The sequence below is a fragment of the Pinus tabuliformis genome, chromosome J, assembly GCF_031772625.1.
Source record: "Pinus tabuliformis cultivar Carrire ecotype Pingquan chromosome J, CPIR1, whole genome shotgun sequence".
Taxonomy (NCBI): domain Eukaryota; kingdom Viridiplantae; phylum Streptophyta; class Pinopsida; order Pinales; family Pinaceae; genus Pinus; species Pinus tabuliformis.
Window position 1 is genome coordinate 71802647 of NC_142295.1, and position 72089 is coordinate 71874735.

At 38.5% G+C, this 72089-nt stretch overlaps 1 protein-coding gene across 1 annotated transcript; it reads right to left on the minus strand.

The window, feature by feature from the left end:
- Positions 1–19188: 19188 nt before the first annotated feature.
- LOC149225571 (ABC transporter G family member 26-like) lies at positions 19189–49271 on the minus strand. Its single transcript, XM_089379963.1, has 9 exons — positions 49182–49271; positions 48758–49038; positions 48143–48298; positions 47767–47950; positions 47357–47644; positions 46936–47217; positions 46473–46757; positions 19579–19686; positions 19189–19449 (listed from the first exon to the last, which is right to left on the minus strand). Exons 1-9 carry the CDS (start codon positions 49269–49271, stop codon positions 19189–19191), a joined length of 1935 nt encoding a protein of 644 aa, XP_089236089.1.
- Positions 49272–72089: the final 22818 nt, after the last annotated feature.

Consider the following 72089-nt stretch of genomic DNA (forward strand, 5'->3'; position numbering starts at 1 on the left):
ATTTTGACTTCATTAATTTTTATTTTTTTTGTTTATTGCTGCTGTGATTCTGATCCATCCTCTCTTAATTTGATTTGCTCAAAAACTTCTATCAAACCACTCCAACTGCGAGCTCGACGAGAACCTCCTAGATTCCAGTGCCAGTGGCCTCGCGTAGCAGAAAGCGAACAATTTTCGAACCCGCATGAACAATTTTCTTCTACTGACCTTCTTTAAATAGCCGCATGAATCCCGAACAATTCGTCAGCATGTTCCAAACCAGTAAATATCGCAAATGCACTACGATCCCTGGCAGTTACGGCACTATCTTCCACACATTCTCCTCGAGGTTCTTCCGCGTACGATTGTTCCACCATTATTTTCAGACCCAGATCTGTAAAAAGGCTGCATTGATCTCATCAGGCACTATAAACCCCTGGCATCAAAGAATCCCTTTGAAGCCAATCTCTGGCTCTAATACCAGCTGTTAAGAAATTTACTGCGTAACATAAATAATTACTGAGAGGAATAAATATAAAAATAACCAGCAACAACCATAAACACATAAACACAAATGTTTATCCGGGAAAACTCCAAATCAAGGGGAAAACCCATCCTAATAAGATCTCATTAGCATTGGCCAAAACCTTGGCCAATCCGACCAAGTGAGCCTTCACCGCTCACCTCCAGGTCTTGCATTACAATGAAGTCCTTCTAGCCTTCTATAAGCTCCATTACATATAATACCATGGGCAGAATACTATGGGTGCATAATACCATGTGCCCCAAAACCATCACTGTTTAACCTGGTCAACTTTGACTCTATCCTGAGTCAATTTTACCTAACAATTCAATCCTCATCTTCCTCACTTGTGGTAAATTTTGTATAGTCTCTTTGTTTTTGTTTCTCTTCTTTTATTGTTTTTCTGATATGGTAAAATTTTGTATAGTCTCTTTGTTTTTATCTCTCTTCTTTTTTTGTTTTTCATTAGTTCAATTTTGTTAAATGTATACAAGTAGCTCTATGTTTTATATGCTCTTGATGAATAAAAAATTCTCAACGAATTCACATGCCTATTTATTCTAAAGTTGCAGTGTCCGATTGGTAGATTTTTGGAGCAAGAGAAAGAACGGAGGAATTGAAGGAATTGGAGGAATAATGGTTTATCCCCAATTCGTTTAATAGAAAGAGTTTCCATTGTGTATGGAGACTCCATCTCTCTGTGAAAATTCCTTGAAATGCAGCAACTGGAAATAATTCTTCTAAATGATAAATTAATTATGCAGTTTCTTTTGTTTGTGGCAAAATAACGGATTATTTAGTCTCTAATTTCTTCACGATAAAAAATACTACGAAGAAAAAATAGGAACTGAGAAATGCTAGCACACACACATAAAAAACACAGTTGTTTTTGGACAATTATTCCTAGAAAAACCCAATGTGAAAAAATCGGTGTTGTAGTTGAGGGTTTGAATAAATTATGCAGCAATGGAAACTATGAGTACAATAAAATGATGCCAAACTGGTATTTCTATCTAAGAGAAATACTGGAAAAAATATTCGAGGGAATTCACCCTCCTCTTCAAGAAATCCCGCAATGAACTAAGCCTCAGAAACTGGCTCTCCGAACCCTTGCGCAAACCTACATGCACTAGTTTGAAACTACCTATGAAGATGATGTCTTGCTTGTTGTTTCCTCTGGAATTAATTCTCCCCGCCTCCTGGAAATTTTCCCCGCCACTGGAAGCTAAATCGACCTCACTTCTGGTTGAATCGAACTACTCAATTGAGGCTTTGCGCAGCCTTCTAGAGAAATAATACGACCTCTTATCATTGCCTCTATGGAACTGGAAACTCGTTTGGAATATTGGTATACTTCCCCTCTTCCACCTGCTACTCGATCACTATCTCAATCTCACTGTTGAATGACCTGCAACTAGGAAATCGAACTGCCTTGATCACTGAGTATCCACAACTGGTGTGTTCTCCATCTACCTATCAACCTCTTCTTATAATCTCTGGTTGAGACTTCAATGACCACGATTAAAACTGAATTGATGGTTGAGATCATATCCAACTTGATTCATGTGAGTTTCTAGACAATTCTCACCTTTCTCAATTAACTACTAGTAATTAACCAGTTTTCCTAAATTAGACTTATGAAAAAATTAAATGATGGTCAATTAATTTAATTGAGATATCTCTAGGGGGAATTTTGAGAAATGATTTCTAGGTTTTGGAGAACTCATGTGTTTTAGCCTCTCCACAAAGTTTTGAGACTAGAACACCATCTTATACTACAAAAACTAACACCTCCTATTAGCGAGGAAGACATTCTCTCTAGCATTGCACTTCTATAACACCTTGTCTCTACATCATCCTCCATACACGTTGTTGATGTCTAACAATTGTAGTTTCTTTCCACTTTCCATCAACTACTGCACTAACTCTGATTCATCTACTACTAACTATAGTTGAACCATGTTGCATCTTTGTTGCTGCTAACACTACATTGTACAACTTGTACTACTGCCAACTCATCTGCACTGCAACTCAACTAACACTCCCTCTCACTATTGTTATTACTGCTGCAACTTAGAAGCATCCAAAATACTATGTGTCTTTGCTACTGAAATGGGTTCTCCACTATACACATATGTTCTCTAAAATAAAAGAACTTGGCTCTTCCTAGAGCTTTCATGCGTATGTCTGCAACCTGCTCTTCTGTGGGAACATACTGTAGTTAGACTACTCCACGCTGCACACAATCTCTGATGAAATGACACCAAATATCTATGTGTTTCGACTTTTCATGAAACACTCAATTTTCAGAGAGATTGATGCAACTATGATTATCATAGTAGACATTGGGAACCTCCATCCTCTGCCTAAACAAGCTCAGCAATAGCTTTCGAAGCCATATAGCTTCACACGTAAATTTTCTAGTTGCCATATACTCTTCTTCTGCAGAGCTCAATGCTATTGACTTCTACTTCCTTTTGCACCAAGAAACCATGCCTGATCCAACGCTGAAGCACTACCCAGAGGCACTCTTCCTGTCCACTGAACTGCTTGCCCAATCTGCATCTGTGAGTCCACATAGTTCAACGTCATCCCCTCTGGTATATTTCAACCCATACTCTATTTTGTCATGCAAATACCTCAAAATGTGTCTCATTGTTGTCTAATGCACTCTCTTCGGCTCCACCATAAACTGACTGAGGGTGTCGACCACAAAGCAAATATCTAGACTAGTATTAACCAGATACATGAGAGAACCTGTTAGGGCCCCACCCTAACCCCCTTATTTATGTAATAGGATCGAGTCATAGTTATAGTTAAGTAAAGAGTCAATAAAGCCCATATTAATAATTGTAAGTGGTTAACCCACATTTAATGACGAGACCACAGTTAGTTGCAAATGGGCCATGGTATTAGATAGATGATATTAATAAGAACCATGGTATTGCCCCATGGTATTGCATGTATGAATGTATATAAAGGATAGAGACTCCCTGCGAGGAGCATGGTGTCTTATTTTGTAATCGAGCTCAGCTCTATTGGAGGTTGCCCCCTCGAAGAGGCAAGTGAACTTTGCTTTCTGAATAATAAAATACTTGTTGTTATTGCTCTTGTTCTATGTTCTAGGTATATTTTTTCGCATATTTGGTATTCTAGTATCGTCTTGCAGGATTAAGAGCATAACAAGTGGTATCAGAGTGCTTTCCAGGGCCGGTGGGATCTCCATTTTTAGCAAAAAAAAAATTGGCTAGAGACGTGTTCCAACGTCTTTAAACCATGGGATCTATCATTGAGCGCATAAACCTGTGGATTTGGGGAGGCATGCACGCAGGAAATACAAGAGGTGGTCACGCTTGTTGGACTCCCTTGTAACCCCTGTGGGTACCCCTTCGAGTAGTAGCGCATTAGACAGAATCGTGCACGGATTGTCTTCCAAGTACCTTCTGGGTATATCAGAAGCCCCCTAGCTCCCTTGAAACCTCGCCATAGATAAACCATCGGTCATCTTGCTGCTAAAATACACCGAGAACATCACTCGGAGAGATTACTCGCCCGTATGATAGGGTAGTCGGGTTGTACGGCTAAGGGTACGGTTGATCCTCCTTGGTTAGTGCCCTGGAAAATTGGGCCAAGTACCACTGTCAGACCCTTATGTATATTGCGATCTGTAGCACCTAACACTCCTGGAGACCATAGTTCCCTGATCTCTCTCTGGATCATACATAATATTTTCCAGATCAGATCTCGCAAGTGGGGTTTTTGCCGTCGCAGCAGCAATCAGTTTCGCAGTTCAGATCTATCAGATCAGCCATCCAGATCTCTCAGATCCATCAGATCCACAGCAGCAATTAGTTTCGCCGTTTAAATCCATCAGATCCACCATCCAGATCTGAGTAGTTGTGTGGGTTCCTATACCTGGGCGTGATTTTCGCAAGACTTTTGGCAGCATTGACATTTCAGGGATTCGGCGACTGCAGTGTTCCTAAGGAAGGAGTAAAACTCCGTTAGGAGACCCCCCCGTGGTGCTTGTTGGTGACTTAGCCCATAAGAATTAGGACGATGAGCTAAGCAAGATGGTGCCATTCAATTGTTAGTGCCAAAAAAAATTCGGGCGGTCCCAAATTTCAAGTAAATCAGCTCGATGCATGGCACAAACTAGAAATCAAGCTATGGTGAATGAAAGGATGGACAAACTTGAAGCATCCTTGAAATACATCCAAGATCAGCTGACGAAATTAACTACAACACTCTCTATGGGCAAGGCGGAAGCCCACGAGGAGGCATATATTGGCAATGAACACAGTGAGGGTGAGTCTAGCCACTCTCTTCACCTCTGGAGCACCCACCAACAATCCCGTCCGCGACCACCCAAGCTGGACATGCATAAATTTGATGGCTCTCACCCGGCAGCATGGATAGCACAAATGGAGCAATATTTCAATCTGAATTACATCCTGGATAATGCCACTTAGCTTAGTGTGGGGATCATGTACTTGGATAATGAAAGATGGCAATGGTGGCAATGGCATCAACGTTGCTATGGAAGGCCCTTGACTTGGGACACATTCAAAAAATCTCTTATGGATCGCTTTGACCATGACTCTGCTTTTTTGGGTCGTCTCACTAAGCTCCGACAGACTAGAACAATGGATGAATATATTACAGCCTTTGAAGCCTTAGCTTTCCGCACTTTAGGTCTACAAGATGAGTTCTACATGGAATGTTTTATCAGTGGTCTTAAAGAGGCCATACAAGCCCATGTCCGACTGCACCACCCTCCCTCATGGCTAGAGGCTTGCAAGATAGCTCATGAAGTAGAACGTGCATTAGCGGCCCAGTCCAATCGCCCAAATTTCACCGCCAAGGGTCGCCCCCCATAGGCTCACAACACTACCCAAACACTCAAGGTTCAAAAGGTGTCACCTGCAAAAATGGTGGAAAGAAGAAAGCAAGGATTATGTTACTGCTATGATGAAAAATACTCCCCCGGGCATAAATGCAAGGAGCCCAAATTTTTTCAAATTCATGCTATTGATCACAGCTCATCGGAGGAAGCCCCACCACTTGAGGAACCAGAGGAGGAAGAAGAGGACAACCAGAAGGACAATGTAATTGAAGAACCAGTTATTTCGCTGCATGATTTGGCAGGGATTTCTTCGCCTCAAACTCTCAAAATCAGAGGTTTTATTAAGCATCGCCTAGTAGTAGTCTTGATTGATAGTGGAAGTACACATAATTTTATCCATCAAAGATTCGCGGAAGCAGTGCATTGTTTTGTACGAGCAGTTTCTAACTTCCAAGCCCAAATCGTTGATGGGGGCACAATGAAATGTGAAGGCCGCTATGAAAATGTCAAACTTCAAATGGGGGATTATCAGTTAAAGACCCACATCTTTGCCATACACATGGGAGGGTGCGACATTGTCCTAGGTGCTTAATGGCTTCACACACTTGGCCCAATCACAATGGATTTCTAGGAGTTATATATGAGCTTTAAGCAGAACAACCACACACATACCCTCCGCGGACTCCAGGCGGGAGCTCCCTCTATCATCAGCTCACATCGGATGGAAAAATTGTTAAAAAAGGGCCATCATGGAGTTATAGATCAATTTAATGCCATCCAGGCCTTCGAACCCAATTCTCTTCTGATTCATCTTGAGATGCAACAGATCTTAAATAACCATCAACCAGTCTTTGACAAGCCTCATGAACTTCCACCCTCAAGAGGGGAACATGATCATAGCATCACTTTGGTCCCAGGGGCACAACCACCAAATGTGCACCCATATAGATATCCGTTCACCCAAAAGAATGAAATAGAAAAAATAATGAAGGAACTTTTGGAAGCAGGCATCATTCGTCCCAGCATTAGTCCTTATTCATCACCGATGGTCATGGTGCTCAAGAAAGATGGGGAATGGCATATGTGTCCAAACTTCAAGGCCCTCAATAAGTTGACAATCAAAGATAAACTTCCCATCCCGGTTGTTTATGATTTGCTGGATGAACTAAATGGGGCTCAATTCTTCACTAAGCTTGATCTTCGCTCAGGCTACCACCAAATTCACATGAAAGAAGTTGACATTCCAAAGACGGCTTTCAAAACTCATGAAGGCCATTATGAGTTCCTGGTCATGCCATTCGGTCTTTGTAATGCCCCATCCACTTTTCAGAGCCTTATGAACCACCTGCTCAAACCATATCTTAGAAAATTTGTCCTTATTTTCTTCGATGACATCCTCATCTAGAGAATCTTCATTAAGGTCAAAACCGCATGAAGTAACAGGTAGATCAACATCGCTCAAAATGCCAATTTCAAGAAGTGGATCAGGTATTTTTGAGGCTGCAACCATATAAGCAAACATCACTCAAAGACAAGGGTTGTCAGAAACTATCTCCAAAATTCTACGGACCATATCAAGTACTTCAGCGCATTGGAGAAGTGGCCTACAAGCTAGCTTTGCCACCCATTGCAAAAATCCATCCAGTTTTCCATGTCTCATGCCTCAAGAAAGTGATTGGGAACAATTGCAGAATTCAAACCAATCTACCTGAACTAGATGAAGAAGGGTCAATCTGGCTCCAACCTGAACAGGTCCTGGACACACGAGAATGGCACCTGCGTGGCCGCATGATCAAGGAAGTCCTCGTCAAGTGGAAAGACACCTCTCCGGAAGATGCAACCTGGGAACCAGCCACTATTCTTCGGCAGTTTCCACAGCTTCAGCCTTGAGAACAAGGCTATTCTTATGGGGGAGGGCATGTTAGGGCCCCACCCTAACCCACTTATTTATGTAATAGGATCGAGTCATAGTTATAGTTAAGTAAAGAGTCAATAAAGCCCATATTAACAGTTAGTTGCAAATGGGCCATGGTATTAGATAGATGGTATTAATAAGAACCATGGTATTGCCCCATGGTATTGCATGCATGAATCCTATATAAAGGATAGAGACTCCCTGCGAGGAGCATGGTGTCTTATTTTGTAATCGAGCTCAGCTCTATTGGAGGTTGCCCCCTTGAAGAGGCAGGTGAACTTTGCTTTCTAAATAATAAAATACTTGTTGTTATTGCTCTTGTTCTATGTTCTGGGTATATTTTTTCGCATATTTGGTATTCTAGTATCATCTTGCAGGATTAAGAGCATAACAAAGCCGATGAGTTGTCTATACAATGTGGGGTCAACATCCTTTTCCTTTGATGCATCTATCTTCTTCCAATTGGTGATCATGGGTCTACAATCTTGCATCCTAATTTTCTTCAAAATCTTTGTAGCATATCTCCCTTGGCCGAGGAAGATCTCCCCAACCTTCTGCCACACTTCTAATCCTAGGAAATAGTGCATTAACCCCAAGTCCTTCATGTCAAACTTTGTTGTCAAGTTCCTCTTGTAGTCTTCTATGAGCATGATGACCTTGCTAAGAAGAGGTCATCCACATACAAAACTAGGATGAGTGACTCATCCTCTACCATCAAGTAGTAAAGGTTGGGAGCTTTCTTGAGTTCGTATAGAGCCTTCTTCAGCCTGCACACATGTGTGCACTTCTCATGAGTCTCAAATACCTCTAGTTTTTCTATGTATGCTTCTTCCTCTATCACCATGTTCAAGAAGGTTGTCTTGACGTCCATCTGGTGAATCTGTCACCCCATCTGTGTTGTTAGGGATATAACTGACCAGATAGAAGTATATTTAGCAACTAGGGCGAAGGTCTCCTCATAATCTATCCCTTATTTTTGTGCATACCCATTTTCCATGAACCTAGCCTTGTATTTCTCCACGATGCCATTGTCGCGTACTTGATCTTGTAGATCCATCGAAAATCCACAACTGACCTATCTTCAGGCCTTGGCACCACCTCCCAAACATCATTCATCATGATAGAATTGTACTTTTCTACCATGGCATCTACCCACACCTGATGTTGTGCGACCTCTTGATAGTTGGAAGGTTCTTCAACTTGTGCCACCAACGCTTGGTACCTGTTTGGCTATCTGTATTCTCTCTATTCATCCTAGGAGCTCCAACAAACTCCTTTGCATCTCTCAATGTATGACAAATTTCTCTGCTGGTTTGACCACTTGTGGTGGGAGGCTCAACCAGCTCCTCATCCTACCTTTGTGGCTTTGCCAGATGTGAACTCATGGGGTCTCCTGCCCCTAAGTATATGTCGATACTGTTAATAGTACTAGATCCCTGTGATTGTCCAATTGGTGGTCCCATTGGCTGCACTTGTGGTTTCCCCTGTTGTTGGACCAATGGAGCTTTTATTGGCTCACCCTGACCACCTGTTGTTATCTCAGGATACTTCTTGAAGGCTCTGTGCTCCATGAACTTTAGGTCTCGTCTCACTATGATCTTCTTGATGCTAGGAACATAGATCTTGTATGATTTTGAGGTTTTGCTATACCCAACGAGAAACCCCTTCTCTGTATTTTGATCCCATTTGGTGCGCTTCTAATTTATCACATGGTAGTAAGTTATGTTGTCGAAGATCTTAAAGTGACTTACCTCGGGCTTCTTTCTTGAGAAGAACTCTTCTGTCATTATCTTCCCCAATGCCTTGCAAAGAATCTTGTTCAGAATATACATCGTTGTGTTACATGACTCTACCCATAGAAACCTAGGCAAATCCTAGTCATATAACATCGTCTTTGCAGCCCAACTATAGAATTGTTCTTCCGCTCCACTACCTTATTTTACTGTGCATTATATGGAGTTGTCTGCTCTCTTCTTATGCCTTTCTTCGCATAGAAATCTGTGAAGTATTTATCTTTTCACTCTCCACCATTATCTGAGTGAAGCACCTTGATCTTCTTCCCTATCTCATTATCCATTAGAGCTTTGAACTCCTTGAAGTGATCAAAGACCTCGTCCTTGGTATTCAAGAAGTAGATCCAAGTTTTCCTAGAATGTTCATCAATAAAGGTGATGAAATAATCGACCCCACTAAGAGATCTAGTCGACATAGGGCCACAAATCTCTAGATGTATCGGTCTGAATACACCACCTACTCCGTTGTCACTTCTTAGGAATGTTTCCTTAGCATATATCCCAAGCACACACCCTCTGCACACATTATTGTGTTTTGTATCAAGTTTTGGAACACCTGTCACTGTCTCCCTAAGAATTCTAAGTGCTCCATGGTGTAAATGTCCCATTCTCCTATGCCATACCTCATTCAAGTCTTTCCACTTGTTACTGTCACTACTTGTCAGTGCCATTGGAGAATCGAGCTACAACTTGTACAACCTGTTGCTTCAAACTCCAATTTGTTTCACCCTCTTCTAGCTCGAGTATTTAAGAAACATCTTCTTCCCTACAAAGTGGACGTCATATCCCTTATCTTGTAGCTAAGATATTAAAATTAGGTTCATACCCAATACTGACACATGCAGTACATTTGTAGCATTGGTACTTTTTCGTGGCTTCCTTTGAAAATCGTGGTACCTGTTGTGGCTAAATCTTGCACCATGCAGCACAAGTGCAACAGGAGGCAAGGAAAGCTCCCTAGAGACAACCTATGGGTTGATTGTAGACCAGTGCCTAGGACATCTTAAATAATGGAGTGCTTGTAAGATGGTATGAGAGGGGTTTGCAGCACTCCAATTGTCACGTAATGAGAGATAATGAGGGGGCTTGCTTCATTCCTCCAAAGGTATTAGTTATGGATTTCAGGTACTCCCTCACACATAGTTCCCATTAGTATCACATAGAATAGAGGAGGCCGATTACTTCAAACGGGATTACAATTTAATAGGCTTTGTTGAGTAAATGAGAGAGGATTAGGAGAAAGCATAATTCCTCATATAGAGCCTAACACATCCAGAACTCTATATTGAACACATAGAGCTGCAAGCAATGGTAAATTCTCCACTTGTTGGAGTTACAAGCAGAAGTAATGGACTGGAGAGAAGATGGGTGTTATGATTCTTATAGAGCAGTTTAAAGATATACTTCATCCCTTCATACAGACATTATGCATTAATAAATCAACACGAATGGATCTGTAAGGAAGCATGAAATAATTTCTAACAGTTATTGTAGCATAAATGCAGAGAATATGAAACATAATGGAATTAACAAGAAAAACATATTGTAATTCTAAGAAGGAGGAATCACCACCATTTATGTGATAATCTGAAAGATCTACATGGGTAAATAAATACTATCTAAGATAACAGTCATTCACTTACAGAGTTATGAGACAAATTGGTATCACAGAGTTCAGACCCCTTGGGTGAGAAATTCGGAACCCTAGTATTATGTTTCATCCCCCTATTTATAAGAAGAGGGGGAAAGCTTTGAATTACAATCAAAATATCTGAGCCTGAGCCCCAGCGTTCATGCTAGACTAGTTGTCTCAGCTCTATCAAGCTCTGCTACCACCTACCTAAGGTTACAACAGGGATCGAATCCCTTTCTTGGAAAATACATAAATAAATGCTCAGAGAAAGAAAGTCGAGAGAGGAAGGAGGAGGTGTCCCCTTGCTACTTCAGTGGAGGCCTTGGAGAGAGACACGTCCCTATTGTCGTCCTTCTCTTTTCGGCTGCTTGAGGCGATTCACCGCTGCTCGGTCGGCTTATGTCAATTCTACACTTTACTGCGCGGGTGATCTATTCGGTGGAGAAGGGATGGTGTTTCTGGGCAGTGTTGCATTGTGCAAAGGAGCGAGACTTCATGCCGAGGCATTAAGTCTCCGTAGAAGCCCCCCATACTATCATTTATGCATTGCACCCGCTTTATTCCATGTCGGGGCTGCTGACCCATCCACCTTTAAAGCTTTGTATCGTGCCCTCAGGGCCCTGCTGTAGTGTAACAACGAAGTTTCTCGGTCGCGGGCCTTTTACCTTAAAATATGACGAATAGGCGGGCATTTTTTATCTCCCCCTTTAGACCCCTATGCTTTCAACCCATTGGGGCTTAGCCCTTTGGGCGCTAAGGCTTTTGACAGCTGCGCGGGGGCCTTATTTCCTTTGTTAATCAGAATCTCGCATCCCAGTGTTGAGTGCATTTTTCGTTAGGGTTTCCCCCTGGACAACTGCGATCGTCGATATGCAGGATTGGGCCCACCCAGGACATCACAATCACAACATGGGGAGGGTGACTCTTTACCCTTTTTCCATAGCACAGGCCGATTGGTCCGGATGCGAAAACCTTATCAAATGGATCACAATACCTTATCGCATCCAGGGGCCTCTTTCCTTATCGCAATCGCAGCCAGGAAGGAATTTCGACGGAAGAGAAAGATTTATATTGCGCGATCGTTGATCGTTGATTGTGATGGGTGACGTCATTACTACCACATGTCACCCTGTGAGAGGTGACACGTGTCACCTAGAAATGGCCCCATTTGACCCCTGAAAAAGTTGAAATTGAGTGACACGTGTCCACCCGCCACGTCAGCATCCGTACTTGCCACATCATTGTTGATGTCAGCTGCCATGTCAGCTCGGTGGACCAATCAGAGGCTGCCACATGGCCCCCTGGAGGAGAGAGAAAGAGGCCCGTCGAGCCCTGTTTTGTAGGCATTTCCTTTGTTAGTGAATTTCAGCCCTTCCCCACCGGTGCAACAATATAACGCAAATCGGCCCCGGCATGGTTTGGAGTATGTTGTCGCTGCGGGACTGTTGGATTTGCGGGATGCAAGATGCAAGATGCGACATTGACGTTCGGGACTAAGACGTGCCAATAACCTTAACTGTGTGCCCTAGGGATCCTGTCGATGGCCGATTACGATAAATGCTCTGCCCGGACCTACCGACTTCGCTAGTGTTCCTTGCCTACCTGGACCCGCCGACGCTAATTTGCAATTGCGATGAATTGTCCCAAGTCCCAATTGCGATTTTTCTTCAACACTTAGCCATTTTTCTTTATTTGTTGGGCTTTTCCAAGGTAATTTTCAAAATTCTTTATCTTCTACTCTAGGAGTCCATTTTTGGACTTCCATATACCGTTGGAAAGCTCTTGTCGATCACTAGGCAATGGAGAGGGACTGATTAAGCTCTGATAGCTTTTGTGGCTCAAAATTTGGCATTAAACTTCACTTCTTTTGTGTATGTGAGGCAATTGAAAATTGATAAAGCAGTGAGTGACAACAATACCTCTCCCCAATAGAGTGCACTTTCTTTTGTTTCCCATCATAATATGGAAGTCCATCTATTCTTCATTGTAGCTAAAGAAATATTCTCTAACCCTTATCATGTGAGCTGGAAACATTATCGATGCACCAAACACCTTGTGAAGTTGAGCTATTCAAGAAAGCTAATTCGTCCTCCAATATGGAAGACAATTCTGAAGCCCCCTGTATATCAAATCTGTCCATGGCCATTCTGGAGAATTATGGAGAATTTATTGAAGAAATCCTATGTTATTTCTCTTCCACCCGACATTGAATCTGCACTAGAAACCTGTTGCAAACCCTCTGTGCCTAGACAAGAAATTTGCTCAGCAAAAATACTGAGTTGTTTCTCCCTCTTCCTGCTAGAATTGCTTCCCCAGACAAATCAAAATTTACCTGCCACCCTACAACTGGAAAATCAAACCCTTGTCCAGCAATTCTCACTGCACTACACAACCCCATAAAATTTCGTCTTATTGCTCCTTTTGAACAATGAAATATTCCCTCTTCATCTCTGGGCCTCCTATCTATCAAATATCCTCTAAATCCATGTGAAAATTCCTTGACATGCAGCAACAAGAAATAATTCTTCTAATTGATAAATTAATTATGCAGTTTATTTTGTTTGCGGAAAAATAATGAATTATTCACTCTGCAATTTCTTCACCATAAAAAAATTATTGCAGAAAAAAAAAAAAAAAAAAAAAAAAAAAAAAAGAAAGAAAATAGGAACTGAGAAATGCTAGCACACACAAATAAAAATGACACAATTATTTTTGGACAATTGTTCTAAGAAAAACCTAAAGGGAGGAAACCGGTGCAATAGTTGAGGGCTTTAATTATTATGTAGCAACAAAAATTTTGAGTACGATAAAATGACATCAAACTAGCGTTTCTATCTGAGATAAATACTAGAAAACATATCTAAGGGAATTTACCCTCCTCCTCAAGCAACCCAGTAACAAACTAAGCCTCAAAAACTGGCTCTCCAAACCCTTGCACAAGCCTACACGCACTAGTTGGAAACTACATCTGAATATGGCATCCTAACTATTGCTGCCTCTGGAAGTGATTCTCCCAGCCTCCTGGAAATTTTCCTAGCCACTGGAAGCTAAGTCAAACTCACTTCTAGTTGAAGTGAACTACTCAATTGAGGCTCTGTGCATCCTCTTGGAGAAATTATACGACCTCCTCTCACTGCCTCTCTGAAACTGGAAACTCCTCTAAAATACTACTATACTTCCCGTCTGCCACCCACTACTTGATCTCACTGTTGAATCACCTGCAATTGGGAAATCGAACTACCTTGATCACTGATTATCTGCAAGTAGTGTGTTCTCTATCTACCCATCGACCTCTTCTTATAATCTCCAGTTAAGACTTCATCGGCCATGATTAAAACTGAATCGATGGTTGAAATCATCTCCAAGCCGATCCATGTGAGTTTCTAGATAATTCTCACATTTCTCAATTAATTACTATTAATTAACCAATTTTCCTAAGTTAGACTTAGGAAAATTTTAAATGGTGGTCAAGTAATTTAATTGAACTATCTCTAGGTGGAATTTCCATAAATGATTTCTGGGTTTCAGAGAAATCATGTGTTTTAGCCTCTCCACAAAGTTTCGAGACTAGAACACCATCTAATGTTACAAAAACTAACACTCTCTTGTTTATAATACTAGACTATATGTTTCACACATACCAATGTTGCCTTTCTTCTTTATGCTCGCAATATGTCAAGAAGGGAGGGGATTTCATAAGTATTGGAATGGAATTTTTCAGAATGTTCATTTTTAAACCTAGCAGAGCAGATTGAATCTTAATCTTATTTTTTGTGGTTGCATATATGCAGGTCTCTATGGTGGCTGGTGTGGTCGCTCGCAATGTCGGTGAAATGCATTTCATGGTTCCAATGGAAAGGGTTGTTGTTAAAACTGTCAACACATGCTCCAACAATGGTTTCTCTGGTCAATTCAATCATTGTCCCAAGATTACCAATTCCTGCCTCCTGTCATAGACAAAACCAACCATAAGCTCAGCCTTCAATGACAAAGAGTTAGATCTCAATTCAAGAGACAAGATATGAAGGGAAGGGAAGGGCTATTGCAAGAATTCTCAGTCTATGGTAGTCTATTCTCTGTTACTCATGGTTGCTGAAAATTGAATTTGGAATTATTTGGCACTCTCTATTATGCCCTCGCGGCCTCACAGAGACCACAAGAGCAATGGGTGGGTACATGTGAGTAGGATAGACTTTGACTTCCAGCCCACAAAATCAAAGCTAGACATCTAGTGTAAAAAATCAAAGCTATCAAAGCTAGACATCCAACCCACAAAATCAAAGCTAGACAAAGCGTTAGGTGGCTAAGTCTAGTGGAATTGGATGCAGGTAACATGGGTAGGTGAAGTGCAGAAGATAAAGGGTGATAAAGGAGACACCCAGTGATAAATGGTGATACAGACGACACCATTGAGATTCGTGACACCTGTTGAGGACAACGAATCTCAACAGTGTCACTAGAACGACGAACCGCAACAATGTCACTAAGAAAAACCTCATAATATAACGCCTATAGACATAATTATAAAATCGTTTAATTTTTTCTTTTTATATTATTGTAAAAGAATTTTTTATTAATCAAAATTTTATTTACAATCATTTTAAAATTAAATATTAACCCAAAATAAATTATTTTAAAATATTTTACTCATATTATAAATCTTAAAACTATGACTAAATAAATTATACATTAATAAAATAAAACACATTTATTGTCAAACTAGAAGATGGTTCTCATTAAGGAGCATAAGGAATTAGGAATTCATCCTAGTCGGGTCTAGGAAGAACACTTTGAACATTAAGAGGTGTTGGTATTACAAATATGAGCATGCAACAAGGACCTAAAAGCTCTCATGGTTTGGAAGAAATGCGATGTCCAATGTGGCATGAACACCACCATGTGTTGTAATATGCGCCAGAATTGCCTCCCATTACTCAACTAGGTTGAGTTTTAGAAAGGAAGCTTTAGCCACCTAGGTGCCCTGTTACTATAAACTTGATGTTAAAAAGCCCAATAGGGTTTGATTGAGTAGACATTTTAAGCTTTGAAACCCATACCCTGTAGCCCAATATACATTTGTATAGATTTGTTGTATGAATAGTGACATGGATGCTATATAATATCTTTATAAGTTCTAACTCAGCACCAGAATAAAATATTTTTAAATTTTATAGAAGAATTTAGTAAATGGACAACACTGAAATAAACTCAACTTAACCACATCCAATATTATAATCCCCTCTTCTGAACCAATCAAGGTTAGTGAGTAACTAGTATACCATGCTGAATATTGTTAGATTAAACTTGATTCAATGAAGTTAGACTAATAGTAGTGGTTTTTAGGTCCGTGATTTTGCCAGTCACTGTTATTAGAGCTGGTGGAATACATGTAATAACTCATTTTAAAGGCTTGGGGACACTCCATTGCAATGTGCCTGGAGGTAAGAGGTGAAGGCTCGCTTGGCTGGGTTTGGTCAAGAAAATAATAAATCTATTCGTTTGTTTTTAGCATAAGAATTCTCCAGAATATAAATCTTGTGTGATTTATGTGTGCATGTTGCAATGTTATTATTATTAATTATTTTCTCTAGCATTTTTATTCTTGCATTTGTTGTATGCAACTATTTATTTCAAGGTTGCAGGGAAACATCGCCCCCCAGCCCGCCCCAAACGAACCCTCTCTTAATTTGCGCTTCGCTCGGGAGCTAGTCGGGGGTGCGCTTCCGAAATCACTCCCATAAATCTATTCGCTTGTTTTTAGCATAAAAATTCTCCAGAATATAAATCTTGTGTGATTTATGTGTGCATGTTACAATGTTATTATTATTAATTATTTTCTCTAACATTTTTATTCTGGCATTTGTTGTATTCAACTATTAATTTCGGGGTTGCAGGGAAGCCACCACCCCCCCCCCCCCACAAACGAACCCACTCCTAATTCGCGCTCCGCTCGGGAGCTAGTCAGGAGCGCGCTCCCTTTAAAAAAAAGATGCTCCTTGGTTTTTAAGGAGTGATTAAGGGATCTCCCTAGTCTTTTTTGCAATAACATTCCAAATGCAATTTTTTTCAAAGAAACAAATAATTTTTTAGTGGGGCAGTGTAATGATCAAGCCTATGGCCCTAATATTGATATGTGATTCATGGTAATGTTAAATTCTTAAAGTAAAAGTGACATTCTCCTTGATCTTCATTTTCATCTTTTTACTTAAATTTTTAACATTACCATGAAATGACTCGGGATGTTTGAGAGCGGCTTCGACCTCACTGGATTTCATATGAAGAAACTAAAATTTTAAATATCATTCAAAATCCAGCAGACTTAACAGTTTTTCAAAATTTCAGGATTGTGGGGATTGCAATGTTTCCATTGGATTTTGTCATGTATTAGAGTATGGAACTCGTATTTAATCAAGAACACCAATCCCTCTATGTACCTTGATGTTAGTGACATTGGTTATTGAACTCCTCTATCATGACCCTACTAAAAATGTATCCATCACTCAAACAAAATCTTGACTCGACATGCTATGTTTTTTCTATCTTATGTTAATGCTTAGAGGGTGATATTAATGACAAAGATCCCTATACAGATCCAGAGGTAATGACAAAGATACCTCTGGATATTGATGCTTAGAGGATGATATTAATGGCAAAGATCTTGATTTTCCAACAAGACTAAAAAATTAGACATTTCTCATGGCTGCAAGAGGCCCAAGCATTAGCAATAGATAATAGATTTACATGTCTTTTCTTTTCATTTCATTTAATGTTAGCTATTATTTGTTGTAATGGTTACACTTATAGCTTACAAGTACAACTTTGGTGATCAATGATGATAAATGTTATATATTGAATTTTGAAAGCTTCAAACTTTAAGATTGATGAATCATGAGACTCAATATGTGCATGTTACTAACTTGTGGACGTGGTTGATGAAGATTATAACTTCTAGATGATTGTTATTATATGGTTCAATCTATGTTTTTTTATATCTAATTCATCATTCTACATGCTTTTGTTGACATATGTGCATCATAATATAAACAAATATATATTATATAAAAAATTGCTCCCAAACCGAGAGTTTCTGAAAATATCACTCCGGCTCCCCATTTTCGCTCCCACTCGGAAGTAACCTTGATTTATTTTACTTATTACAAAGTGTAACTATGAACTTGGAAGAATTGAGTTTATAACTTATTCAATGACAGATACAAAGAAAGTCATTTTCTTTTATAATTACCAGCCTAGAAGCCCCGAATTTGAAGCAGTTTATCTGCGTCTAATTCATTATCCTTGTATCCTTGTCCATACAAGTCTAGAAGTACAAAAGATAAAGAACTTATTATTTCGATCCATAAATAATAAACATTCTTTTCTAAAATGGAAACGAGTATAGAAGCATAAATAATGCCTCATCAAGAATCTTCACTTGTACATATACGGTAGGCATTGAAAATCTACGTAAACAACGCTTAACTGAATTCAAACAAAGTATTCAAGATAGAAAATTTCCAAATTCATTAACCATGAAAAGTACATCACATTCAGTATACCTCTGATATGCCATGGATAATACTGAATGCAGGGCCAACACCGGTTGTCTAAATCACCAATTATCTCCAAGTCCTCCCAGAAAACATGCAGGCCATGAAAACAACCACAAAATATATATATATATATGAAAGACTTAAGTAACAATTTTTCCATGCAATTTCCAGAGACAACCTCCTTTCTAAGGTATTTAATTATAAGTTAACAATCAAAATTTCATTTCTAAGGTGGTATCCAAAGCCTTGCCAACCTATCCAGGCTACATACACCTTACAGACCAATTGGCAAGTCTCAATAAACTGGCTTAGTCCATTCCATAACCTTGACATGTTTAGATATTAATGACAAGGACACTTGAGATGAAAGAATAGTATATGTGCACTATTTCTTAATGTCATATTTGTCAGATCATGTACAATTTAACTCATCTTAAGCCACACAGTTATTGTCATAACAACCATTCCAAGATACAACTCAACCACAATTCAACAAATTCTAACTGAAGTTCAGAAATTCGTAACACTTAAATAAGAATTAGTACACTGATAAGATAAAACTATAGGAACTTCGAAGCCTATTTTTGTCAACAATGAGATAATCACACTGGCTGGAAGTAAGCTCAGAGTACTGAGGCTTATTAGTTCCTTGACAAATTAGATTGCATTTGTCTGGAAATGAATTAAACAACAATTGATAAGGATCTAAGTATTAGTCAAAAGTGTCCATCAAGAATATTACATCAGGCCAAAGGGGCTGACATACAGTTTCCCTTCCTTTGATGCCAATCTATGTCTTTCCTAAATATTCTAATCCTGGAATCAATCAGTATCATTAATTAAGCTAGATATAAAACTCCAATCAAGATTTCCTCTTATACAATTTAATATAATCTTTTGACCTTCTAAAATTCTTTTATTCACCAGATCATTAGTATAATGAGTGTTTCTACAGGAGCCTGATCTTGTTCAGGTAGAAGTAGGCTACAACACGGTAGACAACAGCCATCAGTATTAATATCCACACCTCCTGCATACCACCGTCTAAGCCCATAGTCTCAAAACTGGGTGAGCTTTGAAGGCTTTTACAGCCACCTGGTCCAGTGCAGTCATATATTTGATGTGGAGAGTATTGCATTTTCACGGCGAAGCGAAATCCATAAAAGACAAATGAGACATATTTCAACCATCTTATGAAGACAGGCATGTGCTGTTGTCAATTACGAAAACATGACATGGTTAACAAGTTTAAAGCAAAACAAATGTTATAAAAATGGACTCAAGGAAGAACTTGTGCCAAATTAAACAAAAGGAAAATAAATGTATGCTTGAAACAAACCTGAATGTAAAATCCTCCAGTGATCATGAAGACAAGCAAAACAATAGATGCTACTAGCCCAGTCCGCTTGATATCAGGAACTGCAGCACCTATCAACTCTCCAACTCCCTGCATGTGAAGAATATTTTTTGTCAAAGAGAGCACAGTGCAATTATCATAGGGATAAGTTTATTCTCTATTTCATAACATCCTTAAGGCTAAAAATTCACAAGGTTTAGATCTAGGAAACCTCAAGTTAAAGAGGTGATATTTTCTACTTTGTATTAAAAGTCAAAAACACATCTTGCCAGAAATTTTAAAATGGTATAAAAGTTTGTTTTGGGGTCTGTATTTGTAATATCCCTTATCAGAGATATCCCTCAAACACAAGCAAACTAGTAGCCGGGGTGCTCAAAGAGATAAAACAAAAATAACAGTAGTGCAACATACAATAATGTATACATGGAATATAAACAGATACTCGAGAAATGCAGAGAGAAATGCTAAGCCATTTTATTATACTGAGTAATGGAAAGAGTACAAGAGGTGATCAGACAGGTAGCACCTCGACTTGCACAAGGCAAGTGAAGAAACACACTCAGAATGGTAAGGAAATGACCTCTCTCTGAACTGCATCCAAACTGCCGGAGAACTGCTGTATTGCTGCTACTGCTAGAATCAAATGAAGATTTGGGGCTGTTCCCCTCCTCAGAAAATGCTGAAACTCTGGAATCAGCCTCTGCTCAATAAACCCAGAAAAGCCCAGAAAGCTTTTCTAAAATTGCTGACCCCCGAAAATCACCCTCTTGGGGATCTACGCAATCCCTCAAGGCTCTGCGCTGCTCTTGAAGAGAAACCTCCAAAACTCTGCCAAGATCCTCCAATATGCAAGGGTTGATCCCTTGCTCAATCTCCCAACTCAAATCCTCCACAAAACCCAATCCGGAGCTCCTACCCAAAAGAACTGTGTCCTCCCCTCTCAAGACTGCGCAGTCATCAAAAATACTCGGCGCCTCCTCAACTCCAGAAATCGCTCCTCCTGCAAAATACTGATGGAACTACCTTGCCCGAGCAGGCACTCGAAGTCCCCGGGGCTAAGGGTGAGATCTCCGAACGGAGACACTCGATGCACTAAACAGTGCTGTAGACAGGCTAAATAGCCAACATGCTCTAAGTCGAAGTGACTCGCTCAAATGCAACATAATCGAATGATCAAAATGAAGAGGCTCCTCTCTCCTTTATAACATTGGCTTCTCTCAAAACCCTAAAGCCACCTCCTCCAACGTAGCCTTTCTCTTGCCACGTGTTCGTTCTCATCTGCGCAGTCCCTCCAAGTGTCTACATGGGCCCCTTCTCTACGTGGTCCTTGGGCCCCCTTGGCTCCCCTTTTAAGTTACAACTTTGTGCTACTAGGGAGTGACTTTATTCATAAAGTGAGTTATGTCCCCCTTTCCTCACGTTTTATTTATTAATAACTATAGAAGGCAAAATTGAGCAAAATCGAATATTCCAATTAGCCATGGCTAATTAGGAATATTACAGTATTTAAGCTGTATATTGCCTAGGAGAGGTGATTGACCTCGTTGAGGTTGTTGGGTGTGAAGCCTTAGTGTGCTTGAGATGAGCGCTTATTTCTTGCAGGGAGATTCAACCCTTGTTTCTCTTTTGATGAGAGATGATGTATCTACTACATTGATGGTTATTATGGATGTATTTTCAGCAGATGCCTATGAGGATGTATGATAGGTCGTTGATTTGTTCCAGGAGTTTCCAGTGATAGGTGTTAAATCTATGTGATTATTGACTAGCATGGTTTTATTTTTCGAACAGGTGAGATACTTAGGAGAATCTATAGGTATTACGAGCTGAGAACTCGTAGGAATCCAACAAAATATGGATAGGGATGACTGCATAGGGACCAGGAAAAAAGGATAACCAGAACCGTAAAATCCCTGCAATGCTAGCTGCTTGAATATAGGAAGGAAAAAATTGTTTGCGATGGCCATCGGAGCAAGTGCTTACATCCAATAATGATTAGCATTGCAGACAAGTATATCAACTAGGGTGAGCAAAATCTGTAGGAGGCCAAGCAAAATGTGTGTGGGATGTACCAGGAAATGAACACAAAGAGGTGGAGGATCCAAGAGTGGTTGTGCTTTAATGCAATATGCGTGATGGATTCACTACATTAATGACTATTATGGATGTATTTTCAGCAATTGTGATGCTTGTGGGGACCTGCAATAAGTGGTTGATTTGTTCCAAAAGTTGTTTGTAATAGCCTACAGGTGATAGATCTATGTGATTCTTGACTAGTATAGTTTTATTTCTAGCAAGTGAGATACTCAGCAGGAATTGGGATAGTTGATTGATTTGTTTTGGTGGATGCCAGTTTCATTTTCACAGGGGATCATTGTCATATGCATATTTCCCATGATGGATATGGATTTGGTCTCTTGCTTGTCTTTAAACACCCTCTCTAGTGTTGGATGGTATGTGTACAATGGAGCTTAGAGACATGTGAGCAAGAGGGAGGCATGAAAGTGGAGCTTCGTGATGATTCCAATTACCCTATGAGAGGAGTTAGCTTCATTTCCTTTCAAATTCCTTCAAGTGATGTTTTTGAGTTGCACTATGTTTTGTTTGTTCTTTGGTGGAAGAAGAATCTTCTTTCAATGTCTTGAATGATAGATGTACTATAGATAGTTCCTTTTGAATGATGACAATGCACCATTAGTGATTGTAGTCTAGCTAGTCCAAGGACTTAGGAAGAAAAGCAAGAGAGGGTGAGCCTTTACAATTCACTTGTTGATCCAATACCACTTGTACATTCTAGTGGGAGGCTAAAAAATCCTTCTAGCTTTGAGAAGGCACATGCATGGTGGGATGCCATGGATATAGGTTCAAAACCTATTATGGATGTTATGATAGCATCATGTATTGATCGATATACTGATACTTCTACAACTTATAGTGTCAATATTCTAGCACAATGGGACACTGTGGCCGTTGGCGTGCAAAGATGTGATATTTGACAATGATGTGAGGTCTTCTACTTCATATGGTTCTCCTTTAGTGACTAAGGAGAATGTGGAGGTTTTTGTTTAGACACTGATTTAGAGACTCGTGATGAGTCAAATTCAAAGGGAATTGAGGTAAAGATTAAGTATGGATATACCCTCACCAACTTTGGCTTACAGGAAGCCGAGATGGCTTACCCAGACATTAAAAAAAACTCTAGAGCATATAAGAGCACTCAAATTTTTAATGAGGATGAGTACACCTCCTAAGAGATATGTTAGTCACATTGCATTAGTTTCTTCCACCCACAAGCCTTCCAATTGTTCATTGAAGGAGAGGTGAGATACCTTGATGGAGGATGATGTTGAGATTGATTCCAAGTTTGAACTTGATGGTAATGTTGTATAGTATAACAATAGGGTCGATGGATTCTCTCAAACAAAGGGAGTTTCTTTTGGATTCTCTTAGACAAAGGAAGTTTCCCATGGATTATCTTAGATAGAGGGAGTTTCCCATGATATTGATAGGTCATTGATAATATTGCATGGATTGTCACCTATATCTTGAGCCTTGCATTCTATTATTTAGGACTCAACTTGTATAGAGTTCTATCCTTGACTTTGATAGATGTGATCCACATGTCATGATCTTATATGGATATGTGATTATCTTTGAAGGATGTAGTGTCCATTTATGTTGGCCCTATGAATTTTTCAAGCCTAGGCGATTGTGATCCTAATTTTATCATGCTAAATAACTCAAACAAATTTTGTTAACAAAAAAATGTTAAATTTCTAAAGATTGCATCGATCACACAAACAGATTGAACATGAAAGGTGGAAGGTGGGATTTCTCCTTCAAATCAACTTTTCATTCCTTTGATCAAAGCTTTTAAGGTGACCTCTATAGGCTACTTTGAACTAGCAGTTGTACAATCAATGAAATCACCTCAAGTAGCAATGTATGAGTTATGAAAAAAGAGTACAACTACAATAGGACAACTTGCTCTATTCATGTCGTTTTTGGACAACAAATTGCTCTTTTTCCTCTCATCGCTGAAGCACACTCCAACAATACACTCTATGGAAAAATCTAAAGGTGTATAGCTATATTTAAAGATGTATGGCTTGTGCATGAAGAAAAGATAGCTACAAAAGGTGGCATGTATTGTAATCCCTATTGTACTTTATAGTATCTTTATTATATTTTCTCTCATTCTCTTGCAGATGCACTCTTCCTCCCTCCAACTCTCTTTTTCTCCTCTCATGTATGTGAGAATATCTCCTATCTTGTCCTATTTTTGCTTTGAGAGAGGATAATTACTCTTCTCAATCCTAGCAACTAATCTCTTCAATGCTTGTTGTCGCCTATTTCAATCACGAGATGTATGGCTAAGATTAAATAATAATCTTAGTCATTAATGTTCTAGAACATCTAGAACATTTCATTTAAATTCCTAAGACAAGTTGACTTCAAAACATTAGACCTTCACTTTTATTTTTTCAATTTTTCAAGTGAAATTAAAAGATAGCATTAATGATCGCCTTTCCAAGATGGTCACCAAAGAAATGTCTCAAACCATTTTGTACACATTCACACCGAACTTGTGCAAGAAGTTCTTTCTCAAGCTACATTTCTCAACACTTGCTCTTACTAAGGAAGGAATTCTGCAACAATCCAACTCTATATTTGAATGCTTCAAACGTCCCTTTGGTTACCTACTGATTTGTGGGAATATACAAGACCTTCACTACTCCCTTCTAAATCCCATCTCATTTGAAGAAATGATGCATCATGCCAATGTCCTTCATCTCGAACTTGACTATCGTGTCTGCTCAGCACCCTACAATGAGCTTCTTTGTACCTATAAGAAACAAGTCATCTATAACAACACTAAAATCAGTAAATCAGTCTCAACAAATATATAATATAAGCTAGGATCTACTTTTATTTTGGTGAATCCCATACTATGTAGATACCCATTTATCTTGGAATACCATGTTCTCGTTGTCTAGTTGCGTCCATATAAGGTTTTCTTAAGCCTAAAAACATGGGATTCTTTCCCATTTACTTAAAATCCTTGAGCTTTCTCTATGTATGCTTCTTCCTCAATGATACCATTAAATAAAGTTGCCTTCACATCCATCTAATGTATCCCTCATCCCATAAAAATGAAACCAAGGACAAAATTGCTCTAATGGAAGTGTACCTAGAGACTAGAGAAAATGCCTCCATATTTTTCACTCCCTCTTTGTCAACTAACCCTCTTACCATGAGCCTCTCCTTGAACTTCTCGATGTTTTCATTTGTTGCATTCTTGATCTTGTATATCTACTTGAAACTCATTGCCGACTTCCCCACCGATCATGGCACTATGCTCTAGACACTATTCTTGATGATGGAGGTGTTCTGCTCCACTATGGCATATTTCCATATCTGTTGATCTATTGCCTCTTAAAAGTTGGAAGGATCAAAATCTATGATGTTGCTCATCAATGCAATGCGGTACAGAAACTTATTCGAAGGTTTTATCTCTTGAAATGTGCTCCTAGGAGCCTTAACATAATCTTGATCATCCCTCAATATTTGGGTGAACCATTGAGATACCCTGACATAAGTGGAATGGGCCACTATCTCCTCCTTTCAACCTAAAGGTTGTTGTACTACTTTAGAAGTCGTCGATGACCCTAGCTCAACGTTTGAAGGTTCCTACTCCTCATACTCATCACTAGAATAGGCTCATGGGACTTCCTAGATGCGAAGTCCTCTTCAAACTTTGCATTCCCACTCACTACTGCCTTCCTCTACTCCAGAATATAGATCCCATGAGCCTTTGAAGCCTCATTGTAACCTACAAATAAATCCTTCCTAATATAAGGCTCTAACTTAGTCCTCTTCTCTACCAATACACGGATATAAATTGGATAGCCAAAGATGCAAAAATGACTCACATTTAGCTTCACACCATTGAATGCCTCCTCTAGTGTCTTGTCCCCCAAGATCATATGAGGACATTGATTCTGAATGTAGATTGTTGTTTTGCATGCCTCTACCCAAAGAAACACGAGCAAGTCCTATTCACGAATAATGGCTTTAGCAACCCCTATGATAGATCAATTCTTCCACTCTATAACCCCATTATGTTGTGGGTTGTTGAAATAATCGACTCCCTCTTGATTTTTTCCTTCTTGAAAAAACCCTTGAACTACTTGGAGGGATGGTCACCTCATTATCTAATCTCAAGACTTTGACCTTCTTCCAAATTTGGTTTTCAACTAGAGATTTGAACTCCTAAAACCTACTAGATACGTCATCCTTGTCCTTTAGAAATTAGATCCAACTTTTGAAACAAAATTCATCAATGAAGGAAACACGGTACATGCTTCCAAAAATTGATGCTATTGATATCAATTGATAAAAAATTGAATACACTCAGTCTAGAATTCCCTTGGACCTATGGTCGCCACTTGGGAAAGCAACATTCGCATGTTTTCCAAGCATGCGATCTTTACATGCTCCATGTTGATCAAATTTGAACTTTGGAAGACTTGTGAATATCTCTGTTAGAACACGAAATGCCTTGTGATATGGGTTTCTCAAACTTCATACCCACGTTCTCCTACCTCCCCCTTGACTAGATCTCGTTCAAGGGATTACTTCCTTCTTTATGATGCTCCCATTAGCTAAGGGCACCAAGAGACGGACTAATAATAGCGTTGCCTCTAATTCCAAATCAGTGTGGATCCAAGGGAACATTCCCCCTCCCCAAAGACCTTAGAGACATCACCAAACCAGCTCCCTTACTAGTAAGCAAATGAGATCACCTAAACATCAGTGATGAATTACTTATTCAAAGCAACAACACAGTAGAGGGTCTCGATCTTCCCCCATCTCTTCTTTGGGGCACCATTCTATCTTGAGTTTTCTTCATCTAGCTTCATATATTAGGAGAGATAGATCTAGTGGACCATGACCCAGTCCCTAGATCCTTTCTGTTTGTACATTTTCCAACCATTGTGATCGCCCACGCTTGGAGTTGAGGGTTTTCAATGTTTTACTTTACTTCTTGTTATTTATCTAGGAAACATTTTGGCACTCCTACTTTATATCGACATCATTGTATTCAATAATCCCATTTACCTACTTTTGTAGTCATTCATTAGACGTTAATATAATTATCTTATCTTATCTTATGTTGTGCCAAAACTCACACAAATTGACACTATGATGAACTATGGCTCAAACAGGTTCACCCTACAACCTATAAAGATTACCTTCTCTAACCACTATTGCTTGAATTATATTTGGGCTATATTCCTTCAATCTAATGAGGACCTACTGATTCTTAAACTCAATTGCATAGCCCTTATCCTCCATGACCGAAATTGAAACCAAATTATTTCTAAGACCTAGAAAAAACAAGACATCATCAAATTCTAAATGTTACCTAACTCGAGCTAGAAGGGAATAGTATCAACTCCTACTACTAGGTACTTGGCATCATCATTGGTCAACTTGTACTCCTAAGTCCTACTTTGTAGACTAGAAAATAATTGTTGAGATAATGTCATATGACAAGATGACCCACTATCCACATACCATGCATTTCGATGTTGGTAGAAAAGAAAGATACCGTTGAGAAATCCTTCTCAAAGTTGGCAACAAACTCATTCATACATTTTTTTACAAATGATGCTACGTGCTTCCACTACTGCTTCCCATTAAGCTTCTTCTTATTTGGAAAGTGTGATGCATAATGACTATGCTTATGAGTCATGACTAATGAAGCACTTGATTGACTCTAGTCCTTCTTTCCTTGTTGTTGTTGAAATTTGGTACCGGAGGACAGGTGGTTCCCTAAGGCTTTGATCTTTGGCCTAGAGAAAAGTGTCCAAAAGAATTTAATTTTTCTCTTAAAGTGACTTTATAATTTTTATAAAGTCAAATCTAATTTAAAAGTGACTTTAAGTGATAAAGTTACTAAAGTCTAATTTTAAAGTGACTTTAATAAAGTCAATGTAAAATTAGAAAGGTAAAGTGACTTTGGAAATAAATGACTAAGTGGGTCTTTATTAAAGTGGGGTGAATTAAAAAATAGAAAGTGAGATTTAAATGAGCATTTAATTTCAGCCCTAGATCTCAATCTATTTCAGCCATTGGATTTAGGGATTCCCCAAAAGTCACTTAGGGTTAGATTAAAGGAGGGAAAGGAGGAAAAAGTCATTCATTCTTTCATGAGCAGATTGAGAGAAGGAGAGCAAGAGAGCAAGGGAGATTTCTGGACAGTGAGGAGAAGGAGGCAGCAGCTTGGCACACATTCCAAGGCAGCATTCCAGCAAGTCTGTACAATTGAGTTAGCACACAGTGAAGGGCAGGTTTTGGGCACGATTTTCTAGAAAAGCCGTACAACAATTTTGTCTCAAATTCCAAGGAGGTCGTACAGCAAGTTTGCATAGAAATCGAGGAGCAGAAAGTCTGAAAATTGTTGGCACGTTTTTCAAGGGAGGCCGTATAGCAAGTGGCTATACCTTGGCACACATTTCTAGGCAAAAATCCGTACACTGTACTGTTGTTTTTTCTGCACAGAAATCGAGGAAACCGTACAGCAGCATTTATGGCAGCTTGCACGCTTTTCTAGGCAGGCCATACAGCAGCATTTAACGCTGAAATTTGGCACAAAAATCGAGGAGGCCGTACAGCATTTATTGCTGTTTAGTTTTGTTGTTTGCAAGTTTTTCCAGTTGGCTGTGAGGCACGGAAAATGAGATAAGTTGTAAAAGTTTGCTTGCTAATTTTTGCTGAATATTTTCTCTCACTGTAAAAAGCATTTTCCAGAAATAAGAAGGAGCTTTCGAACTGGTTTTCCCCAAGAGTTGTAGGGGGTTTTTCCAGGGTCACCTTGACCAAAAATCACTGTGTTTAAATGTGTTGAATGGCTGTTTGTATGTGCTGATTTTTATTTCTGCATTTTCCAGCATTCTGTAATTTTTCCAGAATTTGTGTTTTCAGCGAAATTTATTTTCCAGTTGTTAAATGTATGGATATGGGAAAGGGCATTTAACTATTTTGGAGAAATAAGGTGAAACTGAAAACCGGGGTGGGAAATGAGAAATTTTTACATGGTATCAAAGCTTGAGTGCTGAAGTGCAGTTTGGGACAGCAAGGAGGAAAATTACAGCCTGCTGATTTTTCACTCAGAAAATTCCAGCAAGCTGATTTTTCACAAACAGCAGTTTTATCCTTACTACAGCAGTGCTATTTTTCAGTTTTAGGACAGCAGGATGTCATTGGGATTGAGGGTGGAGGATAGGTTGGATGGGAATTCCAATTACAGCGTTTGGAAGGAGAGAATGCAGAGCATCTTTGAGGAGGCAGAAGTCTGGGACATCATGGTGCATACCACACAGAACCCTGTTGTTGTGCCTACTGATGTTACTCAGTTGGCTGCTTATAATAGAAAGAACAACAAGGGTAAGAGACTGATTCTAGACGGAGTCAAAGACCATTACATTCCTCATGTGAGAGGAAAGAGAAATGCCCATGAGATGTGGACTGCATTGTCCAATCTCTACCAGAGTACCAATGAGAACCGGAAAATGGTCCTGAAAGAAAAGCTGAAGACCATTAAGATGGGCAATGATAGTGCAGCTGGATATCTCACAAAGATTACTAATGTGAGAGATGAGTTGGCAGCAGTTGGAGAGGTCATTCCATCCACTGAGTTGGTGCGGATTGCAGTGAATGGCCTCCCCCGTTCATGGATGAACTTTGCTGATGGGGTTTGTGCACGTGAGACCCTTCCCACATGGGAGAGGTTTTGGGATAATTGCATTCAGACAGAGATCAGGAAAGATCAGCTTGGGGCAGCCAAGCCAGTTGAGCAGGATGAGGATGTAGCACTGTTGGCAGGAAGCAAGAAAGGCAAAGGGAAGAAGCAGGCTTCCACAAGCAATGATGGGGGCAAAGGCAAAGGTAAAGGTAAACAAGGTAACACACAGAAGGACTATTCCAAGGTGAAGTGTTGGAATTGTCAAAAGATGGGACACTATGCAGTTGTGTGTCCGGAGAAGAAGAAGAAGAAGGGGAAGAACCAGAGCATGGCAGCTTCAGCAGAGGTTGAGGACTTTGCAGATCGTTTTGACCGGGAGTTTGCGTTCACTGCGTGTAAGTCCTCTAGTGCAGGATCACCTGCCACACAGGTTCAGAGGGAGCATGCTTTTCCCTTGATTAGCGGAGCATCTTCGGGTATCTGGTATGTGGACAGTGGGGCTTCACGTCACATGACAGGAGTCCGTGAGTACTTCTCAGAGCTTTCAGAGAGTGGCACTGATATAGAGGTAGTACTCGGTGATGACAGAGTTGTTAGAGCAGTCGGTGTGGGGACACTGACATTTCAGAGGGAGTCCAAACCTCCCTTGAAGGTGTCAGATGTTCTTTATGTGCCAGGGATGAGGAAGAACCTCATATCTGTCTCAACTTTGGAGGACAGAGGATATGAGGTACTGTTCAGAGGAGGACAGGTGTTGATGTATCCCAGGGGCACTCCAGCTGATTCAGCTAGAGTGATAGGTGTACGCCATGCAAAGATGTACAAGTTTGCATTCCAGCCCCTTTTGGCATTGAGAAGTAGTACCGACAGCAGAGCTAGCAGTTCTGAGCTGTGTGAGATTTGGCACCGCAGGATGGGGCATATGTATCATGGAGCCTTGAGGACCATGTGGGAGATCACTACAGGTGTACCAGCTTTCAGTACTGATCACTTTGATACTTGCAGAGGATGTGCGATGGGCAAGTTTGCCAAATCCCCTTTTCCCAGCAGTGACAACAGAGCGATTGGGATTCTTGATTTGATTCATTCTGATGTGAGCGGTCGGATGTCTCATGTTTCCTTAAGTGGATATGAGTACTATGTTTTATTCATTGATGATCACTCCAGGAGGACCTGGATTTATTTCTTGAAGACCAAGAGTGAGGTCTTCAAGCGGTTTCAGGAGTTCAGAGCTCTTGTGGAGACACAGACAGGTCGGAAGATCAAGTCCCTGAGGTCGGACAATGGGGGAGAGTACACCCTTGGAGAGTTTGTTGACTATTGTGCGGAGGCAGGCATTAGGAGGGACTTCACTGTTCCTTACAACCCCCAGCAGAACGGGGTTGCGGAGAGGAAGAACAGATCCATCAAAGGGGCTGCCAAAGCCATGTTACATGATCAGGGGTTGCCATTGTTCTTGTGGGCAGAGGCCTGCAACACAGCTGTTTATTTGCAGAACAGGATTCCGCATCGTGCCTTGGGGCACATGACTCAGGAGGAGGCTTTTTCTGGGAAGAAGCCTGATATTGGTCATCTTCGTATCTTTGGGTGCATTACATACTCCTACATACCCAAGGAGAAGAGGACCAAACTAGAGCCCACTGCAGAGAAGGCTATCTTTGTGGACTACAGTGAGACCTCAAATGCCTTTCGGATTTACATTCCTGCACAGAGGAAAGTTGTTGTCAGGCGAGATGTGAAGTTCAAGGAGGACAGGGCCTTTATGAGATCACGGGAGTTAGAGTATCTGGATCAGCCAGACCCTCAGCAGCAGTTGAGTCAGTCGCAGGGATCCAGTGGACAGGGATCAGGAGGATCCGGAGGTACATCTATGAGGATGTCAGGTCCGTCAGTGAGCAGTGGCTCGCCGAGCCAGAGGGGTGGTGCTCAGGCAGCATGCAGAGCAGTTCACTAGGGAATCCACTAATGGACAGTTCACACAGTACCTCAGCTTCTACAGGTTCAAGTGCAGGCAGGAGGACAGCAGACAGACAGTCAGGAGTTCAAGCTCCTGATGATGATGAGGAGGAGGGGTTTCATTCTCCAATGGGAGAAGTACGCTCAGGGAAAAGGAAGCCCAAGTGGCTTCAGGACACCTTGAGAGATGCAACATCTGTTGCTAAGCCTAAGAGGTCGGTCAGAGAGGAGACCACCTGAGAGGTTTTGTAGCTATATGGCAATGGCTACCAGCATCCTTGACTCTGAGCCTTCTAGCTATGCGGAGGCAGCTAGCCAGCAGGTCTGGAGAGAGGCCATGCAGGAGGAGTATTCTTCTATCATGAAGAATGATGTTTGGGAGGTGGTGCCGAGGCCTGAGGGCAAATCCGTGGTTACTTCCAGATGGCTTTACAAGGTAAAGCATGCTGCAGATGGCAGCATTGAGAAATTCAAAGTGAGGTTTGTGGCTAGAGGGTTCTCCCAGGTAGAGGGAGTTGATTATGAGGAGACCTTCGCTCCCGTGGCTCGATATACTTCGATCCACTCCATTATATCAATAGCAGCAGAGATGGGTTTGAAGATCCACCAGATGGATGTGAAGACTGCATTTCTCAATGGCTTCATACAGGAGGAGGTGTACATTGAGCAGCCACAGGGCTTTGAGGTGCATGGGAAGGAGTCCCATGTGTGCAGATTGAAGAAGGCCCTTTATGGCCTAAAGCAAGCTCCCAGAGCTTGGTACTCCAGGATAGATACGTACTTGCAGGGGATGGGTTTCACAAAGAGTGAGGCAGATGAAGATCCGAACCTTTACTATATTGTGATAGGTGAGGAGCCTCTCATTCTGGTGTTGTATGTGGATGACTTGGTCATTACAGGTGTAGAGAGACTCATAGAGCACTGCAAGAGAGATCTTGCGGCGAAGTTTGAGATGAAGGACATCGGCTTGATGCATTACTTTTTGGGTTTGGAGGTGTGGCAGGAGGAGGGGCATTTCTTCCTGGGGCACAGGAAGTATATTGTGGACATCCTTGGCAGATTCCACATGGAGGATTGTAAACCCATGTCGACACCGATGATCACCAACTGGAAGAAGCTTCATGCTTCGGATTCCGAATTGGTGGATCCCACATTGTACAGGCAGCTGATTGGTTCCTTGATGTATTTGGTCAACACTAGACCAGATATTTGTTTTGCAGTCAACACAATGAGTCAGTTTATGTGTGAGCCTAGGAAGGTTCACTGGGTGGCTGCAAAACACATTTTGCAGTACTTGCAGGGGACAGTGGATTATGGTCTGGACTACAGGCAGGGGGATGGAGTGAGATTGGCAGGTTATACTGATTCTGATTGGGCAGGTTGTGCTTCTGATAGGAAGAGCACTTCAGGGTGCTGTTTTGGGTTGGGTTCGGCAGTAGTGTCATGGTTCAGCCGGAAGCAGCAGTCAGTAGCATTGAGTTCAGCGGAAGCAGAGTATATGGCAGCCAGTCTAGCTAGTTGTGAGGCCATCTGGCTTCGCAAGATGTTGTTTGGCTTATTTGGTCAGCCGTTGAGACCTTCAGTGATTTATTGTGATAATTAGAGTTGCATTAAACTCACGGAGAATCCAGTATTTCATGACAGGTCAAAGCATATCGGGATCAAATATCATTTCATCAGAGACTGTGTTCAGAAGGGTGCTGTGAAGCTTGAGTATATTCCCACTGATGAGCAGGTTGCAGATATTCTTACCAAAGCCTTACCACGGGGCAAGCATGACTACTTCAGAGACAAGATGGGTGTGGTGAGGAACACCTTCCTCGGTAAAAGGGAGTGTTGAAATTTGGTACCGGAGGACAGGTGGTTCCCTAAGGCTTTGATCTTTGGCCTAGGGAAAAGTGTCCAAAAGAATTTAATTTTTCCCCTAAAGTGACTTTATAATTTTTATAAAGTCAAATCTAATTTAAAAGTGACTTTAAGTGATAAAGTTACTAAAGTCTAATTTTAAAGTGATTTTAATAAAATCAATGTAAAATTAGAAAGGAAAAGTGACTTTGGAAATAAATGACTAAGTGGGTCTTTATTAAAGTGGGGTGAATTAAAAAATGGAAAGTGAGATTTAAATGAGCATTTAATCTCAGTCCTAGATCTCAATCTATTTCAGCCATTGGATTTAGGGATTCCCCAAAAGTCACTTAGGGTTAGATTAAAAGAGGGAAAGGAGGAAAAGATCATTCATTTTTTCATGAGCAGATTGAGAGAAGGAGAGCAAGAGAGCAAGGGAGATTTCTGGACAGTGAGGAGAAGGAGGCAACAGCTTGGCACACATTCCAAGGCAGCATTCCAACAAGTCCGTACAGCTGAGTTAGCACACAGTGAAGGGCAGGTTTTGGGCACGATTTTCTAGAAAGGTCGTACAGCAGTTTTGGCTCAGATTCCAGGGAGGCCATACAACAAGTTTGCACAGAAATCGAGGAGCAGAAGTCTGAAAATTGCTGGCGCGTTTTTCAAGGGAGGCCGTACAGCAAGTGGCTGTACCTTGGCACGCATTTCTAGGCAGAAATCTGTACACTGTACTACTGTTTTTTCTGCACAGAAATCGAGGAAACCGTACAGCAGCGTTTATGGCAGCTTGCATGCTTTTCTAGGCAGGCCGTACAGAGCATTTAACGCTGAAATTTGGCACAAAAATCGAGGAGGCCGTACAACATTTATTGTTGTTCAGTTTTGTTGTTTGCAAGTTTTTCAGTTCGCTGTGAGGCACGGAAAACGAGATAAGTTGTAAAAGTTTGCTTACTGATTTTTGCTGAATATTTTCTCTCACTGTAAAAAGCATTTTCCAGAAATAAGGAGGAGCTTTCGAACTGGTTTTCCCCAAGAGTTGTAGGGGGTTTTTCCAGGGTCACCTTGACCAAAAATCATTGTGTTTAAATGTGTTGAATGGCTGTTTGTATGTGCTGATTTTTATTTCTGCATTTTCCATCATTCTATAATTTTTCCAGAGTTTGTGTTTTCAGCAAAATTTAGTTTCCAGTTGTTAAATGTATGGATATGGGAAAGGGCATTTAACTATTTTGGAGAAATAAGGTGAAACTGAAAACCGGGGTGGGAAATGAGAAATTTTTACAGTTGTGACGCTGACTCCTCACTCTTTCCCTTAACCTTGTTGGCTCCTTTACCTTTGCCCTTCTTTGTTTGAACAAATAGGACTAGGTTCTTGTCACTACTCTTCTTATTGGCCTTTGACTCCATCCAAATCTCCTCATAGATACAGTCATTCCATAGCCTCTCAAAGTTAGGAAGGTTCTCACTAGCACAAGTAACTTTGATAAATTCCCAATAAGATGGGAATTTGTTTAGTGTCATGTTCACCAACTCTACATCTACAACCTTTTCCCAACTTCTACAATTTAATCACAGATTTGCATGATCAGCATATGGTAATTGGTGACTAATTCTAATCTAGTCATCTCAATGGATCTGAGTTTTTTTCACAATATCATCTCTCTTTATATTCTCACCATGTTAGAGGCTTACTAGGGCTTGGAATATTTCCTTTGTCATCTACTTCTCAAATATTTGAGGGATCAAATGATCCTTTATGGCATCTATGATCATCTGCTTGGTTGTCACTTCCTTTCAGTGTTGCGAACATCTCTATAACATCCCCATTTTATCTCAAAATAACGATTTTTTGGCCTAGCTGATGTTTGCCGATTTTTACCAATATTTTGATGGTATCTTGATTTTGCCAATGTTTGCCAATTTTTACCGATATTTGCCCCATTTTTACAGTTTTTTGGTTTTCCGGACCCTTGCCAATTTTATCCCAATGCTGATGTTCACAACATTGCTTCCTTCTTGTGAGTTGTCAACTGTTGTAGATCTATAGGCGCAGGCACAACATCCTTGACAATATCTTAGGGATCATTCTCTTCCAATAAGAATGTAACCCTCACTTTTCATGACAAGGAATTCAAGGCAGCATCCAATTTGTCTTCGAATCTGAGGTTAGCTGAGGCAATCTCTGACATGTAATGCAGAAACTCCCAAATCTGAAAATTAGTCTTTTAAAAAAATACCTGCTAACTGTTGGTCCTTCATTTTGACAATTGACTTATTGTGGTAAATCCTAGAGAATTTCAATCAGAAAAAAGTTTTGATACCATGCGAATTTTTCAAGCCTGGGTGACTATTGTCCTAATGTTTTCACACTAAACAGCTCAAACAAAATTTATTTAATAGTAGAAAATTAAATTTCTAAACATCGCATCAATCCCACAAATAGCTGAAAACTGAAAAGTGGAAGAAATAAAAACACAGAATAGGGATTCCTCCTTCAAATTAGTGTTCCATTCCTTTGATCAAAGCATACAAGGTGACCTTTGCAACCTTCTTTGAACTAGCAACTATATGATCAATAAGATCTCTTCAAACAGTAATCTATGACCTGTGTAGGGAGGGTATAGCTACAGAAATACAACTTTTTCTATTTCTGCCTTTCATGGAAAACTAATTGCTCTTTCCCCCTCTCAATCATTGAAACTCGCTCCAATAACACACTATATGATCAGATTTGATGGTGTACAACCAGATATGAACATGTATGGCCTGTGTGTGAAGAAAAAACATATACAGCAGTGGTCTCTTTAGCAGATCTACCCTTCTTCTCTTTAGGATGCACTCTTACTTCCTCCAACTCTCTTACTCTCTTCTTGTTGGAAAAAGTAACTATGTTCAGTCTTAAATAATGTACTTGAGTCATCATGTAATGTACTTGTCAAAAGAATAAAGAAAAAAAAATTATTATTATTATTGTGACTTATTAAAGCATGGATTTCAAGCTTCGGTCAACATGTTTTAGATCAAAGTCCCCATTGAAGACTTCTAGGATTTATTCTGAGTTTATAGAATTATTGTAAATTTAAAGAGACCCTTCTTGGGCTTTTGAATCATGTAAAAAGGTTTAGTATTGAGTCAAATATGAATTATGGAACCTCCACACCATGTCGGCCTAAGGGAAGATCAAGTCGGCCGAAGACCCTATTCGACCCCACAAGAAGCCTATAAAACGAAGGACATCGAATTCATTTGGAGCATCACTTCTCACCAAGTTTGAATTCTCTCTACTGGACAAAAGTTCGGAGTGGGTAGTTGAGAAAGTCTGTTGCAGAGAAGCCGAAGTGAATTTCGACCCCACAAGAAGCCTATAAAACGAAGGACATCGAATTCATTTGGAGCATCACTTCTCACCAAGTTTGAATTCTCTCTACTGGACAAAAGTTCGGAGTGGGTAGTTGAGAAAGTCTGTTGCAGAGAAGCCGAAGTGAATGCGAGTTTGGGGGAGTCTACGGAGACAAGGAAAATCGATATTTTGGTGGTGGTCTCTCTCTATTTTGTGCTCTGGATTGGGAGATCGAAGTCTTCCAAGTTGGACTACTACCGGAAGTTGCCAGTTGTCGTAAGTTGTCGCATAGTCGAAGTTGTTGGGAAAAGGTCAAACTTCTGGAGGCTGACTTGGTGTGGAGGAAAGATCTGGTCTTGGTCTAGGGTGAAGAGTCTCAAAGAATACTATTGAGAGGAAGATTTACTTTGACTGGGTTTTCCCCTCGGGGTTTTGCCCTGGCACGTGCCTACATCTTGTGTCCATTGTTTTATGTGTTTCTGCTTTTGGTAATTGCTTGATGAACTAAAGAAAGAAGATATAAAGAATCATAATAATAAGAAACATCACAAGTAATTATCAAGATCAAGAAAATATTTACTGCCTTTCTGATTTTCCAACATGGTATTAGAGCTTTGGTGAAGAAAGAAGAAAAAGGTAGATCCATTCATAGGCACTATCTCAGGGAAAGAGTCTATTATATTCAAGGAAGATGTCTAACTCAATCAAGGGTGAAAACAAACTTGAAGGAGCATCCAAATTCAGATCCTGGAAGAAGAGGATTGACCTAATCCTAGAAGAAGAACAAGGTATTGGATTTAGTAAGAGGAAATGTAAAGAAACCTACAGAAGATGCCAGTGATGTCGACAAAGCGAAATTAAGGGATTTAGAATTGGTGGCTATGACTTTAATGGTAGAAGGGATAAAAGACAATCTTGTCCCATTCATAGCTAACATCAATCATGAGGAGATGTATGAAGCCTTGTCGAAGTTGTTTACTATTAAGAATATTGGTCAAGTAGCAAGTCTAAAGAATGAGTTGAAAACTACGAAGATGATATTGTGGCAACGTTCTTGGTGGAGATAGCTAGACTCGGGGATGATCTCTTGGCCATTGATGAGATTGTTTTGAAGAAGGAACTTGTGATCACTTCTCTATTAGGATTGCCACCCTCATGGGGTGCGTTTGCAGCAAGTCTCAATAGTTGGAGGAAGCTCCCAACAACTCTCAAAGATAAGTATCTCATGTCTTTTCAGTTTTGGGTTCATGTACTCATTTAGTTTTGATTATATTAAATACTAATCATCTTTCTCCCTTTGTTGCCTTGACTAGGGAAAAAGATCTAAAAGAAGGAGGATCTCTCAAGACAAGGTTAGTCAAGAAACAAAGGTATGCTTTGAATACTTTGATTGAAAGGATTATTCATTTGATGATCTATTACTAACTCTGTTATGACTAGCTGTATTGAATCTTAGTGATTCTTATTTGGGTGATTCATCTCTTGATAAATCTACCCACCCCACTCTTATCTGATTTTGTAGAACCCTAGATAGGTTATGGAAAACCCTAACAAAGGGTTTGCTAGTGTGAATACCTGAAACTCTAAATTGCTTAGGGATATTGTGAAATGCTAATTGAAGTTTTATTGATGATGTCATGTTTTGGATTTTGGTATAATCAGGAAATCCTAACTTGTTAGGGTTGAGTGATAAGGTCTAAAATGTCGAAACCTTTGAAGTTTGGCAATGTAGGATTTGCTAAGTTTCTACATTGGAACCCTAGCTCATTGGGGTTTGGTGGAAAGTGTGAGCAAGACCCTTACATTGTCTTAGAAATGTTTTCTTTGGTATGAGTGTGTTTGTCTGATCAAACCCTAGTGTAATCAAAATGATTGTGTGTCTAACTCTTATTTGATATTGTTGTGAAGTTGGGTTTGGCTAACTCATAATATGAAACATATTTGCATGATGATGAAATCTAGGCATATATAGATATGTCCTTTTGGCTGAAATCCTAGGTTGGTCTAGGTCAAGATGCATTAATGTTGTTGGACATATGATATGCTTATGTATGGTTATGAATTCCTAAATATCTATTGACCTAGTCATTGATGATCATGAGTCTTAGGATTTAATGGAAGTCCTTGTCTGAGATTCTAGGATGATGATATCTGAAAATCTAGGGTTTAGCAATTAAATCCTAGTAGTGACATTGTCTAGTGTGAAATGTAACAATCCAAGATCTATGCATGTAATGATTGTTGAGATTGTGGAAATGGAATTCTAAGGTTTTGGAATTAAGCCTTAGTGAAAGTAAAATATCTTATTTGAGATTTGCATAAAGTTTGGTGAACTTGTGAATTCTAGGGTTTTGGAGTTGAACCTTAGTTGAAGTAAAAATCTCTGATGAATGTTAACTATATGATAACTTGAGATGTGTGAGAGATTTGTTATTTTTGGCTGAGATTGATGATTGCTCGAAAATCTAGGGTTTGCAGCTAACCCTAGTGGTAGTTGGTCATGTTATTGACTGATTGATGGTTGATTGAAAATCTAGGGGTTGGAACTAACCCTAGTGGAAGCTGGTCAGGTTAATGACTATGTCGTGATTGACGTTGATTGATTCTTTTGTATGAAATCTAGGATTTGTATGAATCTCTAGTGAGAAGTCTAACATATGTATTTTGAAAGGTTGTTAGATGCTTTGTAGATATATGTTTGTGAATTGTTTCTAGGGTTTGCTATATGTTGAAGGAAGGTATGTCATACCTTTGGAAATAACATTGAAACTCTAGATGGAATCAAAGTTGAAGTAGTCTAGGGTGTATGACAAAGTCCCTAGCAAGATGTTGAAGAGTATATGTCTCTTGTTTATAATTAAGTCTAGGTATCTGATATATATATGAAATGCTTCCGTGATTCTGATATGGCTAACATTATGCTTCTATAGTTTTGGTTGTAATTTCTATTGAAGTTGTGCAGATACACAATCTTCAACTTGGTGAAGATGTTCGTTAATGTGATAAGCATGATAGGGTTGATGATAACTCTGATGAAATGATTGGAAGCCATGAAAGATTCTTCGATATCGAAAAAGAAGAAGTTGATCTCCTGGAGGAAGCATGAATAGAAGAGATCTCCCTAAGATTAAGAGGGAGTTCGGATAAAGAGGCGCTTCCCTGTTGAGAGGGAGGGCATAGCTTGGTATCAATTGAAGAATGAATTTCGGAGGATATGTTGTTGCATGTAAAGTAGGAAGTATGATTGAGGAATATTCTGTCAGAGATTTTGTTGATAGTCCTACTATGGAAAGTTGAGAAGCAACATTTGTTTCCTGTAAGACCCCGAAGGTTTGTATTTGATTATGTACATGTGAAATTATATTATTGATTGGGGTTGTGTTTGTACAGGTGAATCTCTAGAAGGAAAACATGTTGGTTACCAATCAATTTGATTGGGAGAGAATGGTTATTCTTTATCTCCTGGATCAAGGGGTGTTGAGGCTTTGTGAGTGAAGCATTACCTCAAAGGACATCTGGTCAGCACATTCTGTTGATGTCTAGAAGTTGGATAGGTGGTGTTGATCAAAGAGCTCTACTTTGGATACACACCTAGATTTTTGGGTTGGTGGTTAGCAAGTAGGCCTGATGGTACCTAGAGGGGCTAAGATCTTGAGTCCACCTTAGTCCCACTTGCAATCTAGTCCATGGCATTGCGGTGCCTAAACTATTGAGTGACTATTTGGATAGATTACCCTGGTCAAGAATCTAGTCCATGGCATTGTGGTGCCTAAAGTTCTTCATGGTTAATATAGTTTGAGATCTTCCATTGTATATGCACATTATGAATACCTCTCTAATTAAGAGGGAGTATTGGAAAAAGTAACTATGTTCGGTCTTTAATAATGTACTTGAGTCATCATGTAATGTACTTGACAAAAGAATAAAGAAAATATTTTTTATTATCATTATTGTGACTTATTAAAGCACGGGTTTCATGCTTGGGTCACCATGTTTTAGGTCAAAGTCCCCATTGAGGACATCTAGGATTTATTCTGAGTTTATAGAATTATTGTACATTTAAAGAGACCCTTCTTGGGCTTTTGAATCATGTAAAAAGGTTTAGTATTGAGTCAAATATGAATTATGGAACCTCCACACCATGTCGGCCTAAGACCCTATTTGACCCCACAAGAAACCTATAAAAGGAAGGACATGGAATTAATTTGGAGCATCACTTCTCATCAAGTTCGAATGCTCTCTACTGGGCAGAAGTGCGAAAATCTTGCTGTTGGGCAGAAGTGCGAAGTGGGTAGCTAGGAAATTTTGTTGCCAGGACGACAAAGTGAAAGCGAGTTTGGGGAGTCTAAAGAGACAAGGAAAATCGAAATTTTGGTGGCGGTCTCTCTCTATTTCGTGCTCGAATTGGGAGATCGAAGTCTTCCAAGTTGTACTACTGCCGGACGCTGCCAGTTCCTGTAAGTTGCTGCATAGTCGAAGTTGTTGGGAAGAGGTCGAACTTCTGGAGACTGACTTGCTATGGAGGGAAGAGTCTCAAAGAATACTATTGAAAGGAATATTTACTTTGACTAGGTTTTCCACTCGAGGGGGGTTTTGCCCTAGCATGTGCCTACATCTTGTGTCCATTGTTTTATGTGTTGCTACTTTTGGTAATTGCTTGATGAACAAATGAAAGAAGATATAAATAATCGTAATAATAAGAAACATCACAAGTAATTATCAAGATCAAGAAAATATTTACCACCTATCTGATTTTCCAACACTTCTCATATCTGTGAGATCTCTTTTATTTTCTCTTATTTATGCTTTGAAAGAGAATAACTACTCTCTTCAATCCCAGCTACCACCTATCTCAATCATGAAATGCACGACTAATATTAAATTGTAATCTAAGTCACTAATCTTCTAAAACTTCTAGAACATTTCATTTAGATTCCTCAAACTAGTTGACTTAAAGACATTAGACTTTTACTTTTATGTTTTTTATTTTTCAAGTGAAACTATAATATAGAATTATTGATCACCTTTCCAAGGTGGTCACCAAAGAAATGTGTTGAACCGCTATATGCACATTCACACTAAACCTATGCAAGAAGTTCCTACTCAAGCTGCATTTCTCAACATGCGTGTGATGTTGACTTGGAGGATTTTGGAATTTGGAAGGATGCTTTTGTTCCATGGTTATACTCATTCATATACTTAGGTAATCATTCTTCTTTGGATTGGGAGACCATATTAATATGGGTGACAAGTTCCATATAAATGACAGTGGGTGATTCTAGGACCACAACCAATACAAATTTGCAAGTAATAGCTTCGGCAAAGTAGTTGAGGGAGCTAAAAGGCATCAATATAAACGCTTTCCTTGTAAAGTTGGAGTATTAGTTTTTTGGGTCACCCTAAACGTGTTTACCCCATGCTTGGGGTGCTTCATGAGCCTTGGGGTATGTGGTAGATGTTTAGCCCTATATGGTCCAAGATGGGTTGGCACATGGGATATGGTCCTTGATGGATTTTCATAGTGGAGATAGCTTGCTCAATGATTCTTTGACCTCAGTTAGATGTCGGTTCGATATTCTTCCCTTAAGTGTTGGATTTCTCTCGACAAGTTGGTGGACACCCTTCATTGTGGCCACATGGGGAGTTCACTTGCTTGGAGAAACGTCCTACTTGGGAGGAGGAATCTTGGACATCCTAAAGGAGGGAATGAGGACCTAGATAGCATGGAATAGCTTGGATTGTTGTTTAGAGGCTTGAAGTTGGCTTAAGGACACTTGGGCTATGACAATGTTCTTGCACAAGGCAACTAACCTAGTGGAGTACATTACTTAGGAGAACCAATGGAGTGTGAGGAGGCTTGTGATGGAGGGGAGTGGACACACGTTGTGTAGCTACATCACTTTGGATCCATTATCGTGTATGACATCACCTCAGAACATGGCATGTGTACCATTGGAGTTGAGCACTTCACTTGTGTACGCCTACATGAGCTTATTGTAAGTTGCTTGTAAGGGCTTGGGCCCACAAATAGAGGAAGGGGAGATTCCTTTTCATTCATATTATCATCACTGTATCTCCTCTCTTTGTGCTTGTCTACTTGTAGTTGTAGAGACTCACCAAGTTTCACAAGTTCATGAGGAAACCTTAGGAGAAGCTATGGAAGGGAAAGAGGGTGTCTTAGCTTAGAGTTTTTCTTGTGCCTGGGGTTTGATCTTGTAGAGGAAACATTGGAGATTATCATATCATTAACTCGTATTCACTTGTGTTGAGATGTGACCTAGAGAGGAGTGTGCACTAGCCCTCTCTCTATCTCTCTTGGTCTTCACTTTTACTTGATCTCTCTCTCTTTTTTGGTCCTCACTTGTACTTGATCTCTTTGTCTTGATCTTCACTTGTACTTGATCTCTCTATCTCTCTCTTGGAGTCACTAAGGATTCTTGGCCTTCTAGGAGATTCTTGGAGGTGATAAGTTTTTTTTTTCATGAGAAATATTTTAATATTCCATATGAGGAATATACATGTTTTAGTCCTCAACAGAAAACAACAAGGATAAAAATTACAACAAAACTCATCATGATGTCACTTGCTGGAATTGAACCTAAGTGGAGAGGATAACAATCATTCCTCCCAACCACGCTAGATAAACCTAATTGAATTCGAGGTGATAGGGTTTATCCTATGTTGCATGGGGACCCGTCCCCCCCCAAAAATCTGACATACCCTGCAACCCTGTATTTCAGGACTTTTGGACCCTTAGGAAATGTCTCCAAACTGTTGGGGACTTCATCGGGGATTTGTTGGCCATCCCCAAGATGTTCCGGACAGATTTCAAGGATGTTTTTGGTAGATTTAAAGGAATTTTTGAGCATATTTTAGGGATAATCCAAGCATATAGCTTCAGTTTTGACAATCATGGACATTGATGATTGAACAATATGATCATTTTTTCCATCCTTTATTTTTGTAATGCATTGAATTGAAATTTTTTTTACAATTTGCAGCGCAAAACATGTGTTTTGTAGGTTGGGTTTCAACTTGGATTTTTGGTGATTTAAATATTGTATTTGTAATAGTAAAATTATAAGAAGCGACCTCCATGTCAAGAAAACAGAAAATGCAACATTTTAAAAGTCTAATCCTTGTGGTTATTGCTCTTGTTCTTTCTTATTTTTTGTATCATCTCAACTTTTTACATATTGTATGTGGGTTTCGAGGAGTCATTCAAATTCGGTGCCTCCACCATCCCAACCTCAAGCATTGTGCAAACAATCAGATAGTAGCGATTTGGATTGGGTATCAAATGTTTAAATAAATTCCTATTCAATCCCCTTCTTAATCTCAAATGTGAATTTAATAACTTGAAAAAACCAAAGTATTTTATAGTGGTTTTCAACATTGTTGTAAAATTTTGCAAAGCCTGTTGAGAAGGGAATGCCTTTTATGTTTAACATAGTCATCATTAACAAGAAATACAAGGAAAAAAATTGCCATATAGACAATTCTCTGTGATAGATCCTTCATGGAACTTATTACAAAATGAAAGTATTTACGGTAAAGTTTCCTAAAGTTAAAGCTCATGTCTGGTGGTCAATAATGGAATGTCACTCAACCCTTTATAAATTGTTCGATAATTTAATTGGTGAGATTAAGGGTTGTTCATGAATCATAATAGTATAAAATATAGCTTGTTATGCTTACAAGCTTAAAACAACTACAAATGTTAATATTGAATTCTGAATATATATATAATTGTCATCCCCAACCCGCCATACCCTGAAAATTTTGGGGTTGTACTCTAGTCATTCAGGGGACACGTCCCCCCATCCCTGTTGTTCCCCCATCCCCAAGACCAGAGCAACATAGGGTTTCTCCCATAGAGATTGAATTTTAGAGTCTTGTGATAAAATCCTAGTGTGCTTTTATTGGATAAGAAGAATAGAAGGGGACATCTTGCCTTGGAGGATGTGTTGGAATGATTCTTTCATATTGGAGCTCCTCGGTGGAGGTAGGGTTTTTCTTGTTTTCCCTACTTAGGGTTTTGGAGAACTAGGGGACTTGTACTTGCCTTCAAAGAAGGCTATGGTTTGTACACTAAGTCACATGACACGAGGACACAAGACACGAAGGACATGTAAATACGAGTATTCAACACGAGACACAACGACCCTAGAAACAGGACACGAAGGACATGTTTTATATATATATATATATATATATATATATACTGAAATATAGTATTAGTTTATTAATTTACTACATCAGTGATATTCATTGCTCACAATTCAATGTTCATTCTTGAATTTTCATGTTATTAACTTATTAAACAGATTGAGAACCAAATCGAGGATCTCAACAGGGGCATTCTGCGTATTGCACATATGACATCAGACACTGATATTTTCTTTCTCGGCAATTCCAGCTCTCTTATTGACTAGTATATGAATATGACTTGCTCAAGTTGCACATCCTGGAAAATGTGGGCAATTGCAAGACAGACTCAACTAGGTAGAGCCCTATATATTTAAGTCAACTCTTTGTAGCCATTGAAATTTGCAATTAAAACAATACAATGACTATATATGCATGCTTTCTTCATTCGTCAAACTTGGAGATATGTAGGGAGTCGAAAAATGTTTTGAAGAGTGGGAATTTGATGGCCTAAGTTATGATATCAGAGTGCCCAATGTACTAATTGATGCCTATATCACAAAAGGAATGATTGAAAAGGAAGGCCACAGAGTCTTTCTTGAACATGTTTTAGAAAAAGGAGGAAAACCAAATTTCAAAACATGGGAAATGTTTGTGGATGGATATTTAGAGAACAAGCAAATGAATCAAGCTATAGAGACCATGAAGAAAGCTATTTCAAAAGTTAAAAATTGTGAATGGCAACCGGCACCTAAAAAGGCTCTTGAATACATTGATACAAATTATATAGGTATGGGCGTATGGAATACAAGAAAATGCTGACCTGGCCCCCACATACTCAAAAACAAGAAATTTAAGCCCCAAACCATGAGCTCCAAACCATGAACGCTATTATCCAAGACCCAGGTTGATGTGAAGTTGATAGTTGGGAACCACTAAAAGAACTTCCTACACAACACAACAACGACTCCAACGAGCTTCGACGGCAAAAAATGACCGAAAAAACCAAAAAAATGAACCATGTGCCGGATTTATGAGTGACGTTTGTGGGACACGTGTCCTAAGGGGCAAAAACGTTAGGGCACGTTTTTCCACGTCAAAAACACGTGTCACGATTGGAGGTCACGGTAAAAAACGTTTTGGACACGTTTTAGGTCGTATTTCGTGTCCGACACGTGAAATACGAGACACGTGACCCTGATGGACATGTCCTATGACTTAGTTTGTACATGTACTTCATCTTAAGCATATTAATGAAGTTTTCAGCAGTGCAAAATTTGTGCTATTTCCAGATTTGATTTTCAGCCATATATGTCATTCATGTATTGTTATTTTACATCTCTACATGTCTTGATGATTTGACATAAGTAAAACGACATTATTGAGTCATTTGACATCATCATTAAGTCTATACGTTGTTTTGCTGCTGTTATACCTGCTTCTTTACCACTGTTAAAACTGCTGTAATAGTGAAGTTTGATATCTGGTTTATGTGGGATAAGTTTCCCTAGACTACTGAAACTTATCCAGGTTGTTTGGTATCTTTATTTTCTCCTTGGATTGCCTAGAAATTGGAGCTGTTAGAAAGTCAAATCCCATATTCATTCCACTTACAGTTTGTACTTTATTCTATAACAGTCATAAGGCTGAAATTTCACAGGGTTATGATTCAGGAAACCTCTAATTAAAAAAGTGAAAACTGAAAATTTCTGCTTTGCATTAAAAGTAAAAGTAAAAAAAAAAAAAAAAACCATATTGGAAGAAATTTTCAACAAAAATAAAATTATAATGATAATATATAAAACTCAAGTGATAGGATACAGAAATACAACTTACCTGAGCTGTGATGGTTACTAAATATAGTCCAAGCAAGTTGAGGAAAAATACAGATGCAGTCCTTTGAAAATTCGCCATAAAATATATTATGCAATAGAAAACTGTTGCATAGAAAATTTGCGCTATAGTGTCACACAATGTGCTACTTATATAGTACGCACTTAATCGATACATGTTGGCACTTCTCTCCTTCGCCAACAATTCTCGTTCAGTTGGAAACACAAAAACACCACCAAACATTCCTGTTGACGCCCAGTAAAGAACTAGGTAGAACAACAATCCAACCTGCACCATGTATTGCAGATATTGTGATTATCAAATACTTTGATTAATATCCCAAACATTTTGTAAGCAAGGAGTTCAATTTATAAAAAAATGTTTTATACAATATATGAATCAACCCCAATTTGCAAATAAAATACCAAAACTCATGGTTAAACAAATATATTCTCTGGTAGCTCACCTGAGCTCTAAGTTGTGCTTCTGTCCAAATTTCAGATTTCCACCAGAGAAATCCCAAAAGCAGGGAGACTCCAATGTTCTGTGCGAGCCTCAGTTTGCTAAAATAATCACTTTGCCGTTGTTTGAATGTTCTGACTAAAAGCGTTGAGAATTGTTCATTCCACGATGTAGACCATTCCTTTTTTATATTTATTCTTTCCTGCAATTTGCTTTCAACTTTTAGCCCTTCCATAATTTTTCTTTCTTGAGGCTCCAATATCACTTTGTACCTTTCCTGTATACACTGAATTCAACGTTTAAAAATGATGTTAATTCTACAGAACGTTCCCTTGGAAAAAAAAATTTGAAATATTGACAAAACATGATTTTTAATATAAGGACTACTAAGATTTAACTAGATGAAAATACCTAACCTAGCTTACCTCAATGACCATCTTTTGAATTTCTTTTGGATTTTGATTTTCCATTGTTCGACTCAGCTCTCTTGGTGTGGAAATCATAAACATATCTCTTGTTTCCAAATCTAGTACAAAATCTGCAGGATTCATAGGGATACTTGGAATAAATCCAATGCTGCCAAAATAATCCATGGCATCTCTTGCTTGACCTGAGAATATTGGCTGTCCTTCTGATATCACCAAGAGTCTGTCGAACATATGAAAGACCCTACTACTTGGTTGATGTATTGTTGTGATTATAGTAGTTCCACTCTGCATATGATTCACTTTACACATCATACTCACATCTTCTCCTCAGAAACCTTTAAGACCTTCAAATGTTTTGTTTGCAAGCAAATAACTTAATAATCAATATCAGAGAGTAACTACCGTACCTTTGCAATGTTGTTGAGAACTTGCAATAGCTTGAGTGAAGTGGATGAATCAAGGCCGGATGTCGGTTCATCTAACAATAGAATGGATGGATCCATAAGTATTTCACAGGCAATACAAGTCCTCTTCTTCTCCCCTCCAGAGACACCACGCAAAAAGTATCCACCAACTAATGTATTTCGGCATCTGGTGAAATATGAAATGAATAAAGATCAAGCTACAATGCATGTTTTTCAATTCTCAAAAACTTCCCACATATACAGATCATATTTTTGTGTATGGAAGGATGATGTTATCGTTATATTTAATGCCTTCACATTCAAACCAAATCATATTTATCATGTTTAGCAGCTACAAAGATAAAGAAACTGAGAATACCTTTCCAAGCCAAGACTTTGAAGTGCTGTCTCTACTTTTGCAAGCTTTTGTTGTTGGTTCATATTACTAGGAAGCCTCAACTTGGCAGCAAAAAGAAGTGTTTCATAAACTGTTAACTTATCATAAAGTATGTCCTCTTGTGTTACAAATCCTATCCTGCAAAACAATAAGTTTTCAATCAGACTAATCCTGCATATGTTTGTAACTCTTCAATGGCCTACTCTTTAGCATTACAGTAATAGTATAGTGATAAAGCTAAAACACTTGCTAAATTTATGTTCTACTTGACTATAACAGATAATAAATGTACAGCAATAAAGCCAAAACACTTGCTATATTCATGCGCTACTTGAGTTTAATAGATCTATGATTACTTTAGTTTATGGCATTGAAATTTATTGGTCAACCTAACTAATATTACAAGGACATTGATTTTGGTTCTCATTTCCTAAATGCCTTTACGATGAATTGAAAAAAACACTTCATCCTTTTGAATTACTAGAAAACATAGAGAGAATTTATGCACAATTCACGACCATGTTGGTCAAAACTACTACCATCTAAGCTTTTATATGAAACTTTAATCTCAAAATAACATTTAAAACTCGTACTGACCTTCTCTTTAGGGCATTGCTGTAAGGAACCCCGTTATATGTTAAAGAACCAGTCAACTTCCCTTGAATTCTTCCTCCAATAATTTTGAGTAGGGTCGTTTTACCACTGCCCGAAGGCCCCATCAAAGCCAGAATTTGCTTTGATGCCACATACCCTGTAATTCCATTGAGAATTTTCTTCCGATCTGTATGGCTCTTAACCACCCTTGTAATCTTTCTTAAGGGATTCCATTTGAAACTCTGTGCAGCATCATATCGCACTGTGTATTCCAAGTCTGTAAACTGCAGAACAAAATCATGGTTAGACCAATCAAAAGTCCCCTCGTATGTCATGTGATAGATACTAATACTAATTGTCTTAAGAAGTCTTGTACGTTCTACGCACATTTGAAGCAGAGAAGACGAGGTGAAGGGCTACAAGCTACCTTAATAGATATTGGAAGTAGGGAATTGGTACTTAATTCCTCCTCTTTGCCAATCATTGATGAAGCATTTCCTTCCTCCGCAGTGTTCATTCTCGAAGGGTCTTTCTTTGCAAATAAACATGTAAAAAAGTTGGGTCACTGAAAGAGATGTTACCACAAATTGCACATCGAAATTGTCTGATCATAGAGAACTACCCCGAATTTCTTCCAAACATCATTAAAAGGTGAAAAAAAAAACAAAACAAAACTAAAAACCTCACCATATGAAACGAGGGCCACATTTTGGGCAGTCTCGGGGGTGATCTCGGTTAGTAGCATACTTGATACTGGATATAAATCAAAACATTATTACAATAACATGGGCAGTGGAAAATATAATTGAAAATGAAACACCCACTCTACTATAATTTAAAAGGAAAAAAAAAAAAAAAAATCAGACTAGAACAATTACAATTAACAGATAGAATTCAAACCGGCCTTGAACAACTACTATTAATAGATAGAAATCAAACATTTAAAAACATCATAGGAGGAACTAAAATACAAATATAATCATATAATACTAATATTGATGATCTCAATCGAAAATATCAGCTCTGCTGAACAGTTGAAGTTTTTAAAGTTATTATTGAAAACATCAGCTCTTCTGAATAGTTGAAGTTATTTTGCAGATTCACAACGTTAACTCTTTTTCAACACAATTTCCTTTGTATCTGTATATTTTTTGGAGATGTTTTTCTTTAAAGCTGATTATCTATTTATAAGGTATATTACTTATATTTAGAAAAAAGTATGGGTGATCAAAGAAACTTAAAGAGGCATATAAACATGAATCAATTGCAAAATATAGGTGTTTCTTTCCACCGCAGCTTACTCACAAATTTCATAAGGTGACTTGTTGGTTTTATAGTTTAAGCTAATGACAAACAACCATGGGAAGGCTACAATGATTTATCCCTTCTTTTGTTTTTGTCTATTGCATATTTTCTTCCAAAGCCCTTTAAAGAAGGTAAATTTATAGATTCACTTTCCAAAAGCAAATCTTAGATAATACCATATTTATAATTTTGTGTGAATATAAAAAAATATATATATAGTTTTTGTTTGTTTGTTTTTTTTTTTTCTTTTTACATTGAGTTAGATTATGTGTTTGTGAGTTTTGAATAAACAGTTTGATTTGAGCACTAAAAAAAACTTAGATTCTAGGCAATTATGAGAATGAAACTAGTTTTTAAAATTGATAAAGGCTTGTTTCTAGAATTGCCAACAAAGTTTTGGTTCATGATAAAGTTAAGTCATCCATTAGCATTTTATTTTTAGAAGGGTTTGTTTCATAAGTTGACTGAAGTCTTTTAAGGTAAAGCAAGTTTCAAAAACATGTTTTGGGGTTGCAATATATGAGGTTTATGAGATTGAGCGAGAGCAAAATTTATAGAAATATATATATATATATATATATATATATATATATATATATATATATATATATAAATTAAATTAAATTAAAATATTCACTTTTTATCTAGATGATAAATTTACTTTGAAATCCTAAATATTGACTCTTAATATTAAATATTGTGGATAATATAATTTTAATTTTTTTTTAAATTCTAAAAGAAATGAAATTAAAATTTTTCCATATTTAAAAATTTTATATTTTAATTTTAATTTTAAGATTTTATTATTACATAATATTTTAATATCTATAAAGATGTTCCGAAAAAATCTTGAACTTATTGCATGACATTCTATGATGCACTTTTACATACTAGCCAAGTATATCCATATTGTTAAGAACTTGCTATTGTTTTTATTTTATTGGATTTTGGTTTACCACAATTGACCCAAATTCTATTCTCAGGCAACAAACCCTTACTCAAGCTATAATTTAGAGTGTTACTGATTAAGAAAAAAAATTGGTTAGATGTATTGTTTAATCAAAAGATCAAGTGGCAAAGTCTAATCATGAAGTATGAACTTTATTTGATTGCAAATTTTAAGAATATTTTAGAATTTCATTTACAAATTTGATAAAAAAAATTTAGAGTGTTATTGATTAAGAAAAAAATTGGTCAGATGTATTGTTTAATCAAAACATCAAGTTGCAAAATCTAAATTTGAACTTTATTTGATTGCAAATTTTAAGAATGTTTTAGAATTTCATATAAAAAATGATAAAATCAATAATAAAAGAAACTAAATCAATTATTTCACATCTATCCGCAAATTCCAAAATATTGTCTAAATAACCTCATACCACCCGTCTTTTATTCCAACTTGCTACTGCTATTTAAAAGTTAACACTGACCTCAGCACGAGTCTGATCTGGGGTGTCTGATCTGGGGTTGCAGAAGCAAGGTCTAATTGCACACATGGGGAAAACTGAACACAAAGACCATACCAAGAAAATTCAGTCCTCCAGTCAAGTTGGAACGTCTTCAGTGATCCTCACATAATTGTGTGACAGGGAGTATTTTAACTTCCCTATAAAAATCTTAGTGTTCCGATTCCTTTAGATTTGGGTCAGTGTTCCAATTCTTTAGATTTGGGTTCTCAGGGAATTCGGCTCGTTTCAGAAAAATTGGAAAAGAAGCACCATTCCTCCATTATATGTGTGAAACTATTATTTCCTTCTAAGTTTACCGCCCCCAAGGAGGTATACCCATCTCTGGATCTAAATAACCTGAATTTTACCACCTCAGAGGGGTATACCCATTTCTAGATTCAAATAGACTGTTCTAAGCCTTGCTTCTACCAATAATCTCTAACAGGGGAAAAATCTATTCAGAGGAAGATTCTTACCTGTCTCTTCTTGCTGCGCTGTGCACTGCCTGCGAATTCTCCTCTTCTCGCTGTGCTGCGCACACTGCTTGCGAACTCTCCTCTCTTACTCGCTGTGCTGCACGCAAAGCTCCTCGTACTCTTCTCTTTAATGGAACGTAAAGATCGTCAGGCCGCCAAAAGTTTACATAGGGAGAGCACGTTTATATTTGGCGCGGCCTTTATGTTTATCATCTTAATTCTTTTAAAAATATATATATATTGCATGCATGCGATGCAAAAGCTAGAGATGAGATGTGGTTGTAAACTGGAGAAGAGTTGATGATATGCCACTAATATTTTTTATTTTTTTTATATCAATTTTTTAAAGAATAATTGCATGTCAAAATAATGATAATGTTAAACTGGAATACGTACATGTTAATTCTAATTTTTTTTTTAAATAATAATATATTAAAAATATATCACAATAACCAATAAACTTACCGTTGAAATGCATTAAATATTGCCTTACTTAGCATGGAAAGGCATTAAATATTGCCTATGTTAAATTTTAAATAAATATGGGTCATATTAAATTTAATTTTAAAAATAATTCAGACTGATTATGTTAATTTGAACTTTTAAAATTAATTAATAATAACTATGTTAATTTTAACCTAAAAATTAATTAATAAAATATATTTTTAATTTTATTATTTATTAAAAAAATAATTATATATATTTGAAAAATATTAATATAAAATAAGGTTTAAAAAGTTTTGGATACGTGGTGATCGCATGTTTTGTTAAGATACTCTTTGATAATAGCTTGTTTTGTTAAGACATTTTTTTAATGTGAAGTCACTAGTTCAATTCCCCTTTTCATTGAGATGATGTATTGAAAATGATAAAAATGTAGTGCTAAAATAAATATATATATATATATAATAAAAAACAAGTTTTTCAATATTATTTTTTTATTATAATATATTTTTTTATTGCTTTTTAAATTTTTTATTTTATTTTGTATATAAATAGTTAAATAAATTTTAATTTTAAATTTACAAATTTATCAAAATTATAAAATATATATTTTTAATTATTTAATTTAAATTTATATTATGTATTGATTTATTTATATTAAATAATAATACATTTATATTTTAAAATAAATAAATTTCTATCAATATTTCATAAACATAAATTTATTATTAAAAATTATAATAATATTAAAAAAATCGTGTATTAAAAATATAAGTTACACCATCACCTTTATTCTGATGATGATGATGATGATGGTTAATGTCCACAGAGACCAAATTTTGGTCTATCGAACCTAAAGAAACGAATTATTTAGTTTGATTTAAGATTTTATTCCTATGCTCAAAAAGCTTGGAGAGAAGCCTCCCGAGCTCACTATAATTTTGACAACGTAAAAGGCTAGGAAGGTCAGTATTGCAACAAAGATTTTGAAACTGAGATCTAATGTGGTTGTGGCACTCTAAGAGGAAGTGATTTTCATCGTTGATGTTCGTATTCTCATAGAGATGGCAAAACCTTTCCGTCCATGGTGTTTTAGGAACCCCCCAACCACCCGTTTCACTATGGAGCTCATGAGAGTTCGTTCTAATCTTGGCTATATTAATTTTCTTCTTTGAGCTAGTTAAAACAGAGAGATACTTTTGATCTTCTAGGGTGGGGTTGATGACCTCCTTATAATATCTTAATTTTCTTTTAGCTGCTAAATCTTTCTCACACCACATTTTTTCTTTGAACTTAGAAGTAACGATATTTTTAATGTTATTAATGTTTTGCAATGCAACATTCTCATTGATCTCCCAATGGTTTAACTAGGCCCTGGTGTCTTTATACCAACCTCGTTTGAGCCTTAGGCGGTTTTGGCTGGAATTTAAAGCTAGCTTAGGAAGTCTATGGTCTACTATGTTATTGAGTTTGTGCTTGTACAACAAAAGCCTAGTCATAGCTAGGCTCTCGATAAGGGAAAGACCCACTTCTATAAGGAGAATAGGATAGGGTGTGTTGCTTTTAATTTTAAGGTTATACGTTATAAAACGCTTGTGGATTTGCTCAATATTTCTCAAAATTCTCTAGAGATGCTACAACCCCAAACCTCATATCCATATAAAATAACGGAGTGACTAAAGTTTCAAAGAGGAACTTCTTTCTATCCCACATTTCCATCCCCCATTAATCCTTTTCTCAATGCTATAGTTCTAGTTGAGCTTGTGATGAATATCAATTCCTAGGTACTTGTAGGAAGGCACTTCCTCCAAGTTACTATTGTCATACATAAAATTAGCGTAAGTTTCCTTCTTGGATTTGATAAAGCACCATTACTCTCAATGCATTAAATAGAAGAAAACGAAAAAAACAATTAAGGTAATCTTATACCTTCTACCACACTAGTTGGTTCGAAACGCGTCCACAAATGGTATTCCATGTGATTTTCGCCGAAAAATCTCTCACAAACCTTCTATTATTATATTTAATTGTTTTAATAATATTTTTTTTTCACCTCTATATAACTAGAATTAATTTTATTTTAGTTTGTAAGGGTTATACATCTCTCATGCCTCCCATTATGCAGAGTTCATACTTGTAATATCGATGATGTCATTAGAGTTTAATAAATTTTTATTATTAAATAAAAATATAATTTATAAAAATATTTATATCAATTTATTTAACAAATTATTATATTAATATTTTTTTATTTTAGATTTTTGTGATTTATATTGATTTTGATAAAAATAATTTCAATTAATTATATCATGAGTTGTTGGTGAAAAAATTCGAACTCAGCGAATCAGAATATTTGTAATTTAAATATAAAAAAATAATAATAAATTTATTCAATTAATTTTTTAAGGCTAATTCTTAACAACTATTTCTTAATGGCTAACTCTAGAACCGATGTATCTTTGCTATTTAAACATTCTGACTGACTAATTTTCTCACCTTTGTCTTGAGGATAAACCACATTAAATGGTTGGAAACGTCAACTAACAACTCTTGATGTGATTAATCTCAAAAAAATTATCAAATATTAATATTTATTTAATAAAAACTATAATTTAAAAAAATTTAAAAAAAAATATATATTTTATTATAAAATTTTGATTAAAAATAAAATTGTTTTAAAAATTAAATATTTGAAACTATTAAAAAGAATAAAAATAAAAAAATTATAGATTTAATGAAAAATATTGTGAATTTGATAAGAAAAACCTTTTTTACAAACCCAAAATAATAAAAAGATAATGAACAAAATATAATCTCACGAGTAAAAGAAAGTAAATTTATAAAAAAAACAACAAAACAATCAGTTCAATCCATAGTTATCATACTCATAACTACGATAGTAATGTCCACTTTAAGAACTTGTTTACTAATATCATGGTATGATTTAACAGTTTCATGCAAGTGATTTGTTGTGTGTGAATAAAATATGATTTTGAAGTGGAAGTAATTTTAAAGAATTTTTTAACATTAAAACAAAAAGATCTTTTAATAAAAATAAATGTAGACACTTTTTCGAAATATTGAGTATTATAAAATTGAAGAAAATAATAAATAAATATATCTATTTAAACTATATTATTATAATTAAAAATTTTACATTTTGAAATAAAGTGAAATGTTATTTGTGTATTTTAAATTTGTATTTATATTTGGAATTTTACATTACATTAAAATTAGTATAAATATTTTATCAATGTGGTTGATATACGCTAAAGATATATATGACGCATATTTACAACCACATTTACTTATGTGGTTGATATACACCGATAGACATATATCAACCACATTAATAATTATTATGTGTATTTTGTTAAATATTGGGTAGGGGTCCCCTAGGTCCAAGTTTTGTCTAAGTCATGTAAAGTCTCCGCATTTTGAGGAGCGGAGCGCGATTCGCACAGAGTTCTAGGAGTCAAAGGGGCTTTAGGGTGGGTCAAAGCCCCTTATTTTGTAAAGGGATGGGATAAATTCGACTATTTTGAGCTCCGCCCATGGTTTGTGGACCATGGTATTGTAAGGGAAAATGATATATAAAGGGTTGTCTTAGTGAGTCAAAGGCAATATTTTCATGTTATGATATGATTTTGGGTCTGTAATTGTGATATCTTTCTATATTCGGGCGAAGGGGAAGGCTCCTGCAGCTGTGTGCGCGGAGACCTTGGTAACTCTACAACTGTGTGCACAGGCCCTAGCAGTTGCGTGCATAGGGTCAAAAAGATTGTAACAACGAAGATTTGAAATAATAAAGAATAACTTGGAATAGATCTGTGTATTTTTATATGTTCACGTAGTTTCTGTGTTTCTACCTGATTAAGGTTCACTTTTGTATATTTCTTTTGTAATTGCATCACGAAGGTTCAGCTACTATTTTACATGATGAATAATGCATGTTAAACTAGTTACGTGCAATTTGCAAGTTTGTTAAGTAGGAAAACACTCTACAACTGTAACAATAAGGTTAATGGTTCGTGAAGGTCGAATTAAGCCCTAAACTGAAAGAAACCTTACAGCCACACTGCATAACCCCTCTGGATGCAGAAACATGGTTCTAGCATCCCCCAATATTGCCTCGGGTGAGATTGTAGTCTGCGCTACGCAGATCGTTGCAGAAAGGGCTGGTAATATAGGGTTTTGTTGGTTAGCGCAAACTAACTTTGAACCTGGGTCTAAGCCCCTAAAACCAACAAATGGTTATGTTTCAAGGACCGAGATCTATCTGAGGGATGTGTGATGTGGCGACCGACTAAAAAAGAGATCCAAGATTGGGTAGATATGAAGTTGCACGAATTTGCAGCACAGGAAAATAGAAATCCACGCTAGTCGACAAAAAGGTGGTTACAGAGGTATATCTATACAAAACATCATGAGATATTTTTTCACATCATTCGCTAACGAGCTACACGAGTGGCTTTCAAAACTAGCCACAAACGAACCTTGTTGGAAACACGACGATCCTACTTTGTGGACCCAAAACTAATTAAGTGACTTAAGGAGACTGAAAATAAGGTCGCAAGAGTTGTTGACTATTGGATCGATAGTATTCTTGGAGGCTTTATGATGCAGGAGCATCCTGCTCAGAAAAACCATTGCATTTTAGTAAGCATAGGGTCTTGTGTTTCAAGGGACTTGATTCTCTAAAGAGTGATTGATTATTTATTTTCCTATGTTTTTATGAGGGTTGTATAATAGTGAGGATATTGTAATGAAATCTTCTCGTTAAGAGAGATTTCAAGAATAGTGTGTGAGTTAGAGGAACTAGGAGTTAGTTTCATGATTTTAGGGATTAGATTAGGATATTTAGGATTCAGGTGAAATTATTCAGGATCTGAACCAAAATTGGTTAACAGAATCCTTTTGTGTATAATTTGTAAGCCTCGAAGGCTTAAAAAAGAGAGAGTTAGTGAGAGAGTTAGCAGACATGAGGGTTGGATTGTGAGCCTACGGGCATTGAAACGAGAAAGGCCAACTGAATGTAAATCAGGCCATTGAGTTTATGTATATACAGATTTTAATTAGCAAATAGAAGTTTCATATCTTCTGAGTTAATATTGGTTGAGGGTCTGTATATGATCTGTCTGTATGTATGGTTATCCGAAGGATTTGTCCGTGTATTTGTGAATAAGGAGGAAATCCCATAATGACTGTGTGTATATATCACAACGCTTGTGACTATGCTTGAATATGGTTCTGTAACAGTGGATGTGAGAGTTTTGACATATAAATGAATGTGTATGCAACAGTGATAATGGTGGAGAATTGATTGAGAGTTTATTGGGTTTGGCTCAGGAAGTAATGTGAACTTGATTCTGTAGGAAGGACTATTCGATATCGATGTGATTTCGTTGGAAGGAGTTCGGAAACTAAAAGCGGAGTGGATTCAAAGATCCGTATGCACTGTCAAATGTCAGATAATCAGGTATAGTGGCAAGGCAGAGTAAAGAAATCAGAGAAGTCTCGGCACACTGTTTCTAAGCGGAGAAAGGAGTTGGCAGAGTTGAACTTGGTAACAAGTCGATCTGGAGGTGAGAAGGAAATTTAGTGGAAGCGCAAATTTTGGTGGAAGAGTGGAACCATGATGAAGTGAAATTGTGATTAAGTGGATTTCAGAGTAAGTGGAATCTTGAGCAGTGGAATGGTGAGTTGGTGATGGAACTGGGTGACCAGTAACTACGGAGGTTAGGATTGTATGGATGTTTTGATCGTGGCTGAAGGCCAGCGCTAAATCCTAGCCGTCGATCTCATTTTAAAACGCTTACGTCACAGTCAACTGTGGAGGTTAAGCTATTTGGTAATCTGTGTGTTAGTTGAAGACCCGCAGGCCGTAGATTTGATGACCTTGTATATCCAACGGGTATCGGGTCATAAAGTGATCGGATGTTAATCTCAGAACGGACCCGAACATTTATAGATTAAGGATTTATAATCCTTATCGGCTCCGTAAGGCGGGTAAACATCGTGCAAGATTCTCGTTCGATATCGTTGTTGACCGTTGGATCAAGTGGGCTTTGATCAACGGCGGAGATTGAAGGCGATAAGACTTGGGTCCGAGCAAACCTGAGAAGTTTATGGACGCGGGTTTATTTTATTTGGGGTCCGATTTTGTGCGTTCGGAGTGGGACCAACGTTTGTTGGCGGATTATGTGTTAAAGCGTTGCTTGGTGATTGGTCGGGTTTTTGTTAAAACCAACCAATGTAAATGCTTCCAATTTGTATAGGTGGGCCATAACCCACAGGTTCACGTAAGGTTATTATGAAAATCAGGGAAATTGCCTTTAGGTCGTTTTTCATGCGTCAAAGTGGTATCAGAGCAGGGAAAGGTTTCCTACGAGTAGAAAGAAGACTTTGCGTGCAAAAGGAATAGGTAAATTTTTGAAGAAACTCAGGGCAAGAACGAAACAGTGAAAGAAAACTCAGCGAAGGAGTAATTGTTGCTGACAGTTAGGCTTCACCAAGATAAAGCTGGGAGATTGAAAGAAAGAATCAGATTCTAAATCTGATTGACAGTAGCTGAATGTTGAAAATTTGCACAGCAACAGATTTGCAAGAGTGGTGAGATCCTAAAGACAGGTGATGGTATGCAAGTTTGTTTAATGATTAGCAGAAATTGAATGAGTGAAAATTTGGAGTAGGACTACAATAGTTAAACTATAAGAGGGACTTTTGCAAGTTCTTGAAGTAGTAGAGTTTGAAGATACAACTGAAGGTTGGATAAGAGAACAGTCCTTTCAAACTGCAGGTGAATGGTAGAACAAGATCATGCAGAGATCTTGAAGGTGAGATGATATGTTTTTATTTTAATTTGATTTGAAGATTGGAGAGTTTGTGGTCCTTATATTGTTGCACAGATAGTGGCATAAGAAGGTGAGAAGATTGCAGCAACCTAGAAGCAAGGAGTGCTCAATTGGTTTTAGAGGAAAGAACCAAAGAAATGCTAACAGACTGAGCTCAGAGGAGAGAAGCTTAGTGAGGCATATGTAGCAAGAAGGAGACTTGTTACTGCAGAGGTATTGTTGCAAGTCACAAGAAGATCATAAGGGCAATTCCACAGAGGATGTGGGTAAAATTGCTAGGGATGAAGGAAGCTGGTAAGAGTTTCTAAGTGAAAGAAGAGGTGGTCAGAACCAAGTATTTCATTGTGAAAGGACAGTTGTGTTCTTAAAGATGCAGATGAGTTGAAGTCTAGAAAGAGCAGAGAGAAATGCTCAAGGAGGTTCTAGACAGAGGACCGGTACTTGCCAAAAGACCAAGTCCGGAGGAGAGCTTGGTGGGGTAAGTGGTAGCAAGGAAGACTTGATGTTGTAGAGGTTTGCACAACTCATAGTGAAGTGAGTGAGGAACTCATAGAGATGGAAAGGATGATGACTAGTGACAGTCATAGCAGAGGTTTTGAAAGAGATCATAGCAGAGGACAAAAGAAGAAAGATGCCAAGGCAAATGGCATGAGAATGAGTGATGAAAAATATGATAAAGAACTGGCTGAGATAGCAGTTCAGCTTGAAGTATTAATGGAGATGTTGCAGAGAAATGAGAAGGACCAGAAATATGGTTATGTCACGAGAAAGAAAGTGAAATGGAGGAGGCTACAAGAGAAGAGGAATCAGCAAGAAAATATGCAGTTAATAAAGGAGCTGAGGGAACTTGAACAGATTATAGATGTCAAATTGAAGACAGAGAAGCTCAAAGGAGTTGAGCTACAACAAAAGGAAAATGTTGGAGAAAGTGTTGAAGTTTTGGTATGTGAACCAGAAAATGGACCATTACTTTTTGAAAGTAATGAAGAGACAGAGGAGTTGAATCATATGAATGATTTAGAGTAGCTAGAAGACTTGATGGTTGAAGCATCAAATGATACCATAAGGTCTTGTGTTTTTAAAACTAATAATTTGTGTATGGTTGCAGGTTTGGAAGAAGATAGGCAGTGTTTTAAAGCTGTCAAAAACATGGAAGAATACCTTCTAGAAGATGAAAGTTTTGAAGCAGAGCATGACAATGAGACTGGAGAAGAAATAGTTCACTACAACGAACAAGTGCAGAGAGGAATCATTAAAATAGATGGTGTGGAAAAGAGACTTGCTGACAGTCTCAAGAATGATTTGAGTTCGAATCAGCCTACTAATGTACTAACAGAGGAGTTAAAGGAAAGATCAGAGCAACATACTGAAAGGTTGCCAGAGGAAGAAGAGGCACAAAGGCCTTATATTTTTTATTTTGATACTTGTCTTATAATTTCAGATTTTATTGCAGAAACTGGAACATATTTGGCACAGGTGGACAGTGAAATGAAAGAAGAAGAGAAAGAACATCTACTGAAAGATGTTAAGGAAGATTTAGCAGAGGAAGAAGGACCATTTGATGATTGGTCAATAGCAAATGAAGAAATGGGAGATTGTGTAAAATTTCCAAATTTTACTCCAAGTAAAATCATTGAGTTATATAGAGAGTTATACCTTCAAAGGAGAAAGATAGAACAACAGAGGATAAATATCCATAGTAAATTGTTGATGAAGGATGACAAAGAAATTGTCATAAATGACAGTCAAGAAGAAGTTGATGGGTACAGCAAACAAAAGCAGAAAATTATCTTGAATGACAATATGGTAGCCGCTGAAAAGGTGCAAGACAATAGTGAACAAGAGGGTAAGGATGTAAGGGTGGCAGTAATGAAAATTCAGCAATTAAGAGTTGAAGGCAATCAGTAGACAGAGGATATAATGGACAAATAAATTGGGTTGGTAAAAAGGTTAATGATGAAAGTGTCTCAGAAGAAGACAACAGCAAGAAAGAAAAGAAGCAACAATAAGAGGAAGACAGCAACAGACTATGAAAGCATGGAAAGTGGAGCATTGCAGCATAAGGTATGGAGACCTGGAGAACAGCAGCAGACAACAGTAGAAATAGAACAGCTGACAAGCAAAGACAGATTACAAAATAAAGTCTAGGATCCAGGAGGAATCAATTATCCAGACTTATGACTAGGAGGTCATAAATTTTCTTACCTGGGAAGTCTGATGCAGGAGCATCCTACTTAGAAAAACCATTGCATTTTAGTAAGCATAGGGTCTTGTGTTTCAAGGGACCTGATTCTCTAAAGAGTGATTGATTATTTATTTTCCTATGTTTTTATGAGGGTTGTATAATAGTGAGGATATTGTAATGAAATCTTCTCGTTAAGAGAGATTTCAAGAATAGTGTGTGAGTTAGAGGAGCTAGGAGTTAGTTTTGTGATTTTAGGGATTAGATTAGGATATTCAGGATTCAGGTGAAATTATTCGGGATCTGAACCAAAATTGGTTAACAAAATCCTTTTGTGTATAATTTGTAAGCCTCGAAGGCTTAAAAAAGTGAGAGTTAGTGAGAGAGTTAGCAGACAGGAGGGTTGGATTATGAGACTACGGGCATTGAAACAAGAAAGGTCAACTAAATGTAAATCGGGCCATTGAGTTTATGTATATACAGATTTTAATTAGCAAATAGAAGTTTCATATCTTTTGAGTTAATATTGGTTGAGGGTCTGTATATGATCTGTCTGTATGTATGGTTATCCGAAGGATTTGTCCGTGTATTTGTGAATAAGGAGTAAATTCCATAATGACTGTGTGTATATATCACAACACTTGTGACTATGCTTGAATATGGTTCTATAACAGTGGATGTGAGAGTTTTGACATATAAATGAATGTGCATGCAATAGTGACAATGGTGGAGAATTGATTGAGAGTTTATTGGGTTTGATTTAGGAATTAATGTGAACTTGATTTTGTAGGGAGGATTATTCGATATCGGTGTGATTCCGTTGGAAGGAGTCCAAAAACTAAAAGCGGAGTGGATTCAAAGATCCTTATGCACTGTCAAATGTCAGATAATCAAGTATAGTGGTAAGGCAGAGTAAAGAAATCAGAGAAGTCTCGGCACATTGTTTCTAAGCGAAGAAAGGAGTTGGCAGAGTTGAACTTGGTAACAAGTCGATCTGGAGGTGAGAAGGAAATTTAGTGGAAGCACCAAGTTTGGTGGAAGAGTGGAACCACGATGAAGTGAAATTGTGATTAAGTGGATTTCAGAGTAAGCGGAATCTTGAGTAGTGGAATGGTGAGTTGGTGATGGAACTGGGTGATCAGTAACTGTGGAGGTTAGGAGTGTATGGATGTTTTGATCGTGGCTGAAGGCCCGCGCTAAATCCTAGCCGTCGATCTCATTTTCAAACGCTTACGTCATAGTCAACTGTGGAGGTTAAGCTGTTTGGTAATCCGTGTGCTAGTTGAAGACCCGCAGGCCGTAGATTTGATGACCTTGTATATCCAACGGGTATTGGGTCATAAAGTGATCAGATGTTAATCTTAGAATGGACCCGAACATTTATAGATTAAGGATTTATAATCCTTATCAGCTCTGTAAGGCGGGTAAATGTCGTGCAAGATTATCGTGCGATATTGTTGTTGACCGTTGGATCAAGTGGTCTTTGATCAATGGAGGAGATTGAAGCCGATAAGGCTTGGGCCCAAATGGACCCGAGAAGTTTATGGACGTGGGTTTATTTTATTTGGGGTACGGTTTTGTGCGTTCGGAGTGGGACCAGCGTTCATTGGCGGATTATGTGTTAAAGCGCTGCTTGGTGATTGGTCGAGTTTTTGTTAAAACCCACCAATGTAAACGCTTCCAATTTGTATAGGTGGGCCATAAACCACAGGTTCACGTAAGCTTATTATGAAAATCAGGGAAATTTCTTTTAGGCGGTTTTTCCTGCATCACTTTATTACTGAATTCGCGATTGACACATCAGTATCCTACAGTGAAGTTGAGCACCGATTTTTCAAAGGTCCACGAGGTAAGTACCTGAATTCTTTAAAGCTCTAGATTAATATGTTGTTATGTGAAAAGGGTGTACTACCTATGAATTAATGTTTAAAAGAAGCCAGATTGGATCTACGCGAAGCGGAAAAAGGTTCAGAATAGACCTTGATAAATTCGCTAAGGGTGAGTACAGTCCATTATTGGGTGAATCGAAAAGTGAAGAAGAAAGGAGCAACCCTAGTATGCCTAGAGGTGCGTCGCAATCAGATAATCAAGGAACTTCTGGGATTCCCCATCCGACCACTCCATCTCCACCTTCACCTCCACCTCATACACCTACACCTCCACCTCCACCATTTAACATGGCTAATGCAATGAAGATGCCTATTTTTAAGGGCCAGAGATTAGAGGATCCTGATCAATTTTGGTTTGTTGCAGAAGTTGTGTGGAAAGCACAGCGGATCAATGACGATGATATGAAGAAAGAGAAGCTTGTCATAACGTTATAGGACAGAGCACTGCCATGGTATATCAAGTACAATACAACTCACCCAGCAACTTCGCTATCTGAGACAAAGAGCGAACTAAACGTTGAATTCAAGAAGCCCAAGTCGCAGTCACAATGCATTACATAAATAAAAGAAATTAAGCAATTAGTCAATGAGATTGCCTGGGATGTAAATCAGAGGTTAAAATGATTGTTGGGACAAGTCAACTTCCAGATCTTCGACGAACAACACAAAGAGTGGTATATAGTTGCGCTATTGCCACATCTTAGATTACCATTATCGCAGCAAAAGATTGGGACGCAGGTGGAAGCATTAGAAATCGCGATGAAGTTGGAAGCTTTGCTGGTACAAGATACTCACATAGGGGTTCAGTAGATACAATCCCAGTTAGCAAGCTTGCATATGGAGCTACAAGATTTGAAGAAAGGAAAGGAAGCTCGGTTTGAGATGCGCTCAGAAGTTTGGTGTACAAAGTGTAAAGTGGAGGGTCACTATAAGGACCAGTGTCTTGTTTATCGCAATTATGTGGCTGCTGAAGGTCCCAATACTTTGAAGTCAGAACATAGTGCTGGACCAAGTACCGGACCAAGTTCCTAGTGTAGTATTTGTCGAGTTGTAGGCCACCACTCGACTGATCGTTGTTATCTGTTACACAAATATCTGCAATCGTCAAGGCAATTATTTTGTAACTTCTGTCGATCAGTAGAATATGACAAGAAGGATTATCGCAACTATGATTTGATGATGGATCGAACTCTGACATATAGGATGCATGATGAAGGCCACATGCAGGAAGATCATGGTTCACCTATGGCCCACATAGGATTTCAAGGTTGAGGTGGGGGCGCTAGATGAGGTCGGGTTTAGATCATATGCTATAACTGTGGCGAAGTTGGACATTTTTCGTGGGATTGTCAAAACCCCACTCACCCTTCATGTCAATATTGTCAACAATTTGACCATGTGATAGAGGATTTCCATGTTTTAATGGTTAAGATGCAGGAAAAGAAGAATCAAAAACCTGCGCAGAATTTACAAATGATGAGATCTGAACCGCGCGAGGATGATCCAAGTGTTAATATAGTGACACGAGGTGGTGCGACTACAGGAGAAGATAAAGTTGAGGATAAAAAGCATGTGGCGGATGCATGGGTTAGGAAGGTGGGAGAGAAGAATATTGGGTTCAATATGCAGAGGGAGAAAGAAACCTTCATGGAAGCAAAGAAGATTTTCAGGGAGCTTCGACATCAAGGACATAGATGCAATTAGTGGCACAGAAGAATAATTCTGAAGTTGCTACCGCGATGGAGAATTCTAATCCAACTATTCTGAAATCATTTTTACAGACATGTATGAAGTTTCTCAGAAATCAGAAAGAAGTAGAAGGATTGCAAGGTCTAATTGATAACCATGCTGGTAAAGAAAATCCATAGTCTAAACAATGCACATTAAACAAAGTAAACATAAATAAGAAAATAATTGGCCGAGAGATGTGATTAACTGCGCAGATCGGTGAATTTTAAATGGATCAGGTAATTCTTGAATTGGGATCTGATGCAAATGCATTGCTGAAGCAAACTTGGGAGCGAATGGGGAAACCTAAGTTTCAATGGTCACCGATTCAGCTACACATGGCCAATCAGCAGAAGATTATCCCAATGGGTCGATTGCATGGAGTTGTTGTGGATATTGAAGGAGCAAGCGTAGTAGCAGAATTTGAAGTTATTGAGATTGTGGACGACAACAATCCGTATCCAGCATTACTTGGACTTGATTGGGCTTTCGATATGGATGTGATAATCAATTTGAAGAGAAGGAGTATGGTGTTTGAAAAGAACAATACCAGGGTCGTTGTTCCTTTAGATCCCTTTGAAGGAGTGTGATATACAGAACCCGTCTGCAAAGAATATGATGATGAAGATATTGACCACATCTATAAGTTAACTGTGCGAGATGAGGATTGGATCAACCCTGCCACAGATGGAAGGATAACATGGGAGAAGGATAGTTCATGTCATTCAATCTCGGATGAAGAATTGGAGAACTGGTAGAACCGGTTGCACGAAGTTTCTATTATGCGTTGTAATAGACTAACAAAATCTCTTCGTTGCATATCAACTGAGGTACGTAATTTTCCATATATGATGGGATAGGTGATGTCAACATATTTCTTGATAGTTTTGAAAGGGAGGTACCAAAATAAAAACAATTACAGGCCTTGGATATAGCTCTAAGGGCTACGCCTATGCGATGGTGGGGCACACATAAAGATAATATAGGAGATTGGAGGAAGTATCATCAATTAATGAGGCTCAGGTTTGGTTATGCAAACACAAGGCTTGTTGAGAAATATAATGGTAAGGATGATACTTGAGAACATTTGGCTCGTTGGGCTAAAGCATGGGGCGAAGAACCTCAACCAAAGTGGGTACACATATTTTATCATACTTTGGATGTAATACCAATGAATTGGTATCTGAAAACAGAGTTGCGCCATGGAACCGCTAACTGGTATGATATGAAGGAAAGCTTCCTACTGACTTTTAGTTTCGAATATGGGTTTCAGTGTATAGATGATTCACTTCAGGAGATCAAAGCAGTCGTATTTCAGACACCAAAAGAGCCAATGACTTGGGTATAGCTTGAATGGAACGCGCAACTGCAACATCCTCTAGAATGCTATAATATAACCACAGAAGAAGGCGAGGGGGATCCACCCAACATCAACATCCCTGAATCGGAAGGACAACGCGAGGTTGTGGGACCAAATGTTGAGATACTTGATATATCACATCCTATTAAGACGAAGCAATTTAATATAGGTTTAGAAGCGGAGCCCAAGTTTTCATGCATTAATGATTATTGGGATGAGGACATAGTAGGAAAGGCTGCCTAGTTACTGCATGAGTACCAAGATCTATTTTCAATGAAGTTTTTAGAGCTAAAAGACATTGTAGGCAATCTGGGCATAATGAAGATCACTTTGTAACTAGATGTGAAACCTGTAAAACAATGACCATATAGGCTAAACCCAAAATACAAGGAAAAGGTGAAGCAGGAGTTTGATAAGATGCTCGCAACCAGAATAATTAAACCTATGGAAGAATCTGACTGGGTAAGCCCAATGGTAGTGCAGGAGAAAAATACTAAGGGAGAAATAAGGATTTGTGTTGATTTAAGAAAGTTGGATTATGCATGCGTACATGATCCATTTCCAACACCGTTCACTGATGAATGTTTAGAGAATGTTGGAGGATATGAGGCCTACTCCTTCATAGATGGGTTTTTAGGGTACCATTAGATCAAGATCACATCGAAGGATAGGAGTAAGACCACTTTTGCTACTGAATGGGGATCGTTTCAGTATATAGTCATGTCGTTTGGGTTGAAGAATGCACCTGCGATATTCTCCAGGGTGGTCATCGCAACATTTAAGGAATTCATCCACAAATTTTTGGAGGTTTACTTTGATGACTGGACAGTCTTTGGACTGGTAAAGAAGCATGTTTCGAGTTTGCGCTTGATGTTAGATACCTATAGAAAATATTAGATTTCGTTGAATCTGAAGAAGTGCATTTTTTGTGTACCATATGGGATATTATTTGGACATGTTGTTTGCAAACAAGGGTTGATGGTGGACCCTGCCAAAATTGTTGTTATTATCAATTTGGATCCACCAAGAAACGTAAAATAGCTACACGCGACTCTAGGACATACTTTTTACTATCGGAAGTTCATAAAGGCTTACTCACATATCACTGCGCCAATAAAAGAGTTACTAAAGAAAGATGCTACCTTTTGTTGGAATGATGAACGTTAGGAGAGCCTTGACATCTTGAAGGAAAAAATGATTACTTTGCTGACTCTGGTGTTTCCAGATTGGAAGAAGGAATTCCATGTTCACGTACATGCGTCGTGCATAACTTTGGGGGTTGTCTTAGCGCAACCAGGAGAAGGGGATCTTGATCACCCCATCGCATTTGTGAGTCGAAAGTTATCTAAGGCATAAATAAATTATTCCACAACAGAATGAGAGGGCTTAGTTATGGTGTATGCACTGCAAAAATTCAGACATTACTTATTAGGTGCACACTTCAAGATGTTTACGAACCATTCTATGCTAAATTACTTGGTGAACAAGCCTGTGTTAGGGGGCGAAGATTTGTAGGTGGCTATTGTTGTTCCAAGAGTACAATTTTGAGGTAATAGTTAAGCCAGGACGATTGAACGTTGGGCCAGATCACTTGTCTAGAATTGAGAATGGCGAAGAACCAACCAACATTGAAGAAGGACTGCCTGATGCACAACTTTTTGCAATACGAGTTGTTGATGATCATTTTGCTGATATCATCTACTTTTTGTCTACCAGAGTAGCCCCTGCGGAGTATACAACTCAATAGAAGAAAGAACTTGAATGTCGAGCCACCAATTTTTCTCTGATTGTCGAACATTTGTATAAAATGGGCTCCGACAAGATATTACACAAATATGTCCCTAGCATGAATCGCACAGTATTTTGGCAAAATCACACGATGGTGTTGTGGGAGGACACTATGTGGGAAAGGTCACTGTGTAGAAGATTTTAAGAGCGGGACTATGGTGGCCTACGGTGCACAAGGATTCCAAAGAATATTGTGGTGCTTGCGATGTCCGCCAGAGGACTGGAAGACCGTCGAGAATGGACGAGCTCTCGCTAAATCCACAAGTCACCTTGAAGGCCTTTGATAAGTGGGCGATTGAATTTGTTGGACTGATCAATTTGTCGGGAAAAAACACTGGTGCGCAATACGTTATTACTGCGACAAATTATCTGACTAGGTGGGCTGAAGATCAACTGGTAAAGGATTACATCGCAGACAGTGCTGCGAACTTCATATTTGAGTATATATTGTCGAGGTTTGGATGCCCAAAGATCCTGATGAGCGACAGAGGTTTGCATTTCTTGCACAACACTATTGAAGCATTAATGGAGGAGTTTCAAGTACACCATCAGAAAAACACGCCTTATCATCCTCAGGCGAATGGCACGGTTGAAGCTTTCAACAAATTTTGGAGAACACTCTGAATAAAGTATGCAATGTCAAACAAAATGATTGGGATGTGTGCATACCATCAATTTTATGGCCATACAAGACTACTTTCAAGAAGTTGACAGGACATACTCCGTTTAGATTGGTGTATGCATAGGAAGCTGTAATGCCTATGGAATACATAGTACCCATTCTTCGAATTGTGGCCATTACAGATATGGTGGACAACGATATTATGGAGGAGAGATTGGAACAATTGATTGCACTGGAAGAAGATCGCTTTCTTTCAGTATTTCACCAATAAGTATAAAAAGCCCGAGAAAAGGCATGGCACGATCAACATATTCAACAGAGAACTTTTAAGAATGGAGACTTGGTTCTGTTGTACGATAGTAAGTTCGCAAAGTTCCCTAGTAAGTTCAGGATGCATTGTCTAGGACCATATGTTATTAGGGATATCTCAGATGGTGGCGCAGTTCAACTCAGGAAGCTGAATGGAGAACTCTTTCCTGGACGAGTAAATGGGAGTACATTGAAGCTCTACAGGGATGATTTCATCACTGGGACTGCACAATGACTATATGGACGAAGGACAGTCTTATTGATACAGGAAGTTGGAAGGAAGCACGAGACTATAAAGTACTCTGCCAAAGAAGGACTTTGTCGAAGATGGAGGGTTGCACGGTATTCAGGAGGATGGTGCAGATGGAGGAAATTGTGAAGAAGAAGGGGTAACTGCACTGTGGGGAAGGTTTTGACACAGTTAGTCCAGAATATGACCATTGGGGTTGCTACAGTTGATTTGATAAGGAAATTGTCGTTACAAGGAGCAGGGGCATTTAAGGAGCATATCTTGGCAAATCTGCCACCAAATTCGCATTTCCGAGGAGGATTCCAAGGAGATCAAGGAGTTTGAATTTGAAAAAGGTTATAAATGTGGCACCACGCTCCACATTCGGACACTTTTCATATTGAGAATTCGAAGTGTGATTTTTCGCCTAAGTGTGAGCCGAGCGTTCTGTTGCATGTCTGGTTGGAGTTGGGAGGAGATTGAGCAAGAGTTTCTTAGGAAAGGGCTAGGATCCATTATGAATGTTACACCACCAGTACATGCCACTGCACCAAGATCGTCGAGGACAAAGCCTACTGTCACAATAGCAACAACAACCAAGAAGCAGAAGAAGCCACAAAAGCCTCCAGTTAGGAAATCACCGAGGAAAATCCCCACAAAACAACGGTCTAAGGAGAGAATGGATAAGCTGAAGCAACCAATGGAGCCCCAAGATTTGGATGAGGAAGAAGTGGCCGACGGAATAGAGGATATTAGCGCAGATGAGGTGGAACCGATCTCCAAGTTTCCACCCTATATGTCACCACGGAAGCCAACCTCAAAGGTGACCAGGGACCCCGATGCTATAAAATTTAAGGTCTTTACACCCTTGTTACCGAAGGACGTGTCGATTGAGGGCGAATTGTTGGACAGGGTGCCACAACTGCACATGGAGGACTGGGATCTTAATGATTGGAGTAAATATCCCCAGTTCGAGCCCAACAAATATCTGGAGTCAGTTTACTATGAATAAGACAATGTCATAAGGGTTGAATCACTACCGTGGGCAGAAGGAATTCAATGCACTGTGTTGCTGAGTATGTTGTAGATTCCACACTTTGGGTGTAGTAACATAAATACAATTTGTGTGCGCAAGTTGTTGGCATCAGTGCATGATGGGTGTTTGTGGCTTGGGACGAAGATCCCCATTAATGATATGTTAATTAGAAGGACAATTGCGCTGCCTTACCATGGAGCGAACCCCGCTGATGCATTTGTTGAGAAGTCTCAGGAGAAAATGTTGGTTGATCAGATGAAGAATGACTTCGGTCTAGTTAAGAAATATCAGGGATATTCCATTAGCCTTATTAGTGATCTAGCTGTGCATTTTTCCACGCACATTTTGGCTGGTAAGATAATGAGAAAGTATCGGGCAAGTATCAGGCCGACGAAGTGCCGACACTAGTTGTATCTTTGGTTGCGCAGTGCAGCAAGGGGGTCTAGTTTAACTAGGCAGGGTATTTATGTCAGGATCTTTTAGATGATTGTTGGGAAGTGCAAGACAACGAGAAGAAATTCCACTATGTGTGGTTATTTCTCTTAATCACACTGATATCATGGAGAACACCGAAAGAGTCACAGTTCCCCACTGTGGACCTTGATGTGTGCAAGGCTACAAAGTATGCCTTGTTGTGGACATCTAAGGAATTGACCGGGGTTATAGAGAACAAATTTTTCCAGGTCTTATTTAAGATGGATTTGCGCACAGTGATCATCCAGAAGCCATAGCTATCACCGAGTTTGTTTCAAGAATATTGTAGCATTTCTGACTTTAAAGCAGATTTTCACCATGTATATATCAGTGCGAAGAAATATTTGGAGGTGTTATGGTATGAGCTACCATACTTATTTACTAAGGAGGACATCCTTCTAATAATAAGCAAGTGGTCTATTAATTGGCTCACTCCAACTGTAGAATATCTAGATCAGGCAAGCACAAATAAGACAAAGCAAACCACTAAAGGTGCGCAGACTGAAAATACAAAGGAAAAGGAGGATAAAAAGAAGATGGCTCATAAGGTCACAATTGACCTTGAGAAGAACACCGCTCAGGAAACAGAGCATGAAGTTGAGCAGGTGGAACCAACCACCAACGAGGGTGATCAGGGTGGTGAAGACCCTTTGTGGACACGGAGGACTTTGATTCCCCATTTATAGTGAAAAGGTGGAAGAAGCAAATTGTTAGAGGCACGCAGAAGAAGCAGAATTCAGACAAATCCATTGGCACAGAGCTGATGGTCCTCATTGAGGGGGACATCGATGAGATAAGAGACATAGTCTGAGCTGTGACGGAGGACTTCTGGGGAAACATTGAAGACCAGTACAAAGTAGTGTTGACAAAGGTCCAATAGGGCCTCAAGAAGTTGGAAGTTTAGGCGAGCGTGGCTCATGCGAGCATGACTCAGGTAAGCGTGGGTGAAGTGAGCGTGACCAAATTTAGTACTACTACAAAAACCACACCCGAGCTCTGATTTGTGCAACTACCAAGGGGTTCTCTACATTTTGAGACAACTGAATACTAGGAGTGCACGCAGCACTGGTAAAACCTAAGTCTCAACCTTGTGGTGCTCCCCATCCAGACATTACATGATTTACATCAGGGAGTCTCTAACGAATTGAAGATACGAGAGAAGAGAGCTCTATTGGTAATAAAAGAAGTTAA

Coding starts and splice junctions, on each gene's coding strand:
- LOC149225571 (XM_089379963.1), bottom strand. CDS start 49,271: ATGAACACTGCGGAGGAAGGAAATGCTTCATCAATGATTGGCAAAGAG. Junction 48,299..48,757: donor AGCAATGCCCTAAAGAGAAG/GTCAGTACGAGT, acceptor ATTGTTTTGCAG/GATAGGATTTGTAACACAAG. Junction 46,758..46,935: donor AAGCACAACTTAGAGCTCAG/GTGAGCTACCAG, acceptor TACATGGTGCAG/GTTGGATTGTTGTTCTACCT.